The sequence below is a fragment of the Bicyclus anynana genome, chromosome 22 (assembly GCF_947172395.1).
Source record: "Bicyclus anynana chromosome 22, ilBicAnyn1.1, whole genome shotgun sequence".
Lineage (NCBI taxonomy): Eukaryota > Metazoa > Arthropoda > Insecta > Lepidoptera > Nymphalidae > Bicyclus > Bicyclus anynana.
Window position 1 is genome coordinate 7,954,802 of NC_069104.1, and position 66,921 is coordinate 8,021,722.

General features: G+C 37.3%; 2 protein-coding genes and 1 non-coding gene across 3 annotated transcripts; 2 read left to right on the top strand and 1 right to left on the bottom strand.

The window, feature by feature from the left end:
• The first annotated feature begins 6,307 nt into the window (after positions 1 to 6,307).
• Positions 6,308 to 12,287, top strand: LOC112054341 (endochitinase). The gene is made up of 7 exons (XM_052888363.1): positions 6,308 to 6,362; positions 7,055 to 7,221; positions 8,415 to 8,580; positions 9,115 to 9,331; positions 10,075 to 10,198; positions 10,686 to 10,880; positions 11,598 to 12,287. Exons 1-7 carry the CDS (start codon positions 6,308 to 6,310, stop codon positions 11,877 to 11,879), a joined length of 1,206 nt encoding a protein of 401 aa, XP_052744323.1. The 3' UTR covers positions 11,880 to 12,287.
• A 777-nt stretch (positions 12,288 to 13,064) lies between these two features.
• On the top strand, positions 13,065 to 13,136 carry Trnap-agg (transfer RNA proline (anticodon AGG)). The gene has a single exon. It is a non-coding gene; the product is annotated as a tRNA-Pro (tRNA).
• A 7,271-nt stretch (positions 13,137 to 20,407) lies between these two features.
• LOC112054337 (endochitinase) lies at positions 20,408 to 59,758 on the bottom strand. The gene is made up of 11 exons (XM_024094091.2): positions 59,680 to 59,758; positions 44,040 to 44,100; positions 43,297 to 43,469; positions 40,448 to 40,613; positions 36,635 to 36,857; positions 33,686 to 33,809; positions 33,116 to 33,313; positions 28,840 to 29,136; positions 24,872 to 25,081; positions 23,947 to 24,021; positions 20,408 to 23,204 (listed from the first exon to the last, which is right to left on the bottom strand). The coding sequence occupies exons 2-11, from the start codon at positions 44,092 to 44,094 to the stop codon at positions 23,082 to 23,084; spliced, it is 1,644 nt and encodes a 547-aa protein (XP_023949859.2). The 5' UTR covers positions 44,095 to 44,100; positions 59,680 to 59,758; the 3' UTR covers positions 20,408 to 23,081.
• Positions 59,759 to 66,921: the final 7,163 nt, after the last annotated feature.

A 66,921-nucleotide genomic window follows, 5' to 3' on the forward strand; every position in this document is an offset into this window, starting at 1 on the left:
TACTCGTTCTAATATAGAACTAGCTGCACTTCTAGAGAGGCCAAGGTCTTTAAGCATGTTATAGAGAAATTTTGCTGGTAATCCTCTTGTTCCTACTTCTACGGCGTACAGACTAACTACATAGCCATTTTTAGTTAGTTCATTTGTTAGGTCATAATATTTATTCACTTTTATACCGTGGTCCTTCGGAATGTTAGTCTCCCACGGCACAGTAAGCTCTACAAGTACTATTTGCTTAGTTTTTTGTACAAAAGGAAAATGTCTGGTCTAAATCTCGAAATAGCGACATCCGCTGGGATTTTATAATGTTTCTCATACGTATCCATTAATAAAGTCCAATCAGGTGCAGAACCTGGGATTGAGTAAGGATTACTAGATGATTTTGTTATTGCTTTGATGAAGTTAATTTGTTTTTTATTTGTAGTCAATCCTTTTTGAGCTTTAGCTATTGAAATATAACTTAAAAACCGTAAAAAATTTATTATAATAGGCCTTGATATTAGAGGTCACCCTGATGAGTAGGTATAAGAAGGTAAGTCGTACTATTTACGAGACATCCTGTATAAGATAAGTACTGAATACAGAAGACTTCAATTATCCAGAGCCTTAACCCTTCCAGTATTAAATTTATTATATTTTCCTCTTCATAATATTTATTAGAAGTCATGTAAAAACGGTCACGAGCCGCCAGCATCCTGTGGCTCCCTGCAATCCTTTGATGTCCTCGGTCCACCTAGTGGGAGGTCGACCTACACTGCGCGGTGCGGGGCTTTACGATGCGGGGTCGTCATTCCAGCACCTTGGGGTTCCAATGTCCATTTAGCTCTTCAAACTATGTGACTTGCCCATTTGCCACTTCAGACTCGCTGATGTATGTCAGACTGGTCCTTCTGCGGATTTTTGAAAACCTCCGTGGCGCAGTGGTATGCGCGGTGGATTTAAAAGACGGAGGTCCTGGGTTCGATCTCCTTCTGGACCGATTGAGGTTTTCTTAATTGGTCCAGATCTGGTGGTAGACTTTGGCCGTGGCTAGTTACCACCCTACCGACAAAGTCGTATCGCCAAACGTTTTAGCGTTCCGGTACGATGTCGTGTATAACCGAAAGCGGTGTGGATTCATACTCCTAACGTTAGCCCGCTTCCATCTTAGATTGCATCATCACTTGCCATCAAGCGAGATTGTAGTCAAGGGCTAACTTGCATAGAATAAAAAAAATACAAGACCCATGACACAGGTTAGGTTTACTTTGGGGCTAGATAGTGATATGAGTATTGTTTAAGTAGGTAAGTAGGTATATTTATTTTATTATACGTAAGTACATAGTAGGAACTCCACTAATATTTTAAAGGCAAAAGTTGTGTGTGTATGTTTGTTCCTCCTTTACGCTACTAAAGCGATTTGGCTGAAATTTTTGGAAAAGAAATAGATTTCACTCTGGATTAACACATAGGCTATTCATCGCGGAAAAATCATATTTATTTCATGGCGGAAAAATCAAAGTTTCCCATGGGATTTGTAAAAAACTGAAATCCACGCGGACGAAGTCGCGGTCGTCCGCTAGCTAGTATATAAATAATCAAATTCATGCACATTTTGTATATGACATTGAATATAAAATGTCTCTCTATTTGGTCGGTTAATAAAGTACATTTAAAAATTAAAAATAATTTAATAGTTTGTTTAATAATTTAGTAGTTTGTTTTCATGGCATGAGAGAAATTATATTTTACTACTAGCGAACGACCGCGACTTCGACTGATACAGATTAATTTTACACGGGAACTGAATCCTGCAGGAATTATGCCTTTTCCAGAATAAAAAGTAGCCTTAATAACCTCTAGTATCCAGGGCCCGATCCAGGCAAGCAGGGCTTTTGCCCAGAACGGCAAAAATGAAGTGCAACAATAGGCTACTCGCCTGCTGTACAAAACTAAGAAGATTTTTTGCATAGAGGCAGTTTAGATGACTAGAAACTCTAATCACATTTTTATTTGCGAAAATAATCTCGTAATTGTAATATTTTTATAAAACAAAATTGTATTTTTATCACGTCACCGCAAACGCCAATCATAAACTGTAACGTCATTCGCTACAATGCATCGTTTTGTGATTGGCTGATTGGCGCTTGCGGTGACGTGATATAATCAAATCACTGCAAACGCCAATCACACTGTTATCTCTATGAATGACGTCACTTGCTAATGTGTTGTGTTTCGGCGGCAAAAATTTTACGTAGATATTTTTTGATTAATATTATTTTTTTTACTGGTTATTATTGACGGGACAAAATAAAATATAGCTTAGCTTCCATAATTCAGTCTAGACACTGTTTACAAAAGAGGCAAGTAGCCTATTCTACTATAGTATTATATTCAACTAGTTTAGTATTTTTACATAACAAAAAATTTATACTATTCCGACAATATACTAATATACTAATAAAAAAAGTAATTTTGGTGTATGTAAAGGGCGGCAAAATTTGTCATTGCCCGGAGCGGCAAAATTACTGGATCGGCCCCTGCTAGTAAGTGCTAGAGAAAGTTCCATTAAAATCATTTCAACCGTTCCTGAGATTAGCCCGGACAAACTGATAGATAAAACTTTTTAAAAGAATTGTTTGTGTTTTAGTATCTAGTAAATAAATAAGCACTTGATAAAAGTGCTATTTTCAAATCACAGACAGACACTTGGATTGTATATACATATGTATATAATTGTCTTGATATCAAAAGATATGGTAATTTTCCAAAAGCGTCACTCTATATCGAATTTCTATTTGTTTTGTGTGTTTGTGTACGAAACATCTGTGCTAAGAGACATACAGAAATACTTTTGGTCACGTTGATCAGACAATGGTTTGAATTTTGCTGCATTCAAGGACTTGTCTGCTTACATATTAGTATTACATAATTAATTAATTAATTGAATATGAAAAGAAAACAATTGTTAAAATATTTGAGACACTTTTAGTTTTGGTAACTAAGCGGAAATTAGAATTTTATGAGCAACATATTAGTTACTAGCAGAAGTCCGACGGTTTCATTCGTGTAGTTCCCGTTCCCGTGGGAATTAGGAAATCGGAAGACTGACATTTTTTTTTCTTTACAAGTTAGCTCTTGACTACAATCTCACCTGATGGTAAGTGATGATGCTGTCTAAGTTGGAAGCGGGCTAATTTGTTAGGAGGAGGAGGATGAAAATCCACACCCCTTTCGGTTTCTACACGGCATCGTACCAGAACGCTAAATCGCTTGACGTTACGTCTTAGACGGTAGGGTGGTAACTAGCCACGGCCGAAGCCTCATACCAGCCAGACCTGGACAAATTAAGGAAATCTCAATCTGCCCAGCCGAGGATCGAACCCAGGACCTCCGTTTTGAAACACAACAGCATAAAAGTGAATATATATTATTATGACCCAACAAATAAAAATGGCTATGTAGTTAGTCTTTACGCCGTAGAAGTAAATGCGAGAGGATTACCAGCAAAATCTCTCTATAACTTGCTTAAAGACCTTGGCCTCTCTAGAACTGCAGCAAGTTCTATATTAGAACAGGTATCCAAAACTGTTCTAATAGGATCTTACCAAATTTGGCTAGACAGGGAGAACAACACGAGCGGAGGAGGGGAGTGTTGATCGATCGTCAAGGAATTCCTTAACCCTACGTCCTGTAGTTACAAGTCCAGGACTCTGCTCGGAGTTTTTCTCTCTACCACGCGATTTATCCGTCACCTGCACGGTGAATCCATGGAATACTAAGATATTTGTCTCTCTCATATGATACTCACAAATAACGTGGCTTTATATTGTTGATAGAATTTTCAAAATCGGTTTAATAGATGACGCGTTAAGGAGTATCAAACACACTAACAAACAATGTATAATTACAACTCAGCAATGCTGCTTGCGGCGGGGTAGATAATCTACCTACGTATTAATAAAGGGTATAATCTACATAACTTCAAATTTCAGCTAAATCGGTGCAGTAAATGACGCGTGAAAGAGTATCAGACACTCACTAACAATGTATAACTAAAACTTGGTAATGCTTCTTGCGGCGGGGTAAATTATCTACATGTTAATAAAGGGTTTATTATATGTTCATTTAAAATTTCAGCTAAATCGGTTCAGTAGTTGACGTGTGAAGAGTACACACAATAAACACACAAACTTTCTAATATTAGTGTAATCTTTTATTATATAATAATTATAGAAGTTTTTTTTTTATTTTTGGTGTATTCTTCACGTAATATAGCACAGCACCTGCGTGTATAAATAGATGGTTTGAACACAATACTTCCTTATTCACATAAACTGGTACATTGGTAAGTACAATCTTTCGCATGTTTTAATAATTTTACTTAAATTGTTTCTATTAATTTATTACGAAACTCGGCTAAAATTCACGTGATACATCTAGTCACGAACCCATACGGGGCCCTTAGTCATGAGCTGGTTCTTGCATCGTGGCACGATCCAAACTCCGAAGCGGCTGCGCGACGCGCTGCTGCTCGCATTGCGCGCTGGGAGAGGGGTTGAGTGGTGAGGAGTGAAGGTTCCGTTACACTCTCCGATGGTTCATTAATGTCATCTTCATTAGACTCGTCTTCTTGCAAGCAAACCGAACTAACGCTATCTTGTTCCAAGTTTGTTGTATGTGACAATGAAAGAAATAGCGGTTTCCACGCTGTGGGCAGCAACCATCCATGATCCCGATTAAAGTTCGAGTGACGACTAATTTCTATAGCTTCCCGTATCGTGTTTCATAATCAATTAAAATCAAAGCTTTCCCCTATATGTATATATTAGTAAATTATGTGCGCTACGAAAATTTTAATCACTATGTTCGTTTTTAAAATACCATTATAAGTGGTAGCAGTACAAAATGATTGATTACGACAGAATTGGTCGGAAGGTGCCTAATGTAGCGGAATATTTTATAAATTCGGCCAAATTTCCGGTTATCCGTGAAAAGAGTTAATAGATAGGAAAACCTTTTTTTACGTGGAACTTCTTGGATAGCGATTCGAAAATAGAACGGAGTAGATTTTTATAGAGCCTTTATTGACCAGACTTTCACTTTGTAAATATTGATAAAAGCTGAAAGTTTGTCATCCCTTTTTTCTACCATAGGTATGAGTGAGCGTAACATAGTTTCCCGTGGTAGGTATACCATAGGTAAGTATACGTATAACTATGGTAGACCACGGAAAACAAAAAACTTTTTGACGACCTCTGTGGCGCAGTGGTATGCGCGGTGGACTTACAAAAAGGATGTCCTGGGTTCGATCCCCGGATGGACAGCTTGAGATTTTCTTAATTGGTCCAGGTCTGGCTGGTGGGAGGCTTCGACCGTGGCTAGTTACCCTATCGGCAAAGACGTACCGCCAAGCGATTTAGCGTTCCGGTACGATGCCGGGTAGAAACCGAAAGTGGTGTAGATTTTCATACTCCTCCTAACAAGTTAGCCCGCTTCCATCTTAGACTGCATCATCACTTACCATCAGAAGAGATTGTAGTCAAGGGCTAACTGCCTCAAAGTAAGGTCAATGTGTTGAAACCTAGTTATCTTATGTTTCATTACATTGATTTTTATGAGACATTCGGGTAAATTAGGACAATAATAATTCTAATTAATACATAAAAATCAAAAATTGTCTAGATGTAAAATAAATAAGATTAGGTATAAAATTTCAAAATCAATCAAATTTTTTAACCAACAAATATATAATTTTGTTTGAACGCCCATAAATATCCTACGATCTCACGAATCGACTACAATTTCGCTTTACTTAATTCTTTTAATATCAGCCCATCGTCTTCCCGATAACCTAGATAAACTAATAGTGGTGGGCAAGGTGGAGGGGAAACGACCACGCGGCCGATCATCTGCCCGCTGGTCTGACCAGTTTAAGTTACTCACTGACCTCCCTGTAACAACAGCCATTAGAAAAGCTGAGGTGTGTGGAGGGGAATTGTTAACAATGCATCAAAGGAACTGCAGTGCGGACACGACCTTCAGCAATGAAGAATGCGACCAAGAAGAGAATACATACAATTTAAAAAACTGTCATCATCCCCATTCTGGTTTCTCTAACTGTAAAGAAACTCAAATATAGCAGGAAACAAACAGTTATCAGCGTTCCACGTCTTAGGCAATAGGCAATAAAACAATTAAAGTATTTTTCGGATAGCATGGGCACGGTGACTTGGGATGGGAGTTGCCTTGTGAAGTTTTTAATACGTACTATCGCGGCAACCCTAAGTACTACCTACTAAATATAACATTTTCTTTACAGATCACAATGCGAATTTTTATATCTGCATTGGTTGTGCTGCTGGCATTATCTCATGCTGAATGTAAGTTTTTATTTTTCTTGCTTCTTCATGATGTATTTTTGTAATTTTGAAGTCGGTTAAATATTTTCTTAAAAAGATTTTATTTTTATGTTTTTAGTGTGTTCACCACAGTACGCGCAATTTCATTATTTACTTTCATTTTAACAAAATTAGCTGAACCGATTTTTATGAAAAATAAATGGGATCAATCTGGAATTTCTTTTTCTAACAAAAAAGAAATTTGTTTAGTAATTACGAAGTTGTGAGGTAAAAAAAAAACATACTCGTTGAATTGAGAACTTCCTATAAGTAAATGTTGATGTCTCAAAAAATCACACTAATATGATAAAGGTAAATGTTTGTGTGAAAATTTGTAAGTATGTTTTTTCCTCTTTTGTGCTGCGGCTACTGAAGCGATTTGGCTGAAATTTGGAATGGAAATAGATTTTACTCTGGATTAACACATAGACTACTTTGCATCCCGGAAAAATGCAAGGTTCCCGTGGGATTTGTGAAAAACTGAATTCCACGCGAACGAAGTCGCGGGCGTCCGCTAGTATATAATATATATTTTTTTTTTAACTTTTTGAAACCCCCAAAATTTAATTAAAAAAAAAGTGTTAACTAACCTATTATGATGATGATGATGGCAGTTGATCGGATAATTATGATGATGATGATGACTTAACAATACTTATCATGTCTTTTGCAAGGTGACACCAAAGCCCGCGTAGTATGCTACTACACCAACTGGGCGGTGTACCGCGATGGCATAGGTCGGTACAGCGTCGAAGATATCCCAGTTAGTCTCTGCACTCATATACTGTATTCCTTTATCGGACTTACTGAAACCGGCGAAGTCAAAATACTGGACCCTGAGGTAAGAATATATGTATTTTTTTAATTCTTTACAAGTTAGTCCTTGACTACAATCTCACCTGATAGTAAGTGATGATGCAATCTAAGATAGAAACGGACTAACTTGTTAGGAGGATGAAAATCCGCACCCATTTAGGTTTTTACACGACATCATACCGGAACGCTAAATCGCTTGGCGGTACGTCTTTGTCGGTAGGGTGGTAACTAGCCGCGGCCAAGCCTCTAGCCAAAATCGAGAATCTTAATTAATTTGTTTTTAGGTTTGAAGGAAACTGTAAACGTTATTAATCTTTACTAATATTATATAGCTGAAGAGTTTGTTTGTTTGAACGCGCTAATCTCAGGAACTACTGGTCCGATTTAAAAAAATATTTCAGTGTTAGATAGCCCATTTATCGAGGAAGGCTATAGGCCATATATTATACCCCTATTCTAACGGAAACGGAAACCATGCGGGTGAAACCGCGCAGCGTCAGCTAGTAGTGAATAATTAACTTGATTTGGTATTCGCCATTAAAAAACTATAGAATCAAAAATGGTAGAACCTTTGTTGCTAAAAATGTACTTACTCGAGCATCACATGGATCTAATATTCGATTTGGTAGATAAGTATACAGGAAGATTAATTAATGATTATGGTGGTTGAAAAAAAAATCTACCTACTCATTTTATTATATTTAACAATCTCGTTCTGTAAGGTTACGCTCAAATTTTCGGATTGTCCGATTTTGGAAATACTCACTGAAAAACACTTCTGATGTACCTACTGATTGAATATTTTTGAAATAATTTGCTAGTCCGGTGTGTCTATGGTAACCAATATTGGTGAATATTGAGGGCTCTGAAAATCTGAGGGCATGAAAGATTTCCTCCCTGAGGGGCCTGCCTCAAAATTTTTTTTTTCAATTTTAAAGGATTGGAGGAGCAAATTTAAAAATTTGCCCCTCCAATCCCTTTACCCATCGCTTCGTATTGAGTTTAGCCCCTCTAGTCGTTGAAAGATGTATGGATTGACATTGGCTATCGACAGGTCACGTGGTCAAGATCTGTCATCCCCATATATCTGTCTCGTGTTCAAAGCGCTAGCGATCGTAGAAAGAGAATCGACGTACCACTTGGCTATGGGGACAGTTCCTCGAGGAGAGGTTGAAGCTACTCTTAGTTTAGATAGTAAGGATACACTTATGCTTACAGTCGGATATCGAAACAAAGGGATTTGCAAACTTTACGTCCCTCAAAGTGGACTATCCTGAAGTCAAATTCATAGTAGTGATTGGCGGCTGGAATGAAGGCGGAGCCAAGTACTCCAAAATGGTGTCTACGAGAGCTTCAAGGAAAACCTTTATTGATAGCATAATAAGTAAGTCTGATAATTAAAACGGAATAAATATATATAAATATGATATATGTCGAAGTCGGTTTGACATCAGAAGCGGTTGTCTGCCAAAACACAATTATTGAATGAAAGTCTGTCAGGTCTAACAGTTCCCTCTAAGAATATTACAAATAAACCCTGAGTGGCAGAGAATGACCTTGAATGGAGTCACACACTTGTGAAGGATGTGTGTAGGGTTAGAGGCGCCTTTGACTGTTAACAAACACTCCCCTTTTCCACTCAAGTCACTCTCCCTGCCTATCCCATAACAACCCAGGATTATTATTATCCAACAAGGGTGTGGACGGATGAAAGTGAATTCTCTGCGTGTGTGAAGTCTGCCAATCCGCATTGGGCCAGCGTGGTGGATTATTGGCCTAACCCCTCTCATTCTGAGAGGAGACTCGAGCTCAACAGTGAGCCGAATTATGGGTTGATAATGATGATGATGACTGGTATACAGGTGGCCTCGTGGAAGTATGTATAAGTAGAAGTAAAAATATTATTACTTTATTTTAGAATTCATAAATGACTACGGCTTTGATGGTCTCGATTTGGACTGGGAATACCCAGGAGCGACCGACCGAGACGGCAAACCAGAGGATAAAGCTAATTTCCTTGCTCTTTGTCAAGAGTTGAGAGTACCTTTTGATGAACAGGGCTGGGAGTTAACTGCTGCAGTTCCGTTGACTAAACCCAGACTCGAAGATGGCTACGATGTACCTGGACTTTGCAAGTAAGATTGCATTACTGTATAATGAAAGCCTGCGTTACCAGATACCTCATATACGAAGGCTGAAGGTTTGCTAGACTATGGTCCAAACATTGGTAAGTACGGCAGGCAATAGGCTAGTTGACACTTTAATAAAAACTGTCTTAAATTGTTCATTACCGTTGTAGATCATAAAGAAATATATTAATTTTTTTTGAGACCTAAATTTTACCAAATTTTAATTTTCAACCTACAAAAAACAAAGAGAAGGTAACAATTCGACGTGTATAATATGATGTATGAACATTTTTCCCTCTTTAGTTTCGTGGATTCGTATTTAAAAAAATCTATTAAAAATTGAACTTTTGATTAAATGTCCGTAAATGCTGTCCGATGATGGTCTAACAATAAGTCTAACAAGTTTTTAACCGACTTCCAAAAAGGAGGAGGTTCTACGTTCGGCTGTATGTATGTTTTTTTTTGTTTACTAGTTTTCGCCTTTCAGATTTTTACTAAAAAACCATGATTTTTAATGTTTACACCAAAAATTCGTTTACACCAAAAGTAATGAGATTCTAGGAAAACTGTGAGTCAAAGCATATAGATTGTTTTTAAACAAAAAGTCGGTCTTCATTTAGTATGACATGAATATTATGATTGCTAATACTATGACGTCATGGAATGGCGGATAGTTTTTTGACCTTTGGAAATATAGATAGGTAACTTTATTTATAGAAAACTATTTTCATAATAGAAATTAATTCCAGAGTACTTGATGCTGTCCACGTGATGGGTTACGATCTTCGCGCAAACTCGGATGGAGTCGCAGATAACCACGCTCCTTTAAACAGGCGACCGAGCGACTTGGGTGCCTTGAAACATGTCAATGTGGTAATTTTGCAAACTAAATTAGGAAGAGAAGGGAAAAATTACTCTCTTTTAGATAATTATGACCATTTCGCCAAAATGGTCATAATTATCTAAAAGAGAGAAATGAGAATGCATAGATTAATCACTTGAGAATGATAAAATGCTAATAATAAATTATTGACAGCCGTGAGCTCAGTGGATATGACCACCGCCTTCAATTCGGAAAGCATAGGTTCAAATCCGGTCCAGGGCATGCACTTCCAACTTTTCCGTTATGTGTAAATTAAATATCACGTGTCTCAAACGGTGAGAGAAAAACACCGTGAGGAAACCTGCGTACCTGAGAGTTTTCTTAAATTATCTAAGTGTGTAAAGTCTGCCAATCCGCATTGGGCCAGCGTGGTGGACTATTAGCCTAAATCTTCTCCATCTTCGTTCTTCTCCTCGCCTCTGTGCTTAACAGTGAGCTGTTTAAGGATTGTTTATGATGATGATTAATTATTTCCAGCGTGATGGTCTTCAACTGTGGGAGGACTTAGGTTGCCCTGCCAACAAGCTTGTTGTCGGAGTCCCATTCTACGGTCGGTCCTTCATACTTGCTTCGCCTTCAGAAACTGGTATAGGCGCTCCAATTAACGTGACCGCTGGTGGCGGCGATCCTTTGCCTTATACTGAAGAAAGAGGTTACTGGGCATATTTTGAGGTACGTATTTTTAACCGCCAACGCAAAAAGAGGGGTGCTATAAGTTTGACGTGTCTGTCTGTCAGTTTGTCTGAGGCACTATAGCTCTTGAACGAATGAAGCGATCATAATTTAGTTTTTTTTTTGTATTAAAGGTGACTTACGTGCAAGTGTTCTTCGACATGTTTAATGGAAATCGGTTGAACCGTTTGAAAGCTGTGGGATGTGAAACGGGGAATAACTGGAAATAACTTTAATGGGATCTCGAATAAAAGCGCACTGAAAGAGAATATTGATGACTTGATCGAGAGTGTTAATAATAATAATTTCATAATATTCGGGGTTTTCAAAATTTTCATTTTTATGTTATTAATATCCTTACTAGCGGACGACCGCGACTTCTTCCGCGTGGAATTCAATTTTTCACAAAACTCGCGGGAACCATGATTTTTTCCGGGATGAAAGCCTTTATTATGTTAATCCAGAGTAAAATCTATTTCCATTCCAAATTTCAGCTAAATCGCTTCATTAGCCTCGTAAAGAAGGAATAAACTTACTTACACACTTAAACACAAACTTTCGCCTATAAAATATTAGAGTGATTAGTGTGATTTATCCACTTTTCGAATACTCACTGCGAAGATGTGTAACACCCTTCCAGCTTCCATTGTCACCAGGTTCTTGCCTGGTTAGTTAGATGATATCAAAAGTTTTAACAACAATTGAATTTCTCTACAGATTTGCTCAAAACTGCAGAACGAAGAAGGCTGGACTAAAGTATGGGACAACATTGGAAAAGCCCCCTACGCTTACAAAGATAACCAATGGGTAGGCTACAGTGACGTGAGAAGTCTCCAAATCAAGATGGAATTCATCAAGAAGAAGGGCTACCTCGGAGCTATGACCTGGGCTTTAGATTTGGACGATTTTAGAGGCCTCTGTGGAGATAAGCTACCGTTGTTAAGTACGCTACATACGTACATGAATACTTATACAGTGCCGGAACCAGTGTGTGATTAAAAGATAAGGTTATCACACATATATCGATTTGGAAAGGGAACGTCCAGAGTTAAATACGTAATCAAAATGACCACCAGCTTCCGGGCTATACGGAGAGACGTTAGTTTGGTTACGCTTAGGGCCTGTAGCCATCAATTCTCTTTCTATGAACGCTAACGCTTAGAAAATTAAAAATGTATGGGAATGACATTCACTATCGATTGGTCACGTGATCAATTAATCGATTAAATCTATCATTCCTATACATTTTGTTAGTTTTCGAAGCGTTGATGTTTGTAGAAAGAGGATCGACGTGCCACATGGCTATCGTCCCTGGCCCTGGCGCTGCTTACTGTGCTTTGCAATTTCGTAAGAAATTTCAAAACAGAAATACTGGACGGTGTCGATGCCTTTCCGAGTTTATATGTATGTCTGTCTTACAAATATAATCTATGACTGATTTTTATTGAGTTTTCTTTTTTACATAATCAAATTTTATATTTCTCATGATCTTCAAAGCCCGCGGGTTCCACATAGTAGTTCCCGTTCTCATTTTCATGACCTCCGTGGCGCAGTAGTATGCGCGGTGGATTTACAAGACGGAGGTCCTGGGTTCAATCACCGGCTGGGCTGATTGAGGTTTTCTTAATTGTCCAGGTCTGGCTGGTGGACCTTAAGCCGTGGCTAGTTACCATCCTACCGGAAAAGGCGTATCTCTAAGCGACTTAGCGTTCCGGTGCAATGTAGTGTAGAAACCGAAAGGGTTGCGGATTTTAACCTCCTCCTAACAAGTTAGCCCGCTTCCATCTTAGATCGCATCATCACTTACCATCAGGTGAGACTGTAGTCATAGGCTAACTTGAAAGAAAACGGGAATAAAATATAGCCTATTGCACTTAGAAATAATGTGGCTTTTTATTGGTATTTTTTTTTTAATCGGATTAATAGATCCAGAGTACTCTAGTTGCTCACAAACTTTAGCTCTTCACAATACTGATACTTGTTAATACGGCTAGGTCTCCCTTCTTATAAAAAGGGATATAGAGCCTGGACCCACCACACTAAAATGCGAGTAAGTTATTATCTATAGATAGAATTACGAAAAAGAATTCCATGAATACATACGGTCGTATCAAATCACCTTTCACTTTCGCTGTGTTACTCCGACGATTATAACTATCACAAATTTTAACGTATCTCTCAACCGGCTCGTTGGTCTAGGGGTATGATTTTCGCTTAGGGTGCGAGAGGTCCCGGGTTCAAATCCCGGACGAGCCCAATCAACTTTTTTGTGCAACAAAATTTTTCTTTTAGTATATACTAGCGGACGCCCGCGACTTCGTCCGCGTGTCGCATCACAAATCTTATGGATTTGTAAAAAACTAAATCCCTTTCCATTACCACCTACCCACCTAGCTCTCATTTACTCTTTCACGGACTTTAAATACTAGGTTTTAAAGGAGATGGTCCAAAATTGTTCGGAGCCTAGGATCAGTCATTGTACCCTAGCGGAAATAAAAGAAATTATTTTTTTAACTATTTTCCACTATACAAATTTACGAATTTACTTTAATTCTTTCGAAATAATATTTATTCTCTCCCGAGACATGCGTAATAAGGGTAACAATGGCGGATTGATGACGTTTTCAACGCAGTAGTCGTTTTGACGTTTGCTGTCAATTGTCATGTCATGGTTGCTTTATTGGCGCCATCTTGATATATATTAAAAATCTTCTTTAGATTTTAACAAAAACCATGTATTTTTTAAATTTTAATGATGCAGGGTACAAGAGTGGATCTAAAATGGACCTTCTCTTTTCTTTCGAAAAGTAGTATCCACTCACACGGTGCCCGTAAAGTTGAATAGTTTAAGTCCCGTATAGTCCAGCCAAATATGCCAAAAAGATTCACTTTGATATCGTACTGAAAATGTAGAATTTTTACGTATGCTATAATTAATATTTTTATATATGACCATGCTTATCCTTTTATAGTACCAATAAGGTCCGATTTTAAGATAACTGTGTTGTCTCAATTGCTTATAGTTATTTACACGTTATAAAACCACAAGCAAGCTTTTTTTAATTTTTGTTTGTATGTCTGTCTTTCTGTACATCCGGGCTAGTCTTTGAAACGGCTTAATCGATATTAATGGGAAGATAGGGGAGGTTCTGGAGCAACATATAGGCTGCTTTTGATTTCGAAAAAAACATGGTTCCCGCGAGATTTGTGAAAAACTGAAAGTCATGCGTACGAAGTAGCGGCCTTCCGCTATAGCTTGGCACAGTGATGACACTCCCATGATATGCGGGCGAAGGGGGGAAGGACTGCGCGGGTGTGAAGTCGTGCCTGCGGGTCAGAGGGAAGGACTGCGCGGGTATGAAGTCGTGCGCGCGGAGCATCGCTACCCCCCTCTTGGCCCACGCTGACAGTCATGAGCGTTACAAACGAATATAGCTAGGTAAATTCGTTCGTAACGCTCCCGACGGTAGTAGGTACCTACTAAGTAAGTCATCATCATCATCATCATCATCATCATCATCATCATCATCATCATCATCATCATCATTATCAACCCATATTCGGCTCACTGCTGAGCTTGAGTCTCCTCTCAAAATGAGAGGGGTTAGGCCAACAGTCAACCACGCTGGCCCAATGCAGATTGGCAAACTTCACACACAGAGAATTAAGAAAATTCTCAGGTATGAAGGTTTTGCTGAGACACATGATATTTAATTTCTTAAAATGCACACAACTGAAATTGGAGGTGTATGCCCCGGACCACATTCGAACCCACACCCTCCGGAATCGGAGGCAGAGGTCATATTCATTGGGCTATCACGGTTTTTATCACTAAGTAAGTATAATCTTGAAATCTCAGAGCGCGAACTCAAAAACAATTCATAATTTATGCATTAACTTCGTCCGGCATTGCTTGAATGAGTTCTTTCAAACTTTGCTCTCAGAAACAACTTATACTTATTTAAAAAGATTAAAAAAACATTGTTAAGTGTTCGCTGAAGTTTTTTCCAGGGCGTCGCTTGAGTATAAAGAAAATATAAGTTCTTCAACACTGATACAATAGATAGCACTCACCTAAGTTACCTTATAAAACTAATTGTTAAGTTTCATTACACTCCTTGTTAGTACCTTTAATAGGGATGATGACAGTTTTTTAAATTGTATGTAAATTAATAGTATACTAATGGTAAATCAATTTTATAAAAGGAACAGGGTATCTGCGATCATTACTTTCGGAGCTACAGGGATTTAAAGAGTCAGATTTGCGGCGCTGCCGCGGATCCCTGAAAAACGCCCCATACAAAATGGCTCGAAATAATGACGTTATAAGCAATGTAATGATCGTTAGATTTGTATGCGCGTTCAAACAAAATTACCAATATCTTTGTTATTTGTGCGTTTATGCTTATAGTTCATATATTAAAAAATGTCACATTTAACGTAAGGAAGCTAAAACTGTATGAATTTTCATCTAATTACGATAAAATATTTTTAATAGTTTTTGAAATTTTATAATCTCATTTATTTTGCAAATATCCAGACAATCTTTGCTTTTTATGTATAAATTAGTTAACATTGACCCTATTTACCCGAATGTATCATAAAAATCAATATATTCAAACCTAGTCATCATCCCCATTATCTAGATTAAAACTAACGTTAATGAGTACTTACCTTACCTTACCTCATCAGCCGATAGACGTCCACTGCTGGACATAGGCCTCTTGAATGGACCTCCAAGCACAACGATCTCGAGCCGCCAGCATCCAGCGGCTCCCTGCAACCCGCTTGATATCCTCGGTCCACCTAGTGGGGGGTCGCCTAACACTGCGCTTTCCGGTGCGGGGTCGCCATTCCAGCTTCTTGGGGCCCCAACGTCCATCAGCTCTTCGAACTATGTGGCCCGCCCATTGCCACTTCAGCTTCGCGACTCGCTGAGCTATGTCAGTGACTTTGGTTCGTCTGCGGATCTCCTCATTCCTAATTCGATCACGCAGATAAACTCCAAGCATAGCTCGCTCCATTGCCCGCTAAGTGACTTTGAGCCTTCTGATAAGGCCCATAGTTAGCGACCAAGTCTCGGATCCGTATGTCATCACTGGCAACACGCACTGATCGAAGACTTTCGTCTTCAAGCACTGCGGAATTTCGGACGAAAAGATGTCGCGGAGTTTGAACGCTGCCAAGCCGAGCTGGATTCGGCGATTCACCTCTTTCTCGAAATTGGACCTACCTAACTGGACTGTGTGTTCTAGGTATATATATTCGTCTACAATTTCGAGCGCAGAGTCCTCAACAATAACTGGGTGGAGCGGTACATGAGCATTAGTCATGATCTTCGTCTTGCTCATGTCATTGAAAAAAAATTTATTTATCACTAGCAGACGCCCGCGACTTCGTTCGCGTCGTTTCCTGTTTTTCACAAATCCCGCGGGAACTGGCGCAGACTCTTTATAACTTTAAAAGGTCTATCATACACGAAACTTTAACCGTTTACGCAGCGCACGCAGCGTAAGCTCTCAGTAGAAAAAATCTCCCGATTTTGAAACATTCTTCGTTAGTGCTTCGCTCCTATTGGTCTTAACGTAATAATATTATATAGTCTATAGAATTTCTCGATAAATGGGCTATCTAACACTGAAAGAATTTTTTAAATCGGACCAGTAGTGCCCGAGATTAGCGCGTTCAACCAAACAAACAAACTCTGTATGGATGGCAAAAACAAAACACAGCCCCTAGTCCCCGGCAGCCCCGCTATTCCTGGCTCTGGCAGCGGTTATGGTAACGGCGGGGCAAGGGGTGTTAAGAATCTCCGGCAGAGATTCCGCTGCCAACCCCGACGACTAGACCTGGCAACATACAACGCACGCACTTTGAGGTCCGACGAAAAGGTCATCGAGCTGGAAGAAGTTATGAGCAAGTTGCACTGGGATATCATAGGATTGTCTGAAGTCCGAAGAGAGGGGGAGGGCTCGATAATCCTTGAATCCGGCAACATGCTCTACTACCGGGAGGACGACCAACAGTCCCAGGGTGGTGTCGGATTTATCGTTCACAAGTCCCTCGTGAACAATGTTGTAAAAGTCGAGAGTGTGTCGAGCAGGGTAGCGTTCCTGGTCCTCCGAATTACCAAACGGTATTCGTTGAAGGTTATACAGGTTTACGCACCGACCTCTACACATCCCGACGAGGAGGTAGAGGTATTGTATGAGGATATTTCTAAAGCCATACATGCCTCAAACTCTTATTACAATGTTGTGATGGGGGATTTTAACGCAAAGCTGGGCGAACGTAGCGGTTCAGAGTTGAAAGTGGGACGATTTGGATATGGGCAACGGAACGATAGGGGCCAAATGTTGGCTGACTTCATGGAGAAGGAGGGCCTCTTTATGATGAACTCCTTCTTCAAGAAGCCACCACACAGGAAATGGACCTGGATGAGCCCCGATGGTTCCACGAAAAACGAGATCGACTTCATCTTGTCTACCAGACGGCAAATATTCAACGATGTTTCTGTGATCCATAGGGTGAAAACCGGTAGCGATCACCGAATGGTTAGAGGCACGTTGAATATCAACATTCAGCTGGAACGGCATCGACTGGTGAAGTCTACGCTCCGACCTACTCGTGCCCATATTCAAAACCCCGAGTCCTTTCAACTAGAACTGCAGAACCGCTTTAATTGCCTAGCAAATTGCGAAACTGTGGACGATCTGAACAACAGGTTCGTGGAAACTGTCCATTCCGTTGGGTCTAAGTTCTATAAGACCCACCGTGCGAAAAGAACCAAAAAGTTCTCGGACCAAACACTTAAACTCATGGAAGAGAGGCAAGAAATGAGATTACAGTCTTCAGCAGATGCGTCAAAATACCGACAAATCAGTAGACAGATCTCTAAGTCGCAAACCAGCGACTTGCGAAATTTCAATACCGAGCGTATTAAAAATGCGATTGAAAATAATCGAGGCTCGAAAGTTTTCGCCAGAGATCTGTCTATTGGACAGAGGCAGCTGACGCGTTTGAAGACCGAACACGGTAATCTAATTTCTTCCAAGCCCGAGTTATTAAGTGAGGTCGAGAAGTTCTATGGACAGCTATACACGACTACTCAGCAGCCTGTTGCCAATTTGGCTAAAGACCCCAGAGCCAAGTTGACCCGACACTATACCGAAGATATCCCGGACGTCAGCCTATACGAGATTAGTGTGGCTCTCAAACACCTGAAGAACAATAAGGCGCCAGGTGAGGACGGAATCACAGCAGAACTCCTGAAAGCGGGTGGAAAACCGATACTTAAAGTCCTTCAGCGATTGTTCAATTCCGTCATTCACGAGGGCACGACGCCTGAGGCGTGGCATAGGAGCGTGGTGGTTCTGTTCTTCAAAAAAGGTGACAACACCTTGCTGAAGAATTACAGACCCATCTCGCTGCTAAGCCATGTTTACAAATTGTTCTCGAGAGTCATTACGAATCGTCTCGCTAATAGGTTTGACGACTTCCAGCCTCCCGAACAAGCCGGTTTCCGAAAAGGCTTTAGTACCATAGACAACATCCATACGCTGCGGCAGGTTATACAGAAGACTCACGAGTATAACCAGCCACTTTACTTAGCGTTTGTGGACTATGAGAAAGCCTTCGATTCGGTGGAAACCTGGGCTGTGCTAAGGTCATTGCAGAGATGCCGAATTGATTACAGGTATATCCAAGCGTTGAAGTGTTTGTATGAAAACGCCACTATGTCAGTCCGTATTCAGGATCAGACTACGAGGCCAATCCAGTTGCAGCGAGGAGTGCGTCAGGGAGATGTGATCTCTCCGAAGCTATTTACCGCCGCACTGGAAGACGTCTTTAAGCTTCTGGACTGGAGCGGACTTGGCATCAACATCAATGGCGAGTACATCACTCAACTGCGGTTCGCGGATGATGTAGTCATCATGGCACAGACTCTGGATGACCTTAGTACCATGCTCAATGACCTCAGCAGCGTTTCTCAACAGGTGGGCCTGAAAATGAACATGGGCAAAACAAAAATAATGTGTAATGCTCATGTATCGCTCCACCCAGTTATAGTTGAGAACGCTGCACACGAAATTGTAGACGAATACATATACCTAGGACATATGATCCAGTTAGGTAGGTCCAATTTCGAGAAAGAGGTGAACCGTCGAATCCAACTCGGCTGGGCTGCATTCGGGAAGCTTCGCGACATCTTTTCGTCCGAAATTCCTCAGTGCCTGAAGACAAAAGTCTTCGAACAGTGCGTGTTGCCAGTGATGACCTATGGTTCCGAGACTTGGTCGCTAACTATGGGCCTCATAAGAAGGCTTAGAGTCACACAGCGGGCGATGGAACGAGCTATGTTAGGAGTATCTCTGCGTGATCGAATCAGAAATGAGGAGATCCGCAGAAGAACCAAAGTCACCGACATAGCTCAACGAGTTGCGAAGCTGAAGTGGCAATGGGCGGGGCACATAGTTCGAAGAGCCGATGGACGTTGGGGTCCCAAAGTGCTGGAATGGCGACCCCGCACTAGTAAGCGCAGTGTTGGCCGACCCCCCACCAGGTGGACTGACGACATCAAGCGAGTCGCAGGGATTCGCTGGATGCAGGCGGCTCAGTATCGTGATGTTTGGAAGTCCCTACAAAAGGCCTATGTCCTGCAGTGGACGTCCATCGGCTGATATGATGATGATGATATGATGAAGATGAGTTTTTTTTTTAATAAATTAAGGGGTCCTCTATCATACTGCTCTTTAGTATTATATTTATACTAATAATTTTAATACGAGACCTGCTAGTATGTATTACTAGCTGACGCCGCGCGGTTTCAGCTGCGTGGTTCCCGTTCTCGTAGGAATACGGGGATAATATATGGCCTATACCCTTCCTCGATAAATGGACTATCTAACATTAAAAGAAGTTTTCAAATCGAACCAGTAGTTCCTGAGATTAGCGCGTTCAATCAAACAAACAACCTATAATTTATTAGTATAGATAAGTGCTAGTATTTAACATTTTTTTGTTTTTATTCACTTTATTATATTAACTAAAGCAGAATATTAGCTATGAATTCGATTATGTATTTTCTTTACTTTTATATCATTGTGTTACCTGAATTAAGTAAAAAATACTAAAACGAAACATAAATTATTATGTTTTTTTTTTTCAACTAGCAAAAATTACGATGTTTTTTTACGTGTTGCTATTACTTTATAGTCGGCGTTATTATTTCTATCCCTTTATGTCTCTATGTCTTTATGTTATTTATCCTTTATATTCCCTATCTTTATATTTGTGTTCAAAAAATACCAAAAAAAATTTAATCCAATTTTTTTTTATAATATTTTTTAATGAGATTAAAAATATTTTTTATTTCATTTTTTTAATCTATTAGACTTACATTATAAATACATAAAAATCCGTTAATTCTTTTGCTGGCTACTGAGTTCCAAAGCAATCCAGGGGTCAAAGCAATCAAGAGTGATATATATTGATAATGAAAGGGAAAAACAAATAAAATTTCCAAATAAACGTAATTAACAATTTTATTATCTTCAATAAGCGATATAAATAAATAAACCTAGAAATAGGGCGGTCTATTTCCGAAGAGCGCTAAATCTACTTAGGGACTGGTGGAGGCAGATAATTGCCTTGCCTCGCCTGTCTATAAACGTAGATTTTTTCATTTTTTTATTTTATTTTAAGCCCGTCGGAAGCAAACCGTCTTGCAGATTTTTTTTAGCGCCTGTCACACTTTTTTCGAATTCATTCAATCTTTCGAATTAACTAATTACAAGGTTTTTATTTTACTCGTACGTCAGTGAAACTTTCTTGGAAAAAAAAACGAAAAAAATAAATACCATGTTTTTTTATGTATGACGAACTTTTCTCCAAATAAACGATAATCTTGTATTGTAACATAGAGTGGTTACAGAGTATATAAGTTCAATGGATGAACACTGAACATTGAACCACATTTTGAATTTGAATTCGGTCTACTTGGAGACTTGAGAGATAAGTTCCTAGTTTTTTATAAACATTCCATGAATAAATATAATTGAGCAATATGCTTGATTCATTAAACCTGCAGTTCAATAATATATGTAACTGATGTGAGTAATACGGAACGTATATTTAAAAATAATTGTCAAAATCGAACAACTCAGTAAAAAGTTACATAAGTTAAGTCAGTTGTTCATACATAAAAAATACACGTCGAATTGTTAACCTCTCTTCTCTCCATTTTTCGTCGGTTCTCCGTATTACCTGTCATATTAATTTGAGCGTAAAGGTAAAAACTCAGATAAAATCTTAAATAATAATTATTTATAATGTAAGTATGACGCACGTAAATGTAATAAAAGATAAATGCTAGGTAAATCACACCTGATAATAATGTAAAATTCATTAATTTTTTTCTCACATTTTAAAATTTTGTGACTTTTTCAACTGAAACTGTTTAAAAAGCTGAGTATTTTAATTTTAACGTGTAAAACAATTTAAATCATGCGCCATAATAAATATTTAATTGGAACACAATCGAAACTGTTTTAGACTTTTAAGTCTTAATATTATTTACAATAATTAAATTGAGACAAAATGCACGCGTAACTTAATCTATAATTCGAATTAAATAAGAAGGTTCAAGTAGGTACGTATTCGTATATCTAAGTTGTCTTTGTCTTATTTGCGAGATAAATAATGTATATGTCGCCGGGGAAGCTTGGCTCACTGAAGGCTCTATGGCCTCAGACCTAATAGTTATCATGTTTACTCTGTAGTTATTTCGAATCGACTTATTATCTAGTAATCTAATCATTTTGCAATCAAAATACTGTTCCGTTTTGATTTAATTAATAATTAGTCTCTCAAGTAATGATGACAGTTGACAGCAGTAGAAAAGAAACTCTTTAGGTTCTGTGTTGAGATTTTGCTGTCGTAATGGTCAGCAAAATCTACGTTAATTAATTTAATAAATTTAGAATCAAGTTTTCATGTAATTAGGTTTTGATTATTTACTCTTTAAGTAATTAAGATTGTAAAACGTTACCACCATAACGAACGTGGCGGCGATCGACCAATAGCAAATGATTACGTAACTCTCATCCAATGGCATCGCGTCCGAAATGGCGCGTACGCGTGTACCGTCACTGTGTATTCACTCTAGTGAGGAGTCACATCCTGCCTCCGTCTGTCTCCGTAGTCTGCTGATTTAGTAATTCAGTTCTAAACGCGTTTTTAAGATGGAATAATCGTCTTCTACTTGTTAAGTATAGTGAAATAGTGAAGTGTTAAGTAGTGTTATTAAGAAAAGGAAAGTGATTAGTGACTTGGGCTATTAATTGGTTCAATTCTTTGTTGAGCAGCTTGAGGCGTCATGCTGCTTGTCGCGTTAGTGATTTTGTTCGAAAATGTTTCGTGATGAAGTAATTATTGATCTTAAATTGTTTACTGTGGGCATGGAGAGCATGTCGGGCAGGGTTGGTGAGTGTTTACTAGTATTAAAAGGCGCCTTTAAACCACACCCAATGGTCACAAGTCCTGGGACTTGCTCGATGTACTTCCTCTACCACAACTACCAGGGTAAAATAGTAAAATTAAGAGTAGTTTATTGTGTAAACGATTAGTGAGGTTAAGCATAGCATACCTATTGTAATTGGCAGAGCCGATGACCAAGGTTAGGTCAGCGGTTCTGTCCATATTTTTATTAATGGCTCTACGCATTTTTACGACATATACATTTTTTTTTCTGGAAATGGATTGATTGAATTTGAATGATTTTTCTGATTAAAGCTTAATGGCTATTTCCAAAATTTCCAAACATCCCAAATTTATGTAACTAGCTCAAAGAATTTTCACGAAAAAATATTAAAACAGCTGTAACCTATGAAAATGTACCACTCAAACCAGCCTTACCTAAACTAACAACTAATTTAAAACTTCAGCCAAACCTCAGCGTTCCCAACATTCGTAAAGTTAAAAAAACATCGTTCCAAAACACCATGGCAACATCTTTGTTAGAGACATTTTAGTTTTAGCATCCTATAAACATAAAGTTCAAATACGAGTACGTACTCGTGTAAGACGTGTTATAGGCGATATGTTCGTCGACGAGTGTGAAATACCGGAATAGCACGCGTCGAAGTGAACTCAGAGAACGCGTCGACGCATTGGTTTGGCCTAAGTTATATAGTCTATAGTCTATGAACGGCATTCAGCTCTGTTAGCGCTGTCGGGCCAATCGCAGACATTCAGCTGGGTGTTAAAGACTGTACCGGGCTGACACTTGAACTGCATGCCTTCACCGTTCACGCAACGCCAATACTGAAAACGAACATAATTATTGAATAGGAGCAGGCGTTACTTTGCGAAAGTTCATTAATGACAAATTAATTATACCACCAGTAGTGGTAGAGTCATTACCAACTTGACGATACAAAAGTGCTTTCCTAAGTTTAATTTTGAAACTATAACTGAAGCTTTAATGTACATATAAAAATTAAAAAAAGAGGTTTTTTTTAACCCCCGACGCAAAAAGAGGGGTGTTATAAGTTTGACGTGTCTGTCTGTCTGTCAGTCTGTCTGTAGCACCATAGCTCCCGAACGGATGAAGCATTTTCAATTTATATTTTCATAGGAAATGTGTCTTATGGGCAAGTGTTTTTAGACATGTTTGATGAAATCGGTTGAGTCGTTTAAAAGTTGTGGGGGTTAAAAGTGGGGAAGAATAACTAAATGTCTACAAATATACTCGAGTGGGGTCTCAAATGAAAGCGCATTGAAATAGTGTAATTAATAATTTCATGCACCTTCGAGGGTTTTTCAAAATTTTCAATTTTGTGTTATTTATTCTTTACAAGTTATTTCTTGACTACAATCTCACCTGATGATAAATGGTGATGCAATCTTAAATGGAAGCGAGCTTGTTAGGAGTAGGATAAAAATCCACAGCCCTTTCAGTTTCTACACGACATCGTACTCTAACGCTAAATCGCAGTCCGGCTTTTGTTAAGTAAAGCAATCATTCGAAAATAGAATTCCTACAATATTTTTTTTTTAATCTCACCTTGTCACAGTGCTTCCTGTCCGGGATGTAATCATCCGAAGATTTGCATACTGCCGGGATGTCCACTTCGTTTTCCTGTTAAATAAAAGGTTTACGAATATACAATGACGCTGATTAGGTATCTTAATAGGTAGGTATATGGCAAATTAAAAGTGTAACCTAAGATAAAAGAAAATTAGTAGTGAGATATAAAGCTCACTATATACGTAACGTGTTTTATACGGACGGGGTGGGAGATTTTTTGAAAACAAATTACATGCATTGCATGAAAATGCAATGCATGTAATTAAATGAGAGTAATCTGAAAGTATTTTTTTTTCAACAAAAAAGCAATTTTCAAAATTGGTTATAATGACAAACGTAGGTAACAAACAAAAAAAACTTCACCTCAAATTGAGAATCTTCTCCCATTTTTTGAAGTCGTTTAAAAATACAGACGAAAGTGTGACATCACGGGAACACTGACCCAATACCTATAGACGTTACCCCATCCCTTTCACGCCCCGTTCAAGTTCTAACATTCCATATGCAGCGACCTTTATTTTGTTTGCATATAGACCTATATGTTCCCGTCTTCCTCCAACTATACTACAGCCTTTCTTAATGAGTACCGATACCAACAAACAAATTAAAAATGAGGGTATAAATCACTAGTCATTTCACAACTAATAATAATTTTATGTAGCTGTTAATGTTAAATGTTAGTAGAAATGATATGCGTTTTCTACCTTCATTTTTAATTTCTTTGTAGGTAAACAGTACTCATCAAGAAAGGCTATATATAGTATAGTCAAAAATACTGTATCAAGAGTGGGTACGACAATGGTTAACGTTGCCGGGATCAAGTCCACGACCACTCGTCGTGATTACGGCCTCTTTTCCGTTGAGCTATTGAGGTTTTTTTTTGATAATGATGACAACATACCGCTGGTGGCTGTTCCACGTCGCTTACAGATCCAGGAGCTTTGGGTGGTTCCTCTGTGGTTGGTTTCTCAGTGGTAGGTTTCGCGGTGGTAGGTTTTGCGGTGGTAGGCTTCACAGTGGTCTGTTTAGGGGGCGCCTGGGTGGTGGTGGTAGGAATTGGCGCACCTTCAGATGGATCAGATGGCGTTGATGGTGGCTTGGCCCAGTCAGGCTGTGAAAAAGATTTATTATGAGAAACGAAACAATGAAAAAAAAACAACCGAACTGAATTTGTTGAGGGCTCTTTTCTAAGTTTTCGATTTTATTTATCACCATTATAGCATAACAATATTTGACGTTTCAAAAGTGTCTGTAATTACTTTAGTTTTCGAACAGTTTTAACGCGTTGAAATAAATTAATTTTGACAATAAATTTACTTTGAAAAATAAAAATTATTAAGATATTAGGTATATTTTCCTTAAAAACAAATGCTTAGAGTTTAGTTTGTCTGTTGTTTAATTAAAGCAAGTACTTTTTTACTTAACTTAATACTAAAATACCAAGTTTCTGTTCGTCTGTATGTTTGTAAGTAGATATATTTTTATTCTGCCAAACCCCAAACTGGATTTCCTATAATATTTTCCAAATAATAATTATTTACTACCACAAGCCATTGGCTTATGATAATAGACGTCATGACGTAGAAACTTTCTAAATTAACCCTCTGATACATGCCAGGGATAATCCTAAATGGCTATCAGAAAAAGTTTGCAAATCTAAACGTCACATTACTGGTTAACTTTCCCAATATCATTTGAAATGTTCATATTAACTGAGCTCAAATAATAAAATATAGATAAAAGTTCGGTAACTATTGACTAGTGGGAGGCTTCGGTCGTGGCTAGTTACCACCCTACCGACAAAGACGTACCGCCAAGCGATTTAGCGTTCCGGTACGATGTCGTGTAGAAACCGAAAAGGGGTGTGGATTTTCATCCTCCTCCTAACAAGTTAGCCCGCTTCCATCTTAAACTGCATCATCACTTACCATCAGGTGAGATTGTAGTCAAGGGCTAACTTGTAAAGAATAAAAAAAAAATTAAAAAAAATTGTCTACAAATAAAAAGTTACACCAAATATTTTATAAATCACTATAGCTTGGCAAATTCGTTCGTAACACTGGTCCGCGCGGGCCGGGAGGAGGGTGCGATACCCCGCGCGCACGACTTCATACCCGCACCGCACATTCCTTCCCTCTTCCCCACGCGTACGACTTCACACCCGCGCAGTCTTCCCCCCGTCGCCCGCATATCATGGGAGTGTCATCAACCAACTCGCTAAGTTATAAGTATATTGATTACTAACGGACGCCCGCGACTAAAGTCCGCGTGAAAGTCAGTTTTTTCACAAATCCAGCGAAAACCACGTATTTTTCCGGGATTTAAAGGGACTTTTTCTGAATAACCTCATCTATCTTCCATCGCCGTAACAGCTCAGTGGATATAACCTCAGCCGTCGATTCAGAGGGCGTATGTTCGAATCCGGCCTGGGGCATGCACTTCCAACTTTTCAATTGTGTGCATTATAAGAAATTAAATATCATGTGTTTCAACCGGTGAAAGGAAAACATCGTAGAAAAACTTGCCTGCGAATTTTCTTAATTATCTACGTGTGTGAAGTCCGCCAATCCGCATTGGGCCAGCGTGGTGGACTATTGGCCTAGCCTCACTCATTCTGAGATGTGACTCGTGCTCAACAGTGAGCCGAAAATGCAGGTTTCCTTACGATGTTTTTCCTTCACCGTCTGTAGCTTAAAATATCTTAAAATGTACATAAGTAAAAAGTTGCAGATGCATACCCCCAGATTCGAACCCACGCTCATCGAATCCACTGCGCTATCACGGCTTCCATAGTATCATTTTATTCAAGTATCAATTTCGTTCCTACACACAGAAATCCCAATGAAATGGATTCAGTATTATTTCTGCGAAGCTCCGCAAATAAAGGGACAGACAAATAATTGTTTTGGGCTCATAGGAATCCCGATAGAGCAAACCAATATAAAATATTTTCAACGTTGTTAACCGATTTCAATCACTACGGTTTGGTTTGATTGAAAAGCATTTTTCTAGTTTAGTGACAGTACATTTATTAACCGACTTCAGAAAAAGGAGGAGGTTTGTTAATTCGTCGCGTGTTTTTTTAAATGTTTCTTACCTCATAACTTCATCCAATTTTGATTTTTTTTTTTTATTTGAAAGAATGTACTTTCACAGTTTCCATTTAATTTTAATAAAAATCGGCTTAGTAATGAGTTAAAATGAGAGTTTGAGTTAAAATCGAAATAACTGAAATTCGTCTTTGAAGTCAGGTCCATTTTTATGTTAAAAATATTATTATTTTTTTACACGGTTTGTCCACCAACTTCACCCGCGTATTTCCCATATCTGTAGATATTTTGGAATAGAAAGTAGTTTTTACTCCCTAAAATATAAGATATCTGCTAGTGTAAGTCACGTCAAACTCGGCATATCGGAGATAAATTTAAAAATGTGTATTTTGGAATAAGTACCTACCGGGTGAGGTAGTAGTAGCCTAGTACTTTCATATTAGGCATTTTATGAAAAGCTGTGATATTTTTTTTTTCTTTACAAGTTAGCCCCTGACTACAATCTCAACTGATGAGTGATGAAGTTAAAATCTTATCAAAATATAAATGTGGGAGCCAAATTCAATGTCACAGATGTGTATCGATATCGATTATGCCAACAAAAGAAATGATATCTAAGTGGGTGCCAAAAAGCTGTTTATTTAAAATTACAAACTGTCACACCAATTTTATTTAATAGGGTTTAACTTAAGGACCGAAGTTTTTAATTTTTGATCAAGTTGGTTAAAAATAACAACAAATAATTCAATTAGACACTACCTAACAGTTAATTAAAATTTCGATGTTCTAACAAAGTTTATTAGTCTGGTCATAACAAAGTTTTCTAAAGCCCAAATGAACCGTAACTCAACCCTTAGTTTCTCATAAAAGGTGAGCGGACCAAGTTTTGTATTAGATCGTGTCATTTACCTTCAAACTTTTCGGAATTCCAACTTTTGTCGTATTTGATCAAACGAGACCTGACACTGAGTACTCATTTGTTATTGAAGTTTAGGTATAGGTATTTGTTAATTTATAAGATACTAGCGGACGCCAGCGACTACGTCCGCGTTGATATTACTTTCATTACTTATTTCACCACTTAATACTTGATATTACTTTGAACTTTCAACCATTTCACCACTTTCATAGGGGTTAAATTTATTTTAAAAAATTTTAAATCACGTTATATTTAGTATTTTTTTATGATTAAAGTTTTAAATCTTTAACTAACTCTAAAAATGAACTTCTTCATTCAATCAAACAAATCTTTCCACCCCTACTTCACCCCCTTCTATTTTTATTTTAGGCTCAAAAAGTACAATATGTTTTGCTCCAAGGTTCCATTTACAATTATACCAAAACTAGCTGACGCCAAGCTAAGCAAGCAAGCTGGATCCCGTTACCGTTAGAATACGGGAATATAATATATAGCCTTCCTCGATAAATGGGCTATCTAACACTGAAAGAATTTTTAAAATCGGAGCTGTAGTTCCTGAGATTAGCGTGTTCAATCAAACAAACAAACAAACTCTTCAGCTTTATAATATTAGTATAGATTCATCTTAATTGATACAGCCGTGTAGCCGTGAAACGACAGTCCGACAAACAGACATACTTACATTTGCATTTATAATATTAGATAGAAGTATATGATGTGGTCTTTTTAGCTGTGCCAGCTTAAATAGACAAATAGATAGAACAGACAATATATTTCACAGATTCTTGCCTATTCACTCTTGACTTGAGGATAACTATGTTGTAGGTGGTAGAGATCACTGAAGCTAGAAGAGGATAGCGTAATTTGAAATCCATTAACTACAAAAACCTTCATACTTACAGTAGGCGTAGTGTTTCCAGATCGTGGAGGCGGCACAGTGTACGAGCTCATGTGTTTGTGTAGCAGCTTCATCAGAGGGTTGGTTTCACCGCAGAGACCCCTGAAGTCATCCATGTCGATAGCCCAGGTCATCGCTCCAAGGTATCCCTTCTCCTTGATCCAGTTCATCTTGATTTCCACACTCTTCTCATCTTCGTACCCCACCCATTGGGTTCCCTTGTACGCGTAGGGGCATTTTCCGTGCTCATCCCACTTTTTCGTCCAACCTGATCCTGGTTTGTCGACCTCTGTACAGATCTGTAATTAATTTTGAAAATCTGAACTTCAAGTAGTAAAAGTTATTATAAGATTGTCGGATTTATTAATGTACACATGATAAATTACAGCTTTCTAGTAGGTATAATGTCTATGTTTCTAGTAGGTCTGTGAGCTAGCCCACGAACGGAAAGATGGACAGACGGACATGGCGAAACTATGTGTTCCTTGCAAGAATAAGTAGTCTGTAGTCAATAGGTTAGCGATATAGGGTCGCTAACTATGGTCCTTATTAGAAGGCTCAAAGTCACTCAGCGGGCGATGGAGCGAGCTATGCTTTGTGGGGTTCTCTGCGTGATCGAATCAGAAATGAGGAGATCCGCAGACGAACTAAAGTCACTGATATAGTCTCAGCGAGTCGCGAAGCTGAAGTGGCAATGGGCGGGCCACATAGTTCGAAGAGCCGATGGGCGTTGGGGTCCCAAGGTGCTGGAATGGCAATCCCGCTCTGGAAAGCGCAGTGTTGGTCGACCCCCCACTAGGTGGACCGAAGACATCAAGCGGGTTGCAGGGAGCCGCTGGATGCTGGCGGCTCGAGACCGTTTTGTTTGGAAGTCCATGCAAGAAGCCTATGTCCAGCAGTGAACGACCATCGGCTGATAATAATGATCATGATCAGTCAATAGAAAAACGATTTTTCATAAATGAAACAGTGAATATTTAATAAAAAATCAAAAGTATTTCGTGCATTATCAGTACTTACACCACTGTTATAATGATCATAGCATTGGATTCGAGACAAGTTCTTATTTGTCTAAAACTAAAATATGAAAGGGAGAAATCTATATCCAATAGGTTTTTTTGTTAAATTTAAGTTAACATATTTTTCCAGACGCTCATTTAAATAAGTATTATATTTTGGTACAATATAATGAATGAGATTGCATTATTATTTGGTATCGGATGTAAATTGCATTGTTTTTCTGAAATCGTTTCCATTTGAAAAAGAATAATTAAATTGGCAAAAACAAATAGCATTGCAAACAGAATGTAAACAAAACTATCAAACGTATAATTTTACCAAAGTAATATTTATTCCTGCCAAAAGAAAAGCAAAATTAATTGATTCACTGGTGTGGAGGTATTTTTTTTTATTCTTTACAGGCTAGCCTTTGACTACAATCTCACCTAATAAGTGATGATGCAATCTTAGATGGAAGCGGGCTAACTTGTTAGGAGAGGATGAAACCCACACCCCTTACGGTGTTTACGCGACGTCGTACCGGAACGCTAAATCGGTAGTTAGCCACGGTAAAACCTCCCACCAGATAGACCTAGACCAATTAAGAAAATCTCAATTGGCCCAGCCGGGGAATCGAACCCAGGACCTCCGTCTTGTAAATTCACAGTTATCGACATACAAGTAGCTAACTAGTCATACAATCAACTCTGTACCTTTGTACTAAAGAGTTGAATTAATTCTTGTTGATTAAGATGTCCTTTCGAGTCACAAAGCATGGGCGGGGCACATAGTTCAAAGAGCCGATGGACGTTGGGGTCCTAAGGTGCTGAAATGTTGACCCCGCACTAGTAAGCGCAGTGGTGGTCGACCCCCCACCAGGTGGACTGATGACATCAAGCGAGTCGTAGGGATTCGCTGGATGCAGGCGGCTCAGTATCGTGATGTTTGGAAGTTCCACAAAAGGCCTACGTCCTTCAGTGGACGTCCATCGGCTGATATGATGATGATGATGATGATGAGATGGTGATTTAAACAACCAATTTTAAACTTTATCCTAAAAAACTAATTACTCGAACGACTAATTAACCTTTAACCCAATCGTCTCCCAGTAAAATAATGAAACCAATTTATTACCAAAAACGTGACGGGAAACATTTACCCTTTTAAACGTAGAAATTTCGGAAAAGGTCACCAGCATATTTAAAATATATTCAAATTGAAAATACAAAAACATTTTTTTTAGTTACATCATATCATTCCATAAAAAACGGCGAATACACGTAAACAGGTAAATACATCATACAACGTTGCTTATTTTCTATATTACCACCTATAATTATAAATAATTTGTAACATTTTTAAATTAATTCATTGACTCCTTTATAATAAAATTGTTATAATAGCCAATAAAATCAGGGAAATGTGGAGGCGTTTACATTTTACACCGCAATTCTCCAGAAACTATGAATATTTAATGAATCACGGTTAGTAGGTACACCTGGCGGCCAATTCACTAACTTTGACGTAAGCTACCTTATATAATTAACATCAAATCAATGACAACCATATTTTTTGCATTCCGTGAAACCAATTTTCAACAAAAATTACAATCTCAACTGGGAAATGTCATCTACCTACTAATCTATGGTTATCAGTAAGCACCGGATGATATTGTTTTACCTATAATCTCAAAGTTGATCAGTTTAGCATACGTAGTGAATACGAAGTCACATGACTTAAGAATTACTAACAAAAGCTAGTTGGAAAATCTTAATATATAAATGCGAAAGATCGTCGTCGCGTAACTCGTCACGAAATCTCGAAAACCGTTTGACGTACAAAGATAAAATTTGGCAGGGAGGTAGTTTATACTAAGTAGGTGTCCTCCGCTAATAACGGATTTTCCGACAGCGCCGGAATAAGGAGGTCTAAGTTTCGCTAGTTTGACGTCTGTTAGTGGACATAAGTCATCGTCGTCATCATGATTAACAACCAATGTACGTCCGATCACGCAGAGAAAAAGACGTCAAAGTTAATGAATTGGCCTTCTGGTTATTACAGCAACGAAAATAATTACAATGAAACTCCTCGCAAACTTTCAAATTCGTCGAAACACCTTAGCCCACGAAGCTTGGAACACTTAAAAATGGCCGACGTGATTAAATATTCATCTTAACGTGCAGAACCATTTTCTTCATAACGCGAGGGAGTTGTCTGCCACCTGCCCGCTTCACAGTGAAATATTACCGGCGTCGTGTTTGTATTAACATTATCTTAAGCCACCGTAATTTGTTCGCTGTGATTACTCATGCCACTTTTCTATGGTTATTCAGTACGTAGAAGAACGACACAATCCATAACTATACTAACAGCCTTTCTTGATGAGTACTGTTTACCAACAAACAAATTAAAAATGAGGGTATAAATCACTAGTCATTTCACACCTAATAATAATTAAAAATAACTTGTTCCTTAATTAATGAAAATAAATTTGATTAATAAGCATAGAACAATTAGGTTAAAATATTTTATATAAAATTTTATAAGCAAACCATACATAGTTTAAAATAAATAAGTTATGAAATGACATGCGTTGCCTTCATTTCTAATTTCTATATAATATATTTATATTTCTATTATATTATATTTATAGGATATTTTATATTTCTATCATATATAACATGGGATAGGATAGGGGTAGGGAAGGGGTAGGATAGAGGTAGGGTAGGGGAAAGTGTAGGGTAGGGTAGGTTAGGGTACGGATAAGGTAGGGGTAGTGTCGGGTAGGGGCAAGGTAGAGGTAGGGGAAGGATATGGAACGTATAGGGTAGGGTAGGAGTAGGATAGGGGTAATGTAGGGTAAGGTAGGGTAACGGTAGGGTACGGGTAGGGAAGGGTTAGGGTAGGGGTAAGGTAGGGTTAGGGTAGGGGTAAGGAAGGGTAGGAGTAAGGTAGGGGTAGGGTAGGGGTAAGGTAGGTGTAGGGTAGGGTAGGGTTGGGTAGGTTTACGAGCAGGGTAAGGTAGAGGTAGTTTACATCAATTTTTACGCGGACGAAGTCGCGGGCGTCCGCTAGTGTTATATAAAATACAATAATTATATCTCATTGTATTATTAATAAATTTATTTTCATTAATTTACGAACATGTTAATTTTAGTTATTATTAGTTGTGAAATGACTAGTGATTTATACCCTCATTTTTAATTTGTTTGTTGGTAAACAGTACTCATCAAGAAAGACTGTAGTGTAGTTATTAAAACTTTGATAAAGGTAACATACCTCGTAATAAGCCCAGAATCCTGTAGCATTGGTGTAAGGCGCCGGGTCTCCGCCTCCAGCTTCCTTGTTGATGTAAGTGCCGAGCCCGTAGTTGGTGTTGCCAGCGGACAGAGTGAACGAACGACCGTAGAATGGAACGCCGACTACCAGTTTGTTGGACGGACATCCCTTTTGTTCCCATAGCTCGAGACCGTCGTTCTAGAAATTAAATGTCATTATGAACATTTTGACGTGACAACGTCTTATAATTCGATGAAGCCAGATGCAAACTCCAAAAAAGATGACGTCATGCGTCGTTCCGTCGCTCTAGGGTTGCCAACTTTTTTTACAAGAAATAAAGTATATCTCGCTCTGGGGTTGCCAACTTTTTTTACAAAAAATAAAGTATATTCTGGTCTATTATTAAACAGTATTTTAGAAAAACGAACATTTTTTCTGAAAAATGCAATTATACCATCAGTATTTTCTTATGACGTTGTCATGTTCAACTATCATCAGTAAGCCGACTTTACAAACAACCGATTTTTTTTATGAATGAAAGTCGATACAAACAAGCAAAATGTTACTTGCCACATTGAGTTTTTCGTATGCCCACTGGTCATGAGGACGTTTGTACAAGGGAGAATGGACGTCAGCAAATCCGGCCCAGTTTCCTCGCAGGTCGTATGACATTACGTGAATGGCGTCGAGTTCTCTGTAACAACACGAAAATTATTTTTTTTATCTTCGAAACAGCTCATCGGATCAAAATAGCTAAGCCAAGAAAAATCTCCAACATCCTATTGTATGCCACTGTACGCAATTCGACATTGTAGCACTCGTACTGTCAATTGTGCAACTCGGCTTCGCTCTCAGTATTTGCATGCCATTGGCATAAATAATTGACATTCACCATTAAATTGTTTAGTTTGTCAGTAAATAAGAAAAACATTTCGCAGATGCACTTATGGCAGTTTCCTAAGGCGTTTCCTTAAAAACATTAATTATGCTTATAGTTTTAAAAGTTTAATATACAGCAACTGCATTTTGACTCAACAAATTGGGCTACTGCCAAAAACTGCTTTTAAACTGCACTTAATGACTTTCTTAATATGTGTCTTGGATAACACAACATCTTGCAGGCGATATAATTATTATATAGCTTGGTATACCTACTTATAAAATGGAAGAATTTGTTTGTTTGTTTAAACGCACTATCCACCAATATTTTTTAGCGAAAACAACTTTTTGCGATTGGTTGATCCGTGAACAACCCAATAGGTAGTGGCGTGCACTTTATAGATGCAAAAAATCACTGCATACCTTAAGAACTTATTACAAACCTATCTTGGACCACAAAATACATAGATGGACACGAAATTTTCCAATTTTTACATAGAGTGCATACCCTAGTTAAACACCTTATGCACGCCACTACCTATGGGGTAAGTCAAAACGAAGCTTGACCGAATCTGCTAGTGTAAATTTAAACGAAAAATGTTTTTCTATACGATAGCCATGTTCATGAACTGTCACTTGCTTAAAACTCCAAACAGGCTAAGGCACTAACTTAGTTGGCATAAACGAAATTGAGGTTATATCAAACAAATAAGTGAGCCGTGATAGCCCAGTGGATATGACCTCTGCCTCCGATTCCGGAGGGTGTGAGTTCGGCTCCGGCCCGGGACATGCACCTCCAACTTTTAAGTTGTGTGCATTTTAGGAAATTAAATATCACGTGTCTCAAACGGTGAAGGAAATATATCGTGAGGAAACCTGCATACCAGAGGATTTTCTTAATTCTCTGCATGTGAACTATTGGCCATTCTGAGATGAGACTCGAGCTCAGCAGTGAGCCGAATATGGGTTGAAAATGATGATGATGATGACCTAAGTATATACTACTACTACTATAAATATATGATGACACATGGTTGGTATTTAGTACATAACACGTAAAAACTAAATACCAACCACGTGTGTCAAATTCATTTAACAGCTATGTAAAATATGACTTATTAGAGTTACTAACTACAATTAATTTTACATTTACCATATTATAAATTAAGCATTTACGTGAATTTCAGCGTTCGCTACAAAGCCGATTGTTCACGAAATGCAACCATAATTTTCACAAATTGCCTAGTTGATAGCTTTCCCTATATTAGTTTCCACAGTTTAACTGCTGAAATTTTGCTCTGCGTGTTGATGGTACTAGTATCATTTTTTTTATTGAGAAAGAATACAATAAGTATTATAGGACTCAAAAGGTGATTACAAATATAAGAAAACTATTGTCGAACAAAGGTTATGATTCACAACACTTGTCAGGACAACTTAATTAATAAATCAAATTGTAACCAAAATAAGACCCTAGAATGGCAGAGAATGACCTTGAGTGGAGTCACGCACTTGTGAACGATGTATGTAGGGTTTAAGGTACCTTTGACTGTTAACAAACACTCCCCTTTTCCACTCAAGTCACTCTCCCATCCCAAGTAAGCCATAAAAAATTACACAACAAGAGATGTGGACGGCTCGAACGCCACGAGCACACTGAAGCCAACACGAGATCGAGCGACGTCATATCCGTCACAGACTACTATTTCCAACACTAAACGGCGATAACATAAGGAACTTAAGCTAACTTATCCTAATAACTATACAAATCATGCCCACATGGAATGGTGGCAAGAATACTGGCTGCATTTCCGCGCTGGATAGCCAGGCTGATCCTTTTCGCAATGAGCCAGCCCTTTTGTCACCAGTCGAGGCAACTAGTCGCGATGAAATGATTAGTATCAATTACGATAATTATTATTAATTCACTATAGTATAACAATATAGTGCAAGTTGAACTTTCGGAACGAGAGTTCCGTAAAATTTTAAAAAATTAAATGAAATATAATAAAAATTTACCTTAGTTAGGTAATTTACAAAAACTCAAATATGTTTTCGTAAATACTACAATTTTTAGCTACTGCAAGTACATGAAGATATTCTCCACTGATTAGTGATATAAATAATTAATCAATAATGCGTGCATATTCAAAATGAGTGCAAAAAACTTATGTACTCGTAAAAAATAACCAAAAAGACAACTAGAGACAAACCTAAAAACACAAAAATACGAATTTCATTTGCCGGGGAAATTCTAAGCCACGTCAAAGAGATCGGACACCGAGAGACCTCTTGCTGGATTATTGTCGTACCCACACTTAACGTAGTCTTTTCAGACTAATTAGAGGGGAATGGGTATAGCGGTCGTATTTAAAAATTATCTGCAAATTGTTCGGCGGGTATACACGACAGACTCGACGCTCGGGGTAGTTTACTTCGAAACGGATTGAAGTGAACATTAAGTGACACAAGCGATACAATTGAACATAACTGAACTCGGCTACGATTTTGGACTACGAATTGCCTACGTTTGGAGGTGTTTATTGATAAGATTAAGGAGTGGAATAAAGTCTTATACGAGTCACCAGGTTTTTAATTCTAAATTCTCGAACCAAAACATGAATATGAATATCAACTTACTTGCATAGATCTGGCACGTGGTACCCCTCCATTAGCCTAAAGTTTGCCAAAGGCACGGCGGCAGTCAGCTCCCAGTCTTTGCCGACTCTAATAAAGGCCCTCCTCAACTCTTGCACCAAGAAGAGGAACCGGTCCTTGTCGGAGAAGGAACCACCTCGGTCCGCAGCCCCAGGGTACTCCCAGTCCAGATCCAGACCATCAAAGTCGTACTTTTTCATGAAGTCTAGAAAGAAAAACTTAAATTAGACAAGCGAATGAGAGGAAATTCTTGTCCTTGGATTTTTTTTCAGTACAAGAAGCACAGGTCTGGCTGGTGGGAGGTATCGGCCGTGGCTATTAACCACTCTATCGGCATAGACGTATTTAGCGTTCTGGTACGATGTCCTGTAGAAACCTAAAGGGGTGTGGATTTTCATCCTACTACTAACAAGTTAGCCAGCTTCCATCCTAGATTGCATCATCTCTTACCATCAGGTGAGATTGTAGTCAAGGGCTAACTTGTAAAGAATAAAAAAAAAGCAATTCGAATATTTCCGACTTTATAACACTTTATCTTGCATTTTAAAATACGTAAAACTTGGCTACCTCATAATTAGCAGGATGCGTATAAGGGACACATTTTAAGATCTATTTACAAAAGAAATATTATTCACCCCGAAAATATTAATTTTAGTATACATGTTCCTTAAACGTTTTTAATTATTTTTCGGTAAAGAATATAACCTAATAGTTATGGAATATACTCCCTAACACCCTGTGTACACAACTTATGACACAGTCATCAATTAAATACTTCTACCTCATTGAAAAAACCTATTTCAACATATTGAGTTAACGACAGTTCAAATTATAGAGTTATTCAGAAGTCTATCGACATATCTCTCATCTACTCCATATATGGTATATGATATTACGACAGTTGAATGCCAAGATCGGAATATAAAAATTCCCGTTGCTCCCGGCGCAGTCACGTCCGAATGCAAATTCTAGGTATTATTTTAATCACATACCTCGTTGCCTTCACAGTACTGCTTCGTTTATTCTTGTTTTGGAGTATTACATATTTTCAGAGACAACCATTTCTATATTGAGATTATAAAATGTCTGAAGATTTTATTTATTTTGGAAACAAATGCTGCGATTATTAAACTACACAATTATAGATTTATATACTAACCAACAAATAGAGCATAATTAAAAAAAACCTTTATTTAAAGGAAAACATCGTGAGAAAACCTGCATACCAGAGAATTTTCTCTTAATTCTCTACGTGTGTGAAGTCTGCCTATCCGCATTGGGCCGGCGTGGAGGACAATTGGCCTAACCCCTCTCATTCTGAGAGGAGACTCGTGCTCAAAATTGAGCCAAATATGGATTGACAATGATGAAGTAAAGCTCAGTACCTACTACATATCCCTAACGAGGACACGAACCCAGTACCTCGTAATCCGAAGCTAGATACCCACTGGACTAACGAGGCAGCAATTTAAACACTAAACAATTATTATAGTATCTCTAAATAAGGACATCAGGAGTAAAATACAAATCGTGCAGCAAATATTCCTAACTATTAACGCTACGTTCTTTTTAAATTACAGACAATATTACAGGGACGGATCAACCATTGCAGTCTCTTACTATCATCATCATCACTAGCTGACTCCGCGCGGTTTCATCCGCGTGGTTCCCGTTCCCGTAGGAATACAGGGATAATATATAGCCTTCCTCGATAAATGGGGTATCTAGCACTGAAAGAATTTTTCAAATCGGACCAGTAGTTCCAGAGATTAGCGCGTTAAATCAAACAAACAAACAAATACTTCAGCTTTATAATATTAGTATCATCATCATTATCAACCCGTATTCGGCTCACTGCTGAGCTCGAGTCTCTGCCAATAGTCGATCACGCTGGCCCGATGCGGATTGGTAGACTTCACACACGCAGATAATTAAGAAAAATCTCTGGTATGCAGGTTTCCTCACGATGTTTTTCCTTCATCGTTTGAGACAAGGTGATATTTAAAAGCCAAACTCGATGTGAAATGTTTGTCAACAAAAAAAAATTAAATGAAAATAAAAAACGCGTATCATTTCATGCCTAATTTATTTATAGTTATGTTTTTTTTTTGTAAAAATGTTATTCAAAAGATCAATAATAATTAATAATTAATTAATTATTGCCATTGGGTATATTATGCGTACTTACTCGTATGATCCACCTGCGTAGATAAACGACAGTCACATTGTCCTTAACAGACAGAGTTTGTAAAACCATGAATAGATACTACACAATGTGATAAGTCTCATTCTAAAAGGTGACTCGTGATCAACAGTGAGCCGAATCTGGGTTGACAAGGATGGAGATTTTTTTTGTTTTTTGGCAAAACAAGTAATAATATAAAAAAATAAGTTTTTAAACCTTCTAAATATGTTAATACCCTTCTAAATATATTAAATGCTTACAAAAATGCTACTTTATGAGTAAGTAATTTTATTTTTGTGTATCCTGACAGTGTGGCGTGACTAATACCCTCATTTTAGGGTTCCATATTCCACAAGAAACCCGTATAATTACGTTATGTCTGTCCGTCCTTCCATCCGCGGTTTAGCGCAAAGACTATTATTATTGCGTTTGTTGATAACATCGAGCTTAGTTTTAGTTTAAAGCCTTCTCTGTCTTTTTAGTTTGAAAAGAAGGCTCTATATTTAGATTTAATATAAACAAAAACAAAACAACTCTGTCGGAAGTATGAACTTGTGATGGCAATAAGTACGTGGAGAGACTTGACTATTTAGTTCCGCGTGCCATTTGCGACGTGCCAAGTAAATGTGATGGCGTTTATGCATTTTCCTGTAGCAACGCTTTCATTACTAATGTTTTGAATTTTTCGGATAAAACCATCATTAAAATATAACCTCAGATATTAAGAAAATTAACGTGAGACACATTATATATCATAAATCCTGTGAGACGAAATAAGCAGTTAGCTTACCTAAATCCTGATGATATGTGAAAAATTATCACCTATAAAATAACGGAGTAACAATTCGCAGGACGTGATAAAATAAAGGCTTAATACAAACGGACGGATACGGAATCTGAATCGTCATTATCAACCCATATTCGGCTCACTGCTGAGCTCGAGTCTCCTGTCCGAATGAAAGGTGTTAGGCCAATAGTCCTGCTTGCTGCTATGCTTTTCCAACCCACACTCTACGAAATCGGAGGCAGAGGTCATATCCACTAGGCTATCACGGCTCCTATGTGAATACTTGGATAAAATTTATCCTTTATTACTCGCTGATAAATTAGCTATCCATAGGTTTGGAATTTTTTAAGTAGTCTAGTAGTTTCGGAGACAAGTCGTAACAAATTATAAAACTAACAAGAAATCAAATCTCTTTAAAATACTTATTAGCTTAGTATCTAAGTAAGGTAATTATCTATACAAATATTATAAAGCTGAAGAGTTTGTTTGTTTGATTGAACGCGCTAATCTCAGGAACTACCGGTCTGATTTGAAAAATTATCGAGTAAAGCTATAGGCTATATATTATCCTCGTACTCCTACGGGAACGGGAACCACGCGGGTGAAACCGCGCGGCGTCAGCTAGTCTTATATATATAGACGTACCGCCAAGCGATTTAGCGTTCCGGTACGATGCCGTGTAGAAACCGAAAGGGGTGTGGATTTTCATCCTCCTCCTAACAAGTTAGCCCGCTTCCATCTTAGACTGCATGATCACTTACCATCAGGTGAGATTGTAGTCAAGGGCTAACTTGTAAATAATAAAAAAAAAAAAAAATCTTACCGACTACGCTCCTAACGAACGCCATTCTGGAAGGCTTCTGTGCCACCATGTGGGAGTACTTGGCGCCGCCTTCAGCCCAGCCGCCCACCGCCACCATGTATTTCACATCCGGATGCTTCGACCTCAGTGATGTAAAGTTTCGGAATCCGTTTTGGTCCACATCCAACTGCCAAAGAAGAAATATTTTTTTTTTAGTGTAAAAGTGTGTTGATATCAAGTCAAAGTTCGTACTTCTTATATTCTAACAGAAACCAATCCAACCAATGCTATTCCAATCAATCAATCAAAATATATTTATTGCGAATTCAGGTTACAGTCAGATATTTTTTAAATAAACATCAAGTCCCGCGAACTTGCAATACTATTATCAAAAACACCTAACATCATCTATATATATAAAAATGAATCCATATATTCCTTGGCCATCACGCGTGAACGGCTGGACCGATTTCACTTTTTTTTTTATGTGTTTGTTATGGTTCTTATGACAGAAAGAAATAAAAAGGGGTAGGGATATGGTAGGTGTAGGGTAAGGGTAGGGTAGGGTAGGGATAATTGAAAGTATACATTGAGTTTCACGCGGACGAAGTCGCGGGCGTCTGCTTTTAATTTATAATAATCAATTCACACAAATATTGTTAGAAAAGATATCCATGACCTATTTCTGTACCAATTTTCGTTCAACGCCGTTTGGCTTTTCTAGAACTAAAATGCTAACCAAATTTTGGTTCACTTAATTAATATACAAATTTATTTAAAACAAAAGATTAAAGTTATACTTCATGATAATAAAATAATATATAATAAACCTCCACGTTTTTGGAGCTCGGTTAAAAATTGTTAATACAAAGCTCAAAAAAGTTACAAAAACATCTGTTTCAAGCACATGCAAAGGTGATAAACACGTGAAAGTAGTTACCCAGTAATTTCACTTACTTTGTAAGTTACCTATGCAAGTACGTAAAAGTCGTAATTACCTACGGATATAAATTTAGGGGAATGAGGTAAACGTGTTAAGGTAACTCACATAAACCAAACACTAGAACAAGATAATGAAAGGAGATCAAATGACTGAAGTTTTACTGAAGAGTTAACATTTTATTAGTATTTCAAACAAACTTATTCCACAGCCGGTAAAAGTTACTTGTTTACGTAAACACAGTAACGCATGATTCTAATAAAGATCCTATCCTATTATCCTGTTAATATTATAAACGCGAAAGTCTGTATGAATGTTTGGATGTTTGTTACTCTTTAACGCCGCTACTACTGAAGCTATTTGGCTGAAATTTGGAATGGAAATAGATTTTACTCTGGATTATCACATAGGTTACTTTTTATCCCGAAAAAATCCATGGTTTCCCGAGATTTACGAAAACTGATGATTTTGATGATATGAATGTTTGTTACTCTTTCACGCCTCGACTACTGAACCAAATTAGCTGAAATATAGATATATTATAGCATGGATAAACACATAGGCTACTTTTTATCCCGGAAAAATCCATGGCTCTCGAGAGCCATGGATTTTTCCGGGATAAAAAGTGGGATTTGTGAAAAACTAAATTCCACGCGGACAAAGTCGCTGGCGTCCGCTAGTTTACTAATAATCTTGCTTATTGCTTATTGCCTGAAGCCTCTAGTCCGCTAATCTGTTTAGGATCGGCATGGTGGGTCTAATCTTTATATCACATCTTCTATAAGGAGAAAGGCCTGACCCTGTATGTCGTTTTATTTGTTGAATAATATAATGTCTAATAGATATCCACAACCCCTTGTACGAAAATTTATCAATCAAAAAATTATTATGGATTTTCCTAATTTTTTATATTTTTATTTTACCTAAAAACTTCATCAAACAACTCTGATATTCTGAGTAACGCACAAAAATTAAAAGTAGAAAATTTTTCAACTTTTCATTCAAATTCACTCTGCCACGTGTTCTCTATTTGGAAAAAGAATGAACTTTTCAAACAATATGATATTCCTTTCATTACCGCGCGTCTAAATGATAATTGTGTCATGCAAGTAGGTCATAACTATTATTAATTTTATGCAAGCATTAATCTATACCTTTAATAAATCTGTAGAGAGGTCAATTCTGTACATGAAATATATTTCCAAAATAACTATCAGGGGGTGATTAGTGATCGATACTGATGCCAAAAATGCAATCAGTAATTTTTTTGTATGTCTGTCTGTATGTTCGTTATAGAAACAAAAAGCACTCGACAGATTTTAACGAAACTTGGTACAATTATTCTTCATACTACTAGGCAGTTTATAGTATACTTTTCATGACGCTACGATTAATAGGAGCGGAGCAGTGAAGGGAAACTTTGGGAAAACGGAAGAAATTACTCTATTTTTACAGCGATACTACTGTAAGGGCTGGATTAAAGAGGGCGGCGAAGTCGTCCTCTAGTAATAGTTAAATATTAGAACATTCTAAGAAAAATTACAGTTCTTTCTTAGTTCAAGTGGTTCAAGTCCTGTATCGGATTGTCAAATAGTCTTTGCTACAGAAAATATTTCCAAAAAAAATTCTCTATAGCAGCCTACAGTTATGAGAGTTAAAGAACTAAAAAAAAGTCTTTCCAGACTAGTCAGAGGAGAATGGGAATATTGGTCATATTTTTTTCAAAAATAAAAAATACTTCTTCGTCTAAGAGTAGTGTATTATGCACGCCATTGACAATCAATTATTCTCACGTTTCTGCAGCACCCACGACTATAATTGGTATTGGTCACTGCGTGCATGATGGCCCGACTTATGTAACGTCTTCGCTGCAGAAACGAGAGAATAATTGACCGTCAATGGGTGACATTAGAGGCTCAACGGTTCTCACCTCAGGGTCAATGATCAGCACCTGGCTGTCGCTTTCAGTGACGCCGATGAAGGAGTATATGATGTGAGTGCACATGTCCACTGGTATGTCTTCGATGCCGTAGCGACCAACGCCGGGCCGGTACACCGCCCAGTTACTGAAGTAGCATACTATACGCGCTCTGCTGTCCGCTGCTGCAATACAAGGAAAGAACATCCATAAGTCATCATTGACGAAAGGTTAATTAGTTTAATTAAAACTAGACCTTAAGCGAACGGGATAATATATAGTTCTGATTGCCACTGGACAACAGTAACGTAAAAGTATTTTAACGACTTTCATAATAAAGTGTGACCGCTCAGAGATTGCGTTAACAATGTCAATGTCACCTTTTTATATTTGTTAATTAATTATTTTTTATTAATTTCAGTCCAAAATTAATACGTTTATTGTAATTTGTTGTAATTATACAATATTTAATGTTATCACAAGTCGATAAAAGATATTTAAATATCTCGTTGACATTGACAAGTATCAGAAACGCAATCTCTGAGCGGCCGGACTTTAACATGAGGAGAACTGACATATTTTAAAAATATGGCAAATTTTTATGATGACGCAGAGATACTCCGAGCATAGCTCGTTCCATCGCCCGCTGTGTGACTCTGAGCCTTCTTATGAGGCCCATAGTTAGCGACCAAGTCTCGGAACCATAGGTCATCACATTCACATTCGCATTAATAAATAAACTACAAATAACTTACATTTAACACAAGTCAATGCAGCCAAGACGGCCAACGTGAATAGTATCACACGCATTCTGACCTGCGAACAAAAATAACAAATTTACACAAACTTACACACAGTTAAATAAAAAGAAAAAGTCATACTTTATATATTACTTATAGTTGACTCAACAAGCAAACCATATTGACAAACAAAGAAGGAGAAAGAAAGAACAACCCCTGCATTCTGTAAAGTTACAGCGATGTGACATCGCTAATTTCTCTGGCAACGTCGTTGTCAGTGACATTTAGTTTTGGCATCCCATAGAAATAAAGTTCAAATTCTAATAAAATTTGTTTTAGGCGAATACTACATCGACGAGTATAAGATAGCGGAATAACAAACCAGAACATCAAACATGACAGCGTGATGATTGATGCTTCTGCTCATAGATCAAGTGTACTCTGTACGTACTCTTAATCCTATGCTTCTGCTACTTGAGTTTTGGTCTTGCCTTGGTGATTGAGGCATTGGACGCTACAAATAGTGCTTAGGTATTTTGGTGTGTGTCAGTTTTAGAATAAACATTTTTTCTTTCTTTCTTCCTTTTTAATTTTTGAGTGAGTGGAACATCATCGTCTAGCCATAAGCCTCCAGTAAGAACTTCCAAATACAGTCTTGAGAAGTCTACATCTGTTATTTTTACTGGAGACTTACAGTCTAAGATTCGAATTAGAAACGAGCTTTTAACATCTGTTTAATGGATGAAAAGTTTTTCATATAAAGTACATTATTAGTATTAGCTCAAACTATCATTAATGATAATTTAACCAGTTTCAGGCAACGTTCTTCTAGGTAAGCGCGAATCAATCTACAATAAGATTTTGACTTGACGAAATTTACAATTTATTTATTTCATTTTTATTAATAAACAATACGTACTACTTCTTGAAAATATAATAAGCCGGAAGACATATAATATTACATTCATTATCATCTAAACCACATAACATTAAAATGTAATGTACATCATCATTAAAGTAATAAAAATAACTATCAGCGCAAATAAAATTTTATCATGTCATATTCCCTTATGTGTCATTTATAAAAGCTATAAAAATAATTAATTATAATTATTTGCGTTACATAACGTATTAAAGAGCACATAACGCATGAATGTTGAATAAACCCCATAATATTTTTCCGGTGGTCACAACAAATTGCTACATTTTTTTTTATTCGTTACAAGTTAGCCCTTGACTACATTGTCACTTGATGGTAAGTGATGATGCAGTCTAAGATGGAAGCGGGCTAACTTGTTAGGAGGAGGATGAAAATACACACCCCTTTTGGGTTTCTATACGACATCGTACCGGAATGCTAAATCGCTTGGCGGTACGTCTTTGCCGGTAGGGTAATAACTAGCCGCGGCCGGAGCCTCCCACCAGCCAGACCTGGACCAATTAAGAAAATCTCAACGAACCCAGGACCTCCGCTTTGTAAATCCACCACGCATACCACTGCGCCACGGAGGCTGTCAAAAAGCATAAACATAAAATGCTTTTACAATTTAATTGGAATTTACAACATGCGTAAAAGTATCAATTAAAGGAACAAAATATTATAATATATAATATTATAATATATATTCATTAATTATTAACCCACATTCGGGTCACTATTGAGCACGAGGCTCCTCTCGGGATGAGAGGGGTTTTTTGTTGGGTTTATTCCGGCAGCTAAACATAGAACTTCTTCATAAGATCTATCTTACAAAGAGATAACATTATATTACAAAGATAATTAGATATAAAGAGCTAATAATTAAGTGTTGCCTTGTTCGCTATAATAACTTTTTCTCTATCTTACTTCTGTATACATAATGGAACGTATACCTGTAGGTATTTATAGTAACTATTAGGTATTATTATAAGATCGTGTGATAGCCCAGCGGAAATGACCTCTGCCTCCGATTCCGCAGGGCGTAGGTTCGAATCCGGTCCGGGGCATGTACCTCTAACTTTTCAGCTATGCGCATTTTTAAGAAATTAAATATCACGTCTCTCAAACGGTGAAGGAAAAAGATCGTGAGGTAACCTGCATATAGTATTCTCAATTTTCTAAGTGTGTGAAATCAGCCCATCCGCATTTGGTCAGCGTGGTGGACTAAGGCCTAACCCCTCTCGTTCTGAGAGGAGACTCGTGCTCAACAGTGAGCCGAATATGGGTTGTCAATGAATCTAGGTACCAAATGTCATCAAAGAGATCAGTGTGCCTAGTGGGAGTTTTCAATATTTTCATGCTATTACTATCGCGTTGACGTAAACGCAAATTTATATGGAATTGAAACAGTTGTGCAGTAGTGCTACTAGATAGCGCTGTTACAATTCCTTAGAAATTCGCGTTTACGTTAACGCGATAGTATCAAACTGCCACTAAACCCTCAGTGGAAACGACGACGGTTGAAAGAGCTTTCACATTAGTGTATTTATTTTTTAAAGCGCTTGTGTGAAGGGGCTGTTACGAAATGTATGAGTTCTTATAAATTCCAATACCCAAGAGCGGGTCAGTAGGCGGACAGATGTGGAACGGGTACCGTTAAAAATTATCCCGTTATTACAGTACAACACTAGTGGTCTGTGTTACTCTATGGTTGTGGTAGGGCTGGCAAGGATCTTCGCGTTGTCTATAAAACCGTTAAATGTATTAAAATAAACTGCCTCTTTGATCCAGTGGGTCATGGGCTCCTGGATTTGAGTCCTGTTTTGGGCTATGACTTACTGCACTTTATTTTTTTTTAAGAAGATTCCAGTAGTAAATTATTTTGTTTCTTTTTTTTATTCTTTACAATTAGTCCTTGACTACAATCTCATCTAATGCTAAGTGATGATGCAATCTAAGATGGAAGCTGGCTAATTTGTTAGAAGTAGGATGAAAATCCACTCCCCCTTTCGGTTTCTACCCGACATTTTACCGGAACGCAACTAAATACCTTGGCGGTACGTCTTTTTGACGTTTTTTACGTTGATTGTGTTACATTTCCGTGCCTCGGAAAGCATTGAAGATGTTAATTCAGGTCAGTTTCACCTACCCTAAGCTTGCCTACACGCATTGGAGTGGAGGAGTGTGGTGGGTCTAAGCTCCATATTCACTCTCTTGTAAGGAGAAAAGTTAACTGTGCTTTTTTAATAGGTCTTAAGACAAGGTTTATATATATTATCAAACCACGCTGCAATAAATACTGTTTTTTAAAATAATAATATAATTATAACTCTGTAATTAAATTTAATGTTTCTAAGGAATAAACAATTTTTTACCTAAAAACAACTAACTAAACGATACAAAATTCAGTTAGCCAAGCATTTGATATTATCAGTGCCCAATAAAACAGACAGGCTCATCGTCACTGGAATTCAAAGTGTATTTAATTTAATCATCTATGCAAATATATTCAAATTAGGACAATGCCACAATACGCGTGTTTATCTGAAAACAACTGTTACAAACAAAATCACGTCTATTTAGAAATTGTACAAAATGTACAATTGTACATAATTATATAACTACATACAATTTAATGTCACTATTTTATAGTAATACCTGACGAAAGATAAATTTGATTAACTTGTTGTTAAGTATACAACCATTGTCTATGGACACAGAACATAGAAAATGCTAAAGCTGACGCTAAAGCTAAAGCAATAGACTATGACACTGCAGTCTAAAATCATTATTTCTAAAGCACATGCCACACAAATTGCTAGCCTTACCCTTACTCAATTACTTATTAATTTTATGATAACATAACCTGCTGTCCAATTCACTATTTAAGTCTTTATTAACAACCTAATAAAGTAAAAATCAAATCAATTGATATTTTTTAAAGATATAGGCTAATGCTTACAGTAAGCGACGATGCAGCCTACAATGGAACCTGCTCCCCAAAAAGATGTCTATTAACTCATCATTATAAGGATATGTGTGGCATGGAAAAAGGATAACTGCATTGTAAAACATTCCAACGATGGATGAACCAACGCTTAGAACTCGTCAAAACGACATCAACTACATAGCATATTCCAGCTAGGCTATTCTGTAACGATATTTTTATAACTCGCAAGTGCGAGTTTCGAATTCACCTCTATCTCTCTCTGTTTAACACGATACTATAGAACGAGAAACATAGCGGTGAGTTCGAAACTCGCACTTGCGAGTTATACATCGTTAGAGAATAGCCGTGCTGTTCCCTGAATGTGAAGGAGAGTTTAACGAAGCGAATAAAAATATTTCACGACAAATAATAAAGCTAAACATGCCGTAGGTGGTACAATAAGATTATAAAAAGCATCGTAAAAGATACTGCAATCTCGAAAATTGGAACCCTTCATTTTATATTGTCAATAAAAGTTGACAGCCCTACCGTACTAGTGAAGCGTTTGCATACAGAATTAATGTTTGGGAGTTCGCAAAATATTTTTGTCTACGAGATGTCTAGACTGATAGTGTCTTGAATTCAAAATACCCTTAAAATATCGCTTGATTTTAATGCGCTCATACATATTCATTTAATCTAACACTCGATTGCATTCACTGCAACCCCTTTTGACTATCCATATTTTTAACCCCCAGCTCAAAAAGAGGGGTGCTATAAGTTTGACGTGTCTGTCTGTCTGTCAGTCTGTCGGTGGCACCATAGCTCCCAAACTGATGAAGCGATTTCAATTTAGTTTTTTTTTGTGATAAGGGTGACTTACGGGCGAGTGTTCTTAGACATATTTGATGAAAATCAGTTGAGCCGTTTTAAAGTTCTGACTGTTGATTCTTGAGCAAGCTCGAAATAAGCATGCTCATTATTAGCAATGTTGCGATACTCATGCTAATAAGTAGCAACTGCTCAATAGTAGCATGCTTTTGTGCTTGAAATGGGCATGTGTAGCTTTAGTTTTAATATCTGCCCCTCCTTACTGATGCACCAAGTACACATATATATGAGTGTACCCAGTGCCTCAATATTGGGCCGTTGAAATTGTCAACAACCACACTCAGGAAGATGTTGGTGCTTCCCCTTACCCTGCTCATCACCGATGTAATTCGTTTGCGTATGAAATTCTAAATTGATCCGAGTCTCATCTCTAACTCAGGATTGCTAGTCTATACTAATATTACAAAGCTGAAGAGTTTGTTTGTTTGATTGAACGCGCTAATCTCAGGAACAACTGGTCCGATTTGAATTTCTTGAATTGAAATTCTTTCAGTGTTAGATAGCCCATTTATCGAGGAAGGCTATAATATCCCCGCATTCATACGGGAACCGGAACCACGGGCGTCAGCTAGTGTCAGATAAAACTACAATAAGAGATCCAGATTTCGGAATAACTACAAATATCATTGGTATACGAACAAAATGTGGCCAATTTTTCTATACAATAGAAATAATGAAAATCTTATATCCGCGCTAACCATATAATACGGTTTGATTGGGATTATCCCGGCTTACGAAATTTAAATGAAAGCATTTCATAGTGTCCAACATTGCGTTCAGTAATTTTCGTGGTGTTTAATAAATTTGTATTCAATTATAATTATTTCGACACTCTCCGAAAATGGACAGTTTTGTTTCAATATATTTACAACATGGTTGATATACATAATATACTAGCGGACGCCCGCGACTTCGTCCGCGTAAATTTTGATGTCAACTTTACTACTACCCCTACCCTACCCTACTCGTACCGTACCCTACCCCTACCCTACCACTACCCCAACCCTACCCTACCCAACCCCTACATCTACCTTACCCCTACCCTACCCCTACCCCCACCATAAACCCTACCCTACCCCAAACCTACCCCTACCTTACCTACACCCTACCCCCATCCTACCCCTACCCTCCCCGTACCCTATCCCTTTCCTACTCCTATCCCTATCTCACGCCTATCCTACCCCTACCCTACCACTTCCCTATCCTACCCGTACCTCTAGCCTACCACTACCCTACCTCTACCCCTACCCTACCACTACCCTAAACCCGGCCCTAAACCTACCCTACCCCTACACTACCCCTACGCTTCCCTACCCGTACCCTACCCTACCCTGTAACTTCTCTATCTTACTCCTACCCTTAGCAAAATCGGTCCAGTCCTTCGAGAGTGGTGGTATGAATAAGAGAAATAGAGACTTCTATGCTAATAATATAAAGAGGTAAAGTTCGTGTGGTTGTAGGAGGTAATTTCTGGTTCTACTGGACCGATTTGGAAAATTGTTTTACCAATAGATAGCTACGTTATTTGCGAGTGTCATAGGCTATGTTTGATCCCCATATTCACACGGGAACGGGAACTACGTAAATGAAAGCGCCGGGCGTCATATAGTGGAATTTCTGCGTCTTTTAGAAATTTTGTATTATCTCCGAAACTATTTAAGTAATTAACATACTGTAAAGGGCAAATCTTATCTCCATAATATCCTTGTGATTATTAAATAATTTATTTTAATAAGGATTAAAGTTTAGTTGTATAAATAATGACGTAAACCTAAGTATATAAAATTAATAATTTTTAAAACACAAAAGGTACTAACTATATCTGCTAATATATAGAAGATAGATATATGGTGTCGCGGACTTTTTTGTAGAACTTTTAAAGATACATAAAGTTCCCATACATTAATTTCAATTTTACACAATAGTTAAGGCAGCGCATGCGAATAAGTCTGTTTAAGAGGATTTTCAGTCCGACCTGTATGACAAAAACTGTGATAACTCGGCTAATATATATGATGCCAATATAAAATATAGCCTATAGCACTCCCCGATAATGTAGCATTCTACTGATGAAAGAATTTTTAAAATCGGACCAGTAGTTCCGAAGATTACCCCATTTAAAAAATGTGACAAACTTACAAACTTACAAACTTTACCTCTTTATAATATTAGTATAGATATAGATAGATTATCTCCCACAATATTGTTATATTTAATTTTATTTTTATTTATGTTATACTTAAATGGTCGAATATATTATAGACACCCTTCGTTTTCAGTATAGACTACTAGCGGACGCCCGCGACTTCGTCTGCGTGGAATTCAACTTTTCACAAATCTCGCGGGAACCATGGACTTTTCCGGGATGAAAAGTACCCTATGTATTCATCCAAAGTAAAATCTATTTCCATTCCAAATTTCAGCTAAATCTCTTCCGTAACCGCAGCGTAAAAGAGGAACAAACATACTTACACACTTACACACAAACTTTCGCCTTTATAATATTAATGTGATACTTAATTGGCGTTCCGAAAACTTAGTGAATCAGCGTGGTTGCCCTAGCGATATCAAATAAAGTTGCTATGGCGACCTCTCGTTTGCAGCTCAAAACAATATTGGAATAGAATAAGGAATAAACCAAACCACAGGCCGATTCAAAGCAACTAAAGCTTTCAATATTCCCTTTCATTGTTCCCTTTGTATTGTTAGCTTGTATATAAATATCCCGTTTCCGAACTCAAGTGCGGGGAAAACACTGCTTTTTGTTGTATAAAATAATGATTTCACTAACCTTTGTAGTTTTATAGCATATCAATATAAAAGTTTCGTCCTAACTGTATAACAATCGTTATCAACCCATATTCGGCTCACTGCTCGAGTCTCCTCTCAGAATGAGAGGGGTTAGGCCAAATAGTCCACCACGCTGGCCCAATGCGGATTGGCAGACTACACACACGCAGAGAATTAAGAAAATTCTCTGATATGCAGGTTTCCTCACGATGTTTTCCTTCTCTAACACGTGATATTTAATTTCTTAAAATGGACACAACTGAAAAGTTGGAGGTTCATGCCCCTGATCGGATTCGAACCCATACCCTCCGGAGTCGGAGGCAGAAGTCATATCCACTGGACTATCACGGCTTAACTGTATAACGTTAAACTTATAATGCTGGGTGCAGACGTTAAGACTTAATAGGAAACCTACGCCTATGGCTTAGTCTGCGTTTTTTATTCATTAATAATCTCTCCCGGTATCACTAGCTTCCGTAAGGATACGGGGATAAAATATAGCCTATAACACTGACAAATAACGCGGTTTGCTAGTGGTAAAAGAATTTTCAAAATCGGTTCAGAAGATCCAGAGATTACCCCCTTTACCTTTTTATTACCCGACTGCAAGAAGGGTTATGTTTTTTGCGCGTATCTTGTATGTATGTATGTATGTAATATTCTTTATTACCTCATATCTTCCAAACCACTGAACGGATTTACGTAATTAGGATATCGTTAGATTTGTCTCAATAACCCAAGTAGGTTAGCCTTAGATAGGTGAAACTAAAAAAAATAACAAGACGACTGTGAGACGCAATAGACTCGAGGTGAAAAAAAATTCCAAACATCCATACAAACTTTCGCGTTTATAATATTAGTAGGATTAATATCACTATTAAACGAATAAAAGCAATAACAATTTTATAAATACATATCCATTTAAGAGATTGGAATGAAAATACGGATCTAAAATATTTACCAACAGTCCATGTCAATTAAAAAATTAAAACTTTGAAAATTGAAAAAAAAAACACATGGAAAGAAGTACTTTGCGACGTGTATGTACTCGTAGTATATTGCATGTGACAGCTGCACAGACTAGATCTTTTCTAAGCACTTTGCAATGTTTATGTCTTTAGAAGCACGTGAACTGCTGTTTCAATTGTTTTAACATCAGAATGTGCTGAAGTATAAATAAGGTACGAGTATAAGAATAAAACAAAGTTTAAAATTAAACTCTATTTAGCTAGCTAACTCAGGTTTAATAGTAGAAATAATAGTGTAAATTGTAGATCTTCTATAACAAAACTTCAGATGATTTGCTACATTAACTTGTTAGTTTTTTTTACAGTTACTTATATGAATAGCTACACAACTTAACAGCCACATTGTCCTATAAATTGCGTGGTACGTTATCTTGTTCCTACGCCTAGAAAATTTTATCAGCCACACTGTCCTACAAATTGCGTGGTACGTTATCTTGTTCCTACGCCTAGAAAATTTTATTAGGTAACTTGTAACTGTTAGTTACCAGAATCAAGAATTTTTGTAAATATAAAAGTAGAGTGTAAAATCAAGCTACTCACGCAAAAAAATCTATTGTATAAACAGAGACTAATTAGGTATGGACTTGTCTCGTATATGATCAACGATCTAATGCGATTATATAATTTGTCTCTATAGATCAATGTTTCGTATAGTTGTAATCGTGTTCGTTGGTTAAATAGCCCTGTAATAATATCTTTTTGTTTTGTTGAACGGTGAACAACTTTTAGTTTAGTTTATGATTATATATCAATGTTTTCATACTGTGACGATCGCGTAAACGTAAACGCGAATTTCCAAGGAATTAAAACAGCGCCATCTAGTAGCACTACTGCACAAATGTTGCAATTCCTTAGAAATTCGCGTTTACGTTTACGCGATCGTCACAGTATGAAAACATTGAAAACTCCCACTAGGAACTCTGATGAAAGTTCGTTTTGCTCACAAAATGACAGACAATTTTGTTTGTGAATTTGAGTGCGATACCTTATGTAATTAGTCTGAGGTAAAAAAGCTCCCCAGCTCCTGGAATACCCAATCTCTAGTAGGTACGAGCTGACAAACTATTAGCTTTTATAAATTGAGGAAAGGTCTAGCCATCAGTTTCTAAGTCCATTAATATCGCATTAGAATCCAGGAAGCGATAAACATCGCACGCATTCGAATAATAACAATATTAGAATTCTTTATGCACTACTTTTCCTTATTCGCTAGGTCATTGTCATTGTCCGTGGTCGCCAATATATGATCAGTATTCAAGACGGGTTTCGATTACTTTGAAATAATGAACTGTTTGGGAACCGCTCTTTTGCTATTGTGAATCCTTTGTTTAGTCCTGGTATCCTGGTATCACATTTCACACTAATATATATATGCGAAAGTTTGTGTGTAAGTGTGTATTATTGTTCAGCAGCTACTGAAGAAATTTGGTTGAAATTTGCAATAGAAATAGATTTTTACATTAGATTACCGCATAGGCTACTTTTCATCACGGAAAAACCTATGGTTCTCGTGGGATTTGTTAAAAACTGAATTCTAAGCGGATGAAGTCGCGAGCTTTCGATAGTAAATAGATATATTTAATAGCTATTGTTGAAACAAGCATGTAGTTTACTTTATGCCTTATGTGAAAAAAATGCGAGGATTACGCCCTACAATGCATAACTCTGTGCCCGTTAATTTTAGGTACTAAAAGTCCTAAAAATGTGTGATTAGTGTGTATTGAATAATTAATAATGTGAATAAAGCAATAACAAATGTGAGACATTAATTTATTATAAAACACGGCTAAAACTTGATACAATGTCGTAGTAATCCCGACTAGTAGCGACCCCATACGAGGCCCTTAGTCATGTTCTGATTCTTGCAAATATATAAAAAATTTGGAAAAAGCGTGAGTTTTAGCCTTGTTCTTTTAAGATACGTTAGCATCTTTGACTGCATTGCCACTTAACACCAAGTGAGATTTTAAAAGTTCGATTGATTTGTTTTATAATTTTTTTGTTTTGTATTCACCCGCGTAGTTCCCGTTCCTGAAGGGATACGGGGATAAAGTATAGCCTATAGCCTTCCTCGTTAAATGGGCTATCTAACACTAAAAGAATTTTTCAAATCGGACCAGTAGTTCCTAAGATTAGCGCGTCCAATCAAACAAACAAACTCTTCAGCTATATATTAGTATAGATTCACATCTGATTGGTACCGATTTTAATTTATTCCAAAATATAAATGCCGTTATAGCAAAATTGTATTAATGGAGTCACTTAAAACTGTTAGACTTTGAAGTGGATTAGATTAGAATAAATTAAGTGATTAATATTAAGCAAAGCGTCGAACTTAATTACTCGACGACGGTGCTGTTGTGAGATGGCTTGTGATTGTCGCTTTCTCGTGACCCGGTTATAAAATATATTGATGAATTTATTGTATATGGTAGTATATTTATATTTCAACTAGCGAACTTCGTCCGCGTGGAAATTAGTTTTTCACAAATCGCTCGGGAACCATGGATTTTTCCTTTTTTTTTCTTACTCTTTGGAACGGCTTACTTTCATCTAAATTCCATTTCGCCACTATTAGTTACTCTATACTCATATTAGAAAGATTACATACTCCCAAATGGATGATGCGATTTCAATTTAGTTTTTTTTTGCATAAAAGGTGACACGGGCAAGTGATATCTATACTAATATTATAAAGCTGAAGAGTTTGTTTGTTTGTTTGATTGAACGCGCTAATCTCAGGAAATGGTCCGATTTGAAAAACTCTTTCAGTGTTAGATAGCCCATTTATCGAGGAAGGCTATAGGCTATATATTATCCCCGTAGTCTTACGGGAACGGGAACCACGCGAGTGAAACCGTGCGGTGTCAGGTAGTGTTTGATGAAAATCGGTTGAGCCGCTTGAAAGTTGTCGGGGATGAAAGTGGGGAAGAATAACTGAATGTCTGCTTCGAAAACTATGAAGATGTATGGGAATGACATTTGCTATCGACAGGTCACGTGATCGAGATCTGTCAGCCCCATACATTTTTATAGTTTTACGAGCGTTACCGATCGTAGAAAGAGAATCGACGTGCTACTTGGCTAGGAGGGCTGAAGTACCTAATGCTATAGCTTGGCAAATTCGTTCGTAACACTCCGAATGGTCCTCGCGGGCCGGGGGGCGTGTAGCGATCAATGAAACGACTGATGCACCTCACTTCCTCGCTCGCACGATTTCATACCCGCGCAGTTTTTCCCCCGTCGCCCGCATATCATAGGAGTGTCATCAACAATCTTGCCAAGCTATATTCACCCATGTCACTAGCATTGAGAACTTCAGATGTCGTTGAGTGTGAAGACTCCACAACATCGGACGCGCGAGGCATACAAATCAGTGAGTCCACGCATCTGATGTCATTATCCTATATCAACTAAGGTCACTGGCTGAAAGTGAAACCTTTGTCACCTCGCTGTGATTGGGTATGAAATAGGTATACTGATAAGTCCTCTAATAATAAAAGTAGATAAAGGGAACCGTGCTAATGAAAACGTAGAAGTATTTTGATATTTCCAAGTATCAAAATACTAGACCTTGCTCACAAGATTAACGCCATGTCGAATGTTGAGTCAGCTATTATTATTCCGATAGTCGTTTCAGTCTTACAGCGGCAAAGGTCTTACAGCGAAAAGCTTCGATCAACATCTTAAGAAGCTATGCTTAAGGCAGTGATTTTTGAGATGGCGTGTATTGTGAGAAGGTTCTTTACTCAGGAGTCCTGACCGTCGGTAGCTTGTGCAGTCGAATGTCCCGCAGAGGGAGATTTGATATTTTTTTAAAAATTTTTAATAGTGTTTTGAACTATACTTAGTATTTTATTAATATTGTTAAAAATTAAAAAAGGGACAATTAAATAAATGAGAGAAAAACAAAGGTGGAATAAAGAAACCATGTTATCGAAATTAAGCTTTATTAACCTACCAATGCGTGTAGGGAGGCGGGTATTTTACAATACAAGAAAAAATCTCAAATCTCATTTATTATTAAATCTTAAAAATTAGAGGTCAAAGTTCGGGAAAAGCACAACAATGATCTTACATACGGAACCCTCGGATTGTGAATCCGACTCGCTCTTGTCCTGTTTTTTAATTTTTCCGACATGCGGAAGTATAACTTTTAGGTAAAGTTATAAATAATTGAACACGAAGCTCGCTATTCTTGACAAACTAATGTTGGGCAAATACATAATGATTGTTATTTAGCGTGACATTTGTGCGTGTTGTGCTTTCTTTGCCGTGACACGGCGGTGACGGGAGAATTTTCAGCTCAACTGAACCCAATTAATGATGATTGATTAATTGATTACGTTAAGTAAGTGTCGGTATAGGAGAAACATCGTGAGGAAACCTGCATACCAGAGAATTTTCTTAATTATCCACGTATGTGAAGTCTGTCAATCCACATTGAGCCAGCGTGGTAGACTTTTAGCCGAACCCCTCTCATTCTAAGAGGAGACTCGTGCTCAACAGTGAGGTGAATATGGGTTGTTAATGATGATGATAATTATCTTTTGATGATTAATCTGAAGAGTCTGATTATTCACAAGTTTTGTCTTTGCCATACGATATTAAGTAAGAAAGTTAAAAAACCTACCCTTAAATTATCCGACTCAATATATCAAAAGGTGATTGGTGAAACCCGCCCTTAAAGTACCAAAGTGTAGAATTGCTACTGATTACTTTATTGCCTTTTCTTGCCTTCTGAACTGGTGGTAGAGATGATGCAATCTAAGATGGAAATGGGCTAACTTGTTAGGAGGAGGATAAAAATCCACACTCCATTCGGTTTCTACACGGCATCGTACCGAAACGCTAAAACGCTTAGCGGTAAGTACGTCTTTGCCGGTAGGGTAACTACTAGCCAGACCTGAACCAATTATTAAGAAAACTTCAATCGGCCCAGCCGAGGATCGAACCCAGGACCTCCGTCTTGTAAATCCACCGCGCATACCACTGCACCGCGGAGGCCGTCAAAAAAACGTACTTGAGTCAAACGAATCTGGATTTTGATATTCTTGGCTTCGCTTTTCTTTTTATATATGTTCTATTAAGATTAGCTACTTTAAATGTTATTTAATTAATTAATAAACTGCCTATTCAAATATGTAATAACGCGGAAATAGAGTAAGTATAATAATAATTTATATTGGATAATTTATTACATAAGAATTTCTAATTTCATAATTTTTAAAACTGATTTTCAGCAATTACATTTTTTTCAGTATTTTAGCAATTAACTAATTGATTAATAAACTTAAAAAGGACCTATATTATAATCCTACTAATATTATAAACGCGAAAGTTTGTATGGATGTTTGGATGTTTGTTACTCTATAACGCCGCTACTACTGAAGCGATTTGGCTGAAATTTGGAATGGAAATAGATTTTACTCTGGATTAACACATATGCTACTTTTTATCCCGAAAAAATCCATGGTTTCCCGAGATTTGCGAAAACTGATGATTTTGATGATATGAATGTTTGTTACTCTTTCACGCCTCAAGTACTGAACTGAATTAGCAGAAATTTGGTATTAAGATATATTATAGCCTGGATTAACAAATAGACTACTTTTCTTCTGGAAAAATCCATGGTCTCCGAGGGATTTGTGAAAAACTAAATTCCATGCGGACGAAGTCGCAGGCGTCCGCTAGTTTATTTTAATAAAACCCAATGGTGCTTAACTACAAACTTGAAATTTTAATGAAAAATACTAAAATAAACAGACGCCACTTTCTTTTTAAAACCCCAATAAAATTTTTATAACTCATAATAAAATCTGTAAGCATTTTGAACTCAATCGTATTAAAATGCTGTCTCTTTATTATTCATGCTAAGACTGTGAGTTTTAATCGGACGACACTTTGCTTTTCAATAAAACTTTAAAACTTACTAAATGATTTTAAGATTAGATTCGAGTGACGCCTTAGAAAAAGCAAAAAAATTAATCTTTGAAACTGCAGACTGTGAAAACTTAAAACTATGAAATAAAAGTGCTTTAATTTGACATTTTAAAATTAATTGTAGTAAATAAACAGAATTTTTGAATTAAATTGTGAAATATTTTTTCGACTGCAATTGTCAATTTTATAATTATTGAATTTTAAGATGTTTCTATGTGAAGAATTATACTACTAAAATACTTTATTTATTAATTTAGTTACTTTTTTTAAATAAAATATTACTTTTTTTATTAATTTAGTAGTTATTTTATTTTACTTTGTTTATTCTCACCAATTAATAAAATGAATGTTTATGATATAATCCCACTTAATTAATAATATAATTTCTTTTATTTTATTTATTTCTACATCATTGGTGTAACTACAAATCAATGTTCTATATCCAATACGAAATAGTTAATAAAAAAATACATTTAAAACACATAATTGAAAAGTTTGTTTTTTTATTTCGCGGTACCAAATGCAGTTACAATCCATCAATACAATTAAAATACAATTTTTTTTTAAATTTCGCTTTACGAATTAAATTCCGCGATGTTTTTTACGCACACAGAAATATGGAAGCAGTACCAATAATATAACTAATATTCTCGTATTTTCATTTCGCGATTCGAAATAAAGTCGCGTTTTTTACGCACATTTAAATGTGGATACTTTACCATTGATGCAACTAATGTAATAAAAAGGTTCATTTTTATTTTAGGATACGAAATAAATTCCGCGATCTTTTTTACGTACACAAAAACATTGAAGCAGTAGCATTAATGCAACCAATTGTAATTTAATTTCGCTATCCGAAATAAGGTACGCGATGGTAAATACGCACAAATGAATGTGGATGCATTGATTAAGTTAGCACAATGAAAAGGCTCGTTTCTTATTTTGCGATACGAAATAAATTCCGCGATGTTTTTTACGCACACAAAAATATGGAAGCAGTAACAGTAATTTATGTAAAATTCCCATAATTTTATTTAGCGATTCGAAATAACGCTATCGATGTTTTAGCCTAATGAAAAGGTACATATCTTAGTTTGGGATACGAAATAAATTCCGCGATCTTTTTTACGCACATAAAAAAATTGCGGTACTCACGGCTGTCTCCGCGGCGTCGTGCGTGTGTTTGCGTCCGCCGCGCACTGCAGCACAGTTATATGCGCTTGCGCATCCCGATCTCGGGGTACAGGGTGTGCAAAAATTGTACCTACCATTAATTTGTTTTTATTTTTTTTATGGAATAGGCTCGCACTTGGCCACTATCTCACCTGTAGTAAGCTGTAAGTGTAAATGTGTTCTAAGGTATAACTTGGTCTTCTCGGACCAAGGCGCGTTTGGAACCCTCGTAACTTTAATTTTAAGTTTTCGTCTATTATTACCACCATTAGATTAAATTAAATTTTGACATATACCTGACCTTTCAAAAGTACTTGTAAACTAAGCCTAATTGAAATAAAAGAATTATGAATTTAAAATTTTTGAATTTCTTGCTAGAATATCAAAGAAGATGCCTATTCACTCTTATCTTCAAGATACCCGAATTGTAAGAATTAGTAGGAATCACAGACTTCGGAAGAGAGTTAGAACTCAGAAGTAAAGAGTTAGCCATGCGTATAAGAAATGAAAGAGCAAAACTACGAGTTCCCTAAGGATAACAACAAAATAGGGACAATCTTTTTCATTTGTGTGTTTGTAATCGACAGTAGGATAATGCGTAGGTATAAGAATTTATGCGGTGGATTTACAAGACGTCGGTCCTGGGTTTTCTTAATTGGTCCAAGCCTGGCTGGTGGGAGGCTTCGACCGCGGCTAGTTACCACCCCACCGATATCGTATAGAAACCGAAATGGATATGGATATTCGTCCTACGCCTAGCAAGTAAACCCACTATCATTTTAGATTGCAGCATTACTATAAAGAATTAAAAAGAAAAAAAATATGTTTTCATACAAAACTATAAAACTAATTCGACTCCCGCGTTTGTACTCTTAGATCTTTTAAACTACGCAATGAATTTTAATGCGACTTATAATAGATTGATTGATTCAAAAAGAAGTTGTTGTTCGCTAGGTTATCCTGTTTTAGAAGTATGACATAATTACGAAAATAATTACATATATTTGTTGCATCGCTTTGTTCGTAAGAAAATTTCGTAAGGCAATCAATCGGTCGACTGACTCGATATCCAACTTTTATGTTTACTTACCGATAGCCGTGATAGCCCAGTGGATATGACCTCTGCCTCCGATTCCGGAGGGTGTGGGTTCGAATCCGGTCCGGGGCATGCACCTCCAACTTTTCAGTTGAATGCATTTTAAGAAATTGGTGCAGTGAGCGGAATATAGGTTGATAACGATATTTACTTACATTTTTTCTTCTTTTATTCTACTTCTACGTATTTCCCTTATTCACGATTCACGTTTAGCGAAAACACTCGTCACCTCAATATATTACGGAATTGTCCTCAAAAGCATGCATCAGAACAGCTAGAGCACTTCCCGTATCTTATCGCAGAGAAAAACATTCCGTTTGGAACAAGTGCTTTACGTCATAATTGTTATAATTAGTTATGAAATATAACATAGTAAAGGCAACCGTACCGTGATAGTCCAGTTTTTTTTATTTTTTTTTACTTTATTTTTTACAAGTTAGCCCTTGATTACAATCTCACCTGATGGTAAGTGATGATGCAATCTAAAATGGAAGCGGGCTAACTTGTTAGGAGGAGGATGAAAATCCACACCCCTATCGGTTTCTACACGACATCGTACCGGAACGCTAAATCGCTTGGCGGTACGTCTTTGTCGGTAGGGTGGTAACTAGCCACGGCCGAAGCCTCCCACCAGCCAGACCTGGACCAATTAAGAAAATCTCAATAAGCCCAGCCGGGGATCGAACCCAGGACCTCCGTCTTGTAAATCCACCGCGCATACCACTGCGCCACGGAGGCCGTCAAATTCGATTTGGAAGGCGTAGGTTTAGGTAGAAATCCAGCCCGGGCATGCTCCTCCAACCTTCTAATTATGTGCATTTTAAGATATTTTTTTTTTAATTTAATATTTCGTGTCTCAAACGGTAAACGAAAAACATCGTGAGGAAACCTGCATACCTACCTGAGAATTTTCTTAAATCTCTACGTGTGTAAAGTCTGCCAATCCGCATTGGGCCAGCGTGGTGGACTATTGGCCGAACCACTCTCATTATTAGAGGAGACTCGTGCTCAGCTGTGAGACGAAAATGGGTTGCTAATGATGGAACCTACCTATATATGGAATTCACAATACAATTATAAAAATAAATATATTTATTACACAGAAGCAAATATATTTATACAAAACAACTAAACGCACCTATTATTATTGGACGAACGTTGACATAGAGTTGCTATCTAAAATAGCTCGACTAGCTAATGTTACATTACATTTTATCTCGCCATTCACACGTTAACAAAATCAAAATCGTTAAACTTTAAAAATATACAAAAAGCGAGTGAATCCAGGTGCCCAGCTACTAGTTTACTATGACCTAATCTGTTTTATCGAAATGCCATTTTTACAACTTAACCAAGTTTTACATTTTATAAGGTTAATTGATTATTCTATTACAGACTACACTCTCTAATATGTAGATTGATGATTGTGAGCATCATTATTAGTCACAGGGCCATCCCTCGCAATAGGAGAGTGAATATAGAGGTTAGGCCCGCCACGCTGCGCCAGTGTAGCTTCTTGGGCTTAGAGTAATCATCATCAGCTGATTGACGTCCACTGCTCGACATAAGCCTCTTGCATGGAGTTCCAAACAAAGCCAGCATCCAGGTGATCCTAGTTTAGAGTAATAATACTTTTTTTATTTTGTAACCATCACTATTAGATTGATAATACAAAGTTGAAATTTGGCAGGGAGGTAGTTTATAGTTCGAAGACATCCGCTAAGAACGGATTTTGTGTAAGAGCCGGATTAAGGAGATCTAATGGTGGACGAAGTCGCATGTGTCCGCTAGTACACTAAAAACCAACACATAACATAGATACAAACTTATTATCAATTTATTAGCGGAATGTTTTTGCACCATAAGTATCCAGACAAGTGTGTAGGTAAATAATTTAATTAAAATCAAAACCACTATAGTTCATGCGCTGTAGCACGGTGCGGGTGACAGTTGCCTTATAACGTTCATAATACCATGAATCCCGGCTCAGTCCCCGGACAGTTCGTTTAACTCTGGAAATATTTCCAGAGTTAAACGAACTGTCACCCGCACCATGCTACAGCACACGAACTGTAGTGACAATAATTTGCGCACTTTGAAAATATAACTGCTGCCTTGGTCTACTGGTTTGACAGTTTGTCTACGAAACGGTATTTTATATTAGATCGCCTAACAACGAAGCTAAAATGACATGAAATAATTGGGCTGATTTTAAAACACACTGTATACAAGTGATTAATAAAGGGCCGGCGACAAGCCTGAAAATGCATCTGTCTCAAATACTCACTTTGTGTTTTTCCGCTTTTATAATCTAAGTAGGTACTTAAGTATAAGTAGTGTAAACACAAATAGTTTAACTAACCTTTAACTATAGTATTCTTTTTTTGTAGTTTTAGCAAGATATTTTTAAATAAAAAAAGATATTTAAATCTACCTATTAGTATATTGAGAAGTTGATGGCCATCAAATATCTTTTTTTATTTAAAAATATCTTGCTAAAACTACAAAAACAAATGGCTAAATTTTAAATCACGCTGTATACAAGTGATTGATAAAGGCACGGCGACAATCCCGAAAATGCATCTGTCGCGAGCTGGTCGGCTAACGGTGCGCAAACCTGTACGAGATGTATTAATTTACTTACACGATGCTTATTTACTTTATACATTTTGCATACGCTTTTAAAAGCTGAGTAAAAGCTCTAAGTAGTGTAAACAGTTTTTAAATCGACAGTGTAAGTATCGAATTCGTCTTTATCTGACAGATAAAGACGAATTCGATACTTACACTAGGTTTCAGAGATAAATTAAAAAAGGCTTCTATTAAAAATAAAAATGATATCAACATACACAAACATATTAGTATTTTTTTTCTACAAGTTAGCCTTTGACTACAATCTCACCTGATGGTAAGTGATGATGCAATTTAAGATAGAAGCGGGTTAACTTGTAAGAGGTGGATGAAAATCCACACCCCTTTCGGTTCTTCACGACGTCGCCACCGGAACGCTAAATCGCTTGGAATAGAATTAAGTAAATCTCAATCGGCCCAGCCAGGGATCGAACCCAGGGCCTCAGTCAAGTAAATCCAACGCGCATACCACTGCGCCACGGAGGCCGTCGAAAGTATCGAATTTATCTATAACTGCAGGATCGTTTCAGAAAGAAATTAAAAAAGACTTAAATTAAAAATGAAAATGAAATAAACATACACAAACATTTTGGTATTTAGGGTTCCGTAGTCCACAAGGAACCTTATAATCATAATTTCGCCAATTCTGACTGTCTGTCCGTCCGTCTGTCCGCGGCTTAGCACATAGATTATATTGTTACTAAAAAGCTGTAAATTAGCAAGAGTATGTACATTAAAACAGTGAACAAAGTTGTGCAATAAATGCCTCCCCAACATTTAAAATGGGGATATTTTTTTTTCGTTTATTTCATAGTGTGGGGTATCGTTAGATAGGTCTTTAAAGGCTATGATGGGTCTTCTACCAATACTTTTCGATTAAGGCATCCATTCGTAAAACATTAAGCTTTTATGAGCTAACTTTTGTTAGAGTCAAGTGTCCCTAGCCCTCTACCGGCTAAGTGGTTGTTCATGGATATGTGAAAAAATTCACGAGAGTAAGGCATACAATGAAATTAGAAGGAAAACTATAACATCTAAGTAGCAATTGCTATTTAAAAAGTTATAGTCGACCAATTTAAAAACGTGATTGGAAAACGAAAAATGATTACTAATTCTGTTCTTGATTAAAAAGATAAAGTTGTCAGGAAGATAACTCAGAGTCTGTTAAAAAATAGAAAACTGAAATTTGGTATGGGTATGTATATTAATTACGTCTATATAGTAATAAAAAGAAAATTTGAAATAACGTTTTTTGGGTTCCTTCCCTACTTGCAAAGTCAGGATGATTTTTTTATCGTCTATTCCATGTGTATCGTTATCGGTATTTTTGTGCATCACATAAGGGATTAAAGTACTAACTTAATCTACGGAACCCTACACTGCGCGTGGCCCTAAACGCATTTAGCCGGTTTTTTTATATTGATATTGTTAATACATAAATATATCGTTAACCGGCATATTTTTCTGATCTGAATCATTAAGATCTGAATTGTTAATGACATTGTTCTAAAAGAAGCAGATAACGTCTCGCAGCGCATTAACCTGGTAACCTTCAGTCCATTGTGTGATACTATTTGGGTCAATATTAGTAATGACTGCTTTATTACTAATATTGACAAGTTACTTTTTTCTACCATGTACTCATATTTCCCTTAATACAATGTGTCATACTCATCCTTTATTTGATTTTAACTCATCTTGTTCACATGTTCTTTTTATTGTCTGGTTTTATTGGGTTTTCTCTGTGGTTCAATGGCTTGCTTGTTCTTTTGTTTGCCGTTTACACCTATTTTAGAAGGGCAATTATAATCATAATTAAGGAAGTTACAGCTCAACGAGTCGCAAAGCTGAAGTGTCAGTTAGTTCAAGAAGCCGATGCAAAATGAAGTCCCAAGGGTCTAAGGCACCTCGTACCTGTAAGCGTAGGTTGGTCGAACCCCCACTAGGTGGGCTGAAGATGGTAGTAGCCAAACGCAGGATGCGGTCATGCAGTGGACGTCCATCGACTGCTCTAATAATGATGATGATGACATGAAAATACTTGGACCTTGCTCACGAGATTACCGCCATGTGGAATGTTGAGTCAACTGTTATTGTTCTCTTAGTTGTTTCGAGAGAGAGAGAGAGAGAGAGAGAGAAAAGTCGGATACAGAAGGCAGTGATTCTTGAGACGGCGCGTATTGTGAGGAGGTTCCTCACTCTGGAGCCCTGACCACCAGTTGCTTGGGCACACAAATGTCCCGCACCGGGAGAATTTATTTTTTTTATAAATTTTTAATAGTGTTTTGTATTATATTTTTATATTAACATTGTTAAAAATTTTAAAAAAGTAAATAAATAAATGAGAGAAAAAAAAATATGATGACATAAAAAAAAAATCTCTTTGCAACTGTTAGTTATTTTGCAACTGTTAGTTATGTTGTTAGTTAGTTAGTTAGATTAACTGTTAGTTAATCTACTTAGATTTATACCAAACTAAAATTTATCAAGCTGCTGGAATGGCGACCCTGCACCAGAAATCGACCCCCTACTAGGTGTACCGAGGACATCAAGTGGGTTGCAAGAAGCCGCTGGATGCTAGCGGCTAGAGGCCATTTTTAGAAGCCCATGCAAGAGGTCTATATCCAGCAGTGGACGTCCATCGGCTGATAATGATAATGATGATGATAATTTATCATTTATATACAAATTACATTTTATAACCGCCCTAAACTCCCCTTATCCCCCACATAAGATGTTTTTCTTAACCTCTACTCCCCGTATGCTATAATGAAGTCACTTTCCTAAGAAGCGGCATCCTGAATAGCAACTAAGCAATGAATTTACACTCAAGTTCCCTTAGCTAGAGATTTATCTCGATATGAAGGTTAACTAAGCGGTTCCTAGATTTTATAATCCCTACAGAACGCTACTAGTTTTCAAAAAATATTAAATTGGAAAAAATAGACAATTTAAATTGTTCCAAATTTTCCAATTTAGAAAACTAGTATAGACATATATTTACATAAATAAATATGTAAAAGATACCTGAAAGGCATAAATATATGCAAAAGTATTGATTAATTAGGTGGCTAAAGAATGATTCAGCCCCTGATTTGCTTCAATGTGAAATGAATCGAAATATCACATGGTCCGCGTTATTTAATTATAATGGAACCCGTATCAACACCAGTGTTGCCAGAAGGTTACTTTTGTAACCTTTTAGGTGATTTTTTGACTGCATTGGTAACTTTTAGGTTACATTAATAAAAAGGTTACTTTTACGTGATATTTAGGATTTTTTAAAATTTACTTACAATTTCGTATATCTAAAACAGAACGGTCGTTAAATCAAGAAATGCGGACAAATGCTCAAGAAATCATCGATGTTTCTGTGTCAATCTCACTATAAATGAAGACGTTACAATTGACGTTGCGAAATAAGTAAGTTGCAACTTGCAGTCAGTCACATTGAATTTCTTAAAAAAATCAAGTATGAATTTAAGAAATTAACGTTA

What these genes read in the sequence shown, in the direction of transcription:
- LOC112054337 (XM_024094091.2), bottom strand. Translation starts at nt 44,094, where the DNA reads ATGCGTGTGATACTATTCACGTTGGCCGTCTTGGCTGCATTGACTTGT. An exon ending in TGCTGATCATTGACCCTGAG is followed by an intron (nt 40,614 to 43,296) that starts GTGAGAACCGTT and finishes CTTCTTTGGCAG; the next exon opens with TTGGATGTGGACCAAAACGG. An exon ending in CTGGAAACACTACGCCTACT is followed by an intron (nt 25,082 to 28,839) that starts GTAAGTATGAAG and finishes TCTTTTTCACAG; the next exon opens with CCTGACTGGGCCAAGCCACC.
- LOC112054341 (XM_052888363.1), top strand. Translation starts at nt 6,308, where the DNA reads ATGCGAATTTTTATATCTGCATTGGTTGTGCTGCTGGCATTATCTCAT. An exon ending in GGCATTATCTCATGCTGAAT is followed by an intron (nt 6,363 to 7,054) that starts GTAAGTTTTTAT and finishes GTCTTTTGCAAG; the next exon opens with GTGACACCAAAGCCCGCGTA. An exon ending in GATGTACCTGGACTTTGCAA is followed by an intron (nt 9,332 to 10,074) that starts GTAAGATTGCAT and finishes AATTAATTCCAG; the next exon opens with AGTACTTGATGCTGTCCACG.